This window comes from Oncorhynchus gorbuscha, linkage group LG21 (genome assembly GCF_021184085.1).
Source record: "Oncorhynchus gorbuscha isolate QuinsamMale2020 ecotype Even-year linkage group LG21, OgorEven_v1.0, whole genome shotgun sequence".
In the NCBI taxonomy this organism is placed as follows: Eukaryota; Metazoa; Chordata; class Actinopteri; order Salmoniformes; family Salmonidae; genus Oncorhynchus; species Oncorhynchus gorbuscha.
In genome coordinates, this window is record NC_060193.1 from 41,616,803 (window position 1) to 41,688,891 (window position 72,089).

At 43.4% G+C, this 72,089-nt stretch overlaps 2 protein-coding genes across 9 annotated transcripts; one reads left to right on the top strand and one right to left on the bottom strand.

Annotated features, from left to right (window-relative positions):
• Positions 1-1,773: 1,773 nt before the first annotated feature.
• gart (phosphoribosylglycinamide formyltransferase) lies at positions 1,774-28,435 on the top strand. 4 transcript variants are annotated; one of them, XM_046319156.1, is made up of 21 exons: positions 1,774-1,958; positions 3,943-4,092; positions 4,253-4,348; positions 5,016-5,190; positions 5,392-5,503; positions 6,029-6,097; positions 6,367-6,492; positions 6,628-6,715; positions 6,828-6,913; positions 7,218-7,386; positions 12,053-12,284; positions 14,390-14,487; positions 16,477-16,586; positions 16,806-17,004; positions 17,299-17,550; positions 17,922-18,074; positions 20,378-20,581; positions 20,847-21,011; positions 26,335-26,622; positions 26,897-27,012; positions 27,794-28,435. In XM_046319156.1, exons 2-21 carry the CDS (start codon positions 3,948-3,950, stop codon positions 27,989-27,991), a joined length of 3,081 nt encoding a protein of 1,026 aa, XP_046175112.1. In that variant the 5' UTR covers positions 1,774-1,958; positions 3,943-3,947; the 3' UTR covers positions 27,992-28,435. The 4 variants fall into 4 exon arrangements, with proteins under 4 accessions (XP_046175112.1, XP_046175113.1, XP_046175114.1 ...); XM_046319157.1 differs by having other exon boundaries at positions 1,775-1,958; positions 14,393-14,487; XM_046319158.1 differs by having other exon boundaries at positions 1,777-1,958; positions 26,350-26,622.
• Positions 28,436-30,559: 2,124 nt separating this feature from the next.
• n6amt1 (N-6 adenine-specific DNA methyltransferase 1) lies at positions 30,560-57,013 on the bottom strand. 5 transcript variants are annotated; one of them, XM_046319972.1, is made up of 7 exons: positions 56,847-57,013; positions 36,271-36,464; positions 35,837-35,923; positions 35,571-35,661; positions 33,555-33,638; positions 33,328-33,469; positions 30,560-32,957 (listed from the first exon to the last, which is right to left on the bottom strand). In XM_046319972.1, exons 2-7 carry the CDS (start codon positions 36,399-36,401, stop codon positions 32,848-32,850), a joined length of 645 nt encoding a protein of 214 aa, XP_046175928.1. In that variant the 5' UTR covers positions 36,402-36,464; positions 56,847-57,013; the 3' UTR covers positions 30,560-32,847. The 5 variants fall into 5 exon arrangements, with proteins under 5 accessions (XP_046175928.1, XP_046175923.1, XP_046175927.1 ...); XM_046319967.1 differs by lacking the exon at positions 56,847-57,013 and adding an exon at positions 37,800-37,896; XM_046319971.1 differs by lacking the exon at positions 56,847-57,013 and adding an exon at positions 37,668-37,764.
• Positions 57,014-72,089: the final 15,076 nt, after the last annotated feature.

Here is a 72,089-nt window from a genome sequence, read left to right on the forward strand (position 1 = left end):
TGGAAGCCCATGGCTACAACCAGGATTTGAAGGAAAAATTCTGACACCAAGACAGTCATTATTGGATAATACCAATTCAGTGATTTGCAAGGCAATCAATGGATGAAGCAAGTGAAAGGTCTCTCTGCTGAAGGAAGTGTTGCAGCGCCTGCAAGTCTCCAGTGTGTGGAATATTAGTGTACAAGCTCCACATCAAAAGTGGCCAGCAAGGTGCCCTCTGGTATCCTTAAGCCCTCTATCAATGAGATCATGTGACTAGTCTCTTGTATTTGATGTAAGATGGTAGATTCTCAACCATCGGTTTAATGTGGTGTTCCAGACTTAGAAATATTGGACGTCACAGCGTTAATTAAATGAAGCTACAATGGGTCTACCTGGGGGAGGAGATCATTTTTTGAGTATTTTAGCGACTATATAAAAAGTTTATCTAAGGAAATTTCACACAAATTCACATTATTGTTTTGTGATTTGTCCTGATTCCAAACAGCTTTCCACTGTGGATGTGATATTATGCTGGAATTCTAGGGTAGGGTCATAATTCAGTTTATGATACAAGTCACATTTAGATTGTTGTTGGTGACATTCATTCACATGGTCACATTTGTTTTGTATACAAATTCCTCCGGTCTCATTTTTTTTATGATAATCGAAGGATCTGATCGTAAAGTCCTTAAGAGCCTTTCTCTCGTCTCTACTCAGGTTATCATAGGATTTGTGTTTCTGTTTGTCTTTCAGTAGGTCACTTACATCATCTTCAACAATCCTGCAGGTTTCCATGGATGCACATGCCTGTGGGGGGAGGTATGAATTAACTTTCTGCTCTAAATGTGGTTCTCTCAGAGCTTACAGTTTATTTGCCATTAGTCAGCACCTCTACACAAAATAATTGTCTCGGGGTGTGCGCCTAGGGACATTCATACTTCTTGCTTTGCGGCACAGCTCAGAGCTGTTGAAAAGGAAGTTGTCAAGGAAATGAGTGTGTTTATACAGGACCTACCGTCAATCAATCATGTCAATGCAGAGCTATATGGAGTCATCTGCATTATTAACACATTTGAGAGGAACACTGCCATGCGGTAATTAGCTCAATGTGGCCTCTGCATTCCCCCAGAGGTTCGCCAATTGCATCGTACCATCCATATGGTGCCTCTGACCACATTTGTTTGATCAAGCATAAATTGGATTTGAACATGCTGAGGGGTCCAAAAAGCTCTGCATTGGCATGATTGGCTGACAGTAGGTGAGGGTGGGCGGTCCTAAATAAACAAAAATGTACTTCCTTGACAACTTCCTTCACAACAGTTCTGCTCAACAAAGATGTATGAATGCCCTGACTTCTGCAAAGGCCATATCGTCAAAAATGCTGCACGGCCAATGCAGGATTCAGATTGACCATGCAGCGCCTCTAAGAGGTGAATACCCCTGCTCGACATGCTTAAAATATAGATTTGACCCAAAAACTACAACTCCCATGATTCTTTGAATGAAAAAACGACTAGAGGCTAAGGAAGTTAACACGTGTTTTACAGAAACAAAACTTGATATGCACATTATACACTATCTTAAGACATTTTACTAGACACTGCCTACATAAATGCCTATAGAAGTTACATCTATATATTATTTGACCCGCGTTTAAAAGCTAAACAAACACAGTTGCGTATCATATTGGGTCCACGTGATTTGAGAGTTGATATGCTGCGTTCAAGTACTAGTTGCAACTAGGAAAAGTCCGTCTTGTTAACTGGTTGACTGCGGCGCCTGTATAGCCAGACCAGTTTAAAGTCGAAAATGTACGAGTTTGCTAGTTTCGACTCGTAATTTAACGCTGCAATACCCCGCGTGCTTACTGCCCGCGTGCACACAGGGTAGTCTCCCCTAGCTGTGGGCAAGGAAAGTACATCTGGACGTGGGCTCTGTCATCAAAAAATACTAACTCGCCACTACACAAGATACATGTGAGTTTGGCTTTAATAGACTTCATCTAAGTTGTTTTATGAGAACTTGCAGTGTTGCGCGTGTGGTCACCGAGTCGAAGTTTTACCATCGTGATGCTAATTACAATTTGGAATCAACTGGGGGAGTTGGCTTCAGTACCTCGGTAAAACTACAAGAACACGGCTCATTGCGAAAGAGGGTGATTTTTCGTATTTTTGCATGTGGCTGCAAATATTTCACTACGTCAATGAAATTAGCAATCGATTGTGTGGCGAAACTCAAAAGCTGTAGTTAACTAGCTGCAGTTGTAGCTATCTGACTACGTAGTTTAACTTAGCTTGTGGAGCCATTCCACCCACATGTTAAATTGTCAGTGGGCTCATTCTGCCATCACTGGTCAGCAAACTTTGTAACAAGTTCCTTGTCCACCCTGTGTTTTTAGTACTGATTGCATCAATTGTGCTGATTTTTTTTTATTTTTAAGCGATGCGCTGCGGGCAATAATTTACTAAAATGTATAAAAATGATCTATTCAAAAGTTCTCAAACCTCTGTAAATGCATAGCCCCATTGCCTCGTGAGTCACATGAGTGAGTGTTTCCAATCAAAGGGAGCTCGTCGACTAATTGGGAACCACGCGCGTCATGCTACACACATTATCTCTGTGAAAGCTCATATTTGATAGTTTGCTGATGTACATACTCCTCGGGAATTGTATCAGTAGGCGTATAGGCCATTCCAGGGGGTCATGGCTAGAAAAGATCCAGCTTTTGTGAAATTTAACGTAAACAAATGTTATTTATTTCATTTAAGCTAACCCTAACCCTCTTCCTAACCTTAACACCTACTTATCATAACCTGCTAAGTTAATTATCCACGCCTGCTGCTTAAGTTCTCCTAACCTGCCATGAAAAGTAAATTATGACGTTAATTTGGCAACTGGTCCCTAATTGAACGTTAAGATAGAAATGGGCAATGTAGATCAAACAGCCTCTGATATGTAGAATAAGAAAGCACCTTGGCTCTATTCACACATTTCTATCTGCAACGTTCATACCGTTTGGCAGCTGGGCACAGTTGCTCGACGGTCTGCATACTGGTACCCACCGGCTCCCCTGTTGACGGCGGAGAGGAATGGTTGCATATTTGTTTTTATATGAAATCTGAGTGAGACTGACCAACAAAATCAATGGGGGCCCACTGGCCGTTAATTCGAGAGTTTTTAGCGGCCTTCTAATTCAGCAACCCAAAAATGTTGCTGACGTGGTCTAATTGACTATCAGTGACTGATGTAAAGAAGAAAAAGCTGCTGATCCATAACCAAATGTGGGTATTGCACCTTGTCTATTCTAACTCGCAACAGTAAGTTGAGACCCCGACATAGTTCCCCATTGCCCATCCCTGATCTACCTCTTTCTGTTCTGAGGCATATTAAACACAAAACAGTATTAATGTGTTTTTTTAATGCAAATTACACCGTTTTAATGGGTCCCTACACAGAATGGGCTCTTGGACAATGACAACTAATTGGAGACAGATTTTTATGGGTGGCAGTGTCCCAACAAATGTGATGTATGAATCAGAGCTTTAAATGCTAGGCCCCAGCAAAAGGTCACCGATCCTTCACAGCAGCCTGGTGATGAGGCCTTGGGTAAGGTCCTCATTTGCAGTTTCCCTGCACCATAGGTCAATTTTCACATGCAATTAAATAGCTTCCTTTATGGATGATAAATTAGTCATTTGAGAAGCTGTTTAATTTACTGTCGCTGTTAGTGCCCAGTGACTAACCTGGGTTGAAATCAGAAGGGTGCAGATAGAAATATGTTGTATAGAGCTGATAAGTTTCTTTATTCTACATGTTAGAGAAGCATGTCTGTTCTTCAGAATATATTTATGTCTGAAAGTTCCCCGATGTTGTCTTACTGAGCACCATCCTGGTTCGGTGATGTGATTTGATCACGTGTGTACGTTGTGTGATTGCTTTTTCCATCTACCTGTCATTCAGTTGCCATGGCAGTGCGGTTGCTGGTGATTGGCAGTGGTGGGCGGGAACACACCTTGGCATGGAAGCTGGCACAGTCACCACACATCCAGCAGGTCCTGGTGGCACCAGGGAATGCTGGCACCGCCAACTGTGGAAAGATCTCAAACTCTGGTGAGAAGGACACGCATAACTGTTGTTTCATATCATGATCTGTCTTGAGGTCTTTTATGGTCATCTGACATTACCAGGAATCGTATGATCTAGAAAAGCTCTTAGCCACTCCGTTCCATCTGAAATTTGTGTGTGCGACTCTTCTCCCCCCTCTGCACAGAGGTGTCTGTGAGTAATCACTCCATCCTGGCTCAGTTCTGTAAGGAGCATAGCGTGGGGCTGGTGGTGGTAGGGCCCGAGGTGCCTCTCGCAGCAGGTGAGTGGCACACATCCTTATCTTCCCCATTTCATATTCAGCCTTCTGAAACAGTACAGGTACAAAGGAAATGCCAAGTTGACCGTCATCAAATCAAATGTATTTATATAGCCCTTCGTACATCAGCTGATATCTCAAAGTGCTGTACAGAAACCCAGCCTAAAACCCCGAACAGCAAGCAATGCAGGTGTAGAAGCACGGTGGATAGGAAAAACTCCCAAGGAAGAAACCTCGAGAGGAACCAGGCTATGTGGGGTGGCCAGTCCTCTTCTGGCTGTGCCGGGTGGAGATAATAACAGAACATGGCCAAGATGTTCAAATGTTCATAAATGACCAGCATGGTCGAATAATAATAAGGCAGAACAGTTGAAACTGGAGCAGCAGCACGGCCAGGTGGACTGGGGACAGCAAGGAGTCATCATGTCAGGTAGTCCTGGGGCATGGTCCTAGGGCTCAGGTCCTCCGAGAGAGAGAAAGGAGACAATTAGAGAAAGCACACTTAGATTCACACAGGACACCGAATAGGACAGGAGAAGTACTCCAGATATAACAAACTATGACCCTAGCCCCTGACACATAAAATACTGCAGCATAAATACTGGAGGCTGAGACAGGAGGGTTCAGGAGACACAGGAGACATCATTCTTCTCTGCCCCCCCCCCCCAAGGCATGGTAGATGACTTGCAAGCGGCAGGGGTCCCGTGTTTCGGCCCCTCGGCGAAGGCTGCCCAGCTGGAGGCCAGTAAGAGTTTCTCCAAGGCCTTTATGGACCGTCACGGCATCCCCACAGCCAACTGGTGCTCCTTCACCGACCCCCAGGAGGCCTGCAGCTACATCCGCACGTCAGTACTGGGGTGGGGGGGTGAAGTTGTTGGGGAGATGGGGTCATGTTCATGGAAAACAGTGTTTCTAATTGGACAAGTCCAGGTAGTCTGTCATCTCAACAATGTGTTATATGTGAGATGAATTTCTATCCATCTCCTGAACTGAAATATAATTGACCCTGCCTCTGTGGCTCTCTAACCTTTAACCCCTAACCCCAGGGCTAGTTTTCCTGCTCTGGTGGTGAAGGCCAGCGGCCTGGCTGCAGGGAAGGGTGTCATTGTGGCCAAGGACCAGGAGGAGGCCTGCCAGGCTGTGCTGGACATAATGAAGGTATAGTTTCAAAGTGACCCAAAGTTAGTTTTACATTTCCTGGTATGTATGTGTGCCTCAGTACAGCAGTTTTCATAAGAATGTCGCTCGGCCTTGAATGTTGTTCTTTTGGGGGAGATGTGTCACTTATGCACACTCACTAGACTATATATACACACTCAATCTCACACACTACATACGCGCACACGCATACCGACAACACAAACTTTTACACTCATAATTTGCTGCTGATACTCTGTTCTGTATTTTACTCTTACCTATCCTGATGCCTAGTCACTTTAACCTGCCTTCATGTACATATCTACCTGGAATACCTCGTACCTCTGCACATTGATCTGGTACTCCCTTTTTATATAGCTCTGTTCTTGTGTACTTTATTTTATTCCTCTTGTGTTACTATTTTATATTTTTAAACTCTGCATCGTTGGGAAGGTCTGGTAAGCAGGCAGTTGTACACCAGTTGTATTCGGCACGACTTGACAAATCCAGCTCCCATTTTAAAGAAGGTTTGTGTGTGTGTTGCAGGACAAAACATTTGGCTCTGCCGGGGAGACTGTGGTGGTGGAGGAACTACTGGAGGGAGAAGAAGTGTCTGTGAGTGTCCGGTCCTTTTTCTTGTGAAATACCCACGTTTACATGCACAGTGGTCAACATTTCGTCATGCAAAATAGCACAGATCCATGCAAAGAATACATTGGATTATGTGCTTTCCATGTCTATTTAAAATGTTATGGTTATTTTTGCTCACTGCCATTTGGTTGTGTAAAATGTCGGCCTGTATGTACCCTGACGACAATTCAATATGCAGTTCCATTATTGGCATTTACTAACTACTTGCTCTTTCTGTCTCCTTCCCTGTGTAGTGTCTGTGTTTCAGTGATGGCTGCAGTGTGTCCCCCATGCCCCCGGCCCAGGACCACAAACGCCTGCAGGACGGGGACCTGGGCCCCAACACGGGCGGCATGGGGGCCTACTGCCCCACCCCCCAGGTACAACCACGACCATTGTCTAACATTGCTCTGAGTGTGTACGACTCTCTCTCTCTCTCTCCCTGTGCACAACATGCTATTGTCTGTCCATCTGTTTGTCTTCTGTCTGTCAATCAAACATCCATTTGTTTCCAGGTGTCTCAGGAGCTTTTGCAGCAGATCAGAGAGACTGTCCTCCAGAAGACTGTGGATGGCATGAAGGAGGAGGGAACCCCCTATGTGGGTGAGTAATGAACTGCAGGCAGCACACTGGTTATTGAGTGGAAATGAAAGGGGTGCAAAATAGTGCCCCTCTCTTTTGTCTCACTCGTTTACATGTTGTCATCCTCTATCAGGTGTGCTGTATGCTGGGCTGATGTTGACCAAGCAGGGGCTGAAGGTCCTGGAGTTTAACTGTCGCTTCGGCGACCCAGAGTGTCAGGTTGGTAAACTGTGTGTGAGAGCATGTGTTATTGGTATATGTCACTGCTCTATGTTATCATCATGGAGCTGATAAGTCAAGTTTTGCACTTGTACTGCACTAATGGGTAAAGTTAAGAAAAATGCAGTATGAATTGGTCCTTAATCTGTGCCTATTGGGAAAATTTCGATCTAGCCTGAATCATGTTCAGTTGGGCAAACCGTACCTAACCATTTTGTAGTGGGAAAACGGAAATTCCAGTATTACCTCCCGTTTCACTCTAAATGGAAATATTTTCTTCCTATTAAACGTGACCTTGTTCCAGGTGCTGATGCCCTTGCTGAAGAGTGACCTGTATGAGGTTCTCCAGAGCACCCTGGAGGGGAAGTTGGCATCCAGTCCACCTGAGTGGCACCAGGACAGGTCTGCAGTTACTGTGGTCATGGCCAGCCCTGGCTACCCCGGCTCCTATAAGAAAGGTGTTGCAATCACTGGTAGGTACGCTTCTGTCGATTGCTACTTGACTGGGGTGTATTCATTAATCCCACTGTTGCAAAGTGTTTTGCACCGGAAATACGTTTCCATTGGACAAATTCTTCCACGCTTCATTCCGTTTACCTCTTCTTTCGAATGGTTCCCGTTTGATCCTAGTGAATATTCCCGTTTGGAACAGATTTGCTGTCCGGTCGGTCGTTCAGCATCGGTTTCGACTATCAACTAATTACATAACATTAACCAGCTTTCCTTCCAACCCTTTAATGTGAGTGAAGTACATGTAGGATGAAAAAATGTTACAGCAGGCCTGATGGAAACGGCACATTTGTCAGTGAACTTTCCAAATGTTGGCAAAACTATGCGCTACACAAGTTGGGATATTTTTCAACAGTGAAGAGGTGACTCCGGGATGCTGGCCTTCTAGGCAGTTGCAATGAAAAAGCCATATCTCAGACTGGCCAATAAAAAGAAAGAAAAAGAACACAGACACTGGACAGAGGAATTCTGCCTAGAAGGCCAGCATCCCAGAGTCACCTCTTCACTGTTGATTTTCAGACTGGTGTTTTGCGGGTACTATTTAATGAAGGTGCCGGTTGAGGACTTGTGAGGAATCGTTTCTCAAACGGTACACTGTAATGTAATTGTCCTCTTGCTCAGTTGTGCACTGGGGCCTCCCACTCCTCTTTCTATTCTGGTTAGGGACAGTTTGCACTGTTCTGTGAAAGGAGTAGTACACAGCGTTGTACGAGATCTTCAGTTTCTTGGCAATTTCTCGCATGGAATAGCCTTAATTTCAGAAGAAAGTTCTTTGTTTCTGGCCATTTTGAGCCAGTAATCGAACCCACAAATGCAGATGCTCCAGATAATAAAACTGTCCTCCTTTAGACTAGTTGAGTGTTTCTTTAATTAGTACAACTGTTTTCAGCTGTGCTAACATAATTCCAAAGGGTTTTCTAATTATCAATTAGCCTTTTAAAATGATAAACTTGGATTAGCTAACACAACGTGACATTGGAACACAGGATCGATGGTTGCTGATAATGGGGCCTATGTAGATATTCCATAACAAATCTGCCGTTTCCAGCTACAATAGTCATTTACATCATCAACAATGTCTACACTGTATTTCTGATAAATTTCATGTTATTTTAATGGACAAAACTTTTTCACAAACTTTTGAACGGTTGTGTACCTATGGACGAATGATGTCAGAGCTAAACTGACTAAGATACAGTAGAATAGTATAGGAAACAGTATATACATATGAGATGAGTAATGCCAGATATGTAAACAGTAAAGTGACTAGTGTTCCATTCCTTAAAGTGGACAGAGATTTCTAGTCTATTCCTATAGGCAGCAGGCTCTAACGTGCTAGTGCTGGCTAACAGTCTGATGGCCTTGAGATGGAAGCTGTTTTTCAGTCTCTCGGTCCCAGCTTTGATGCACCTGTACTGACCTTGCCTTCTGGATGATAGAGGGGTGAACAGGCAGTGGCTCGGGTGGTTTATGTCCTTGCTGATCTTTTTGGCCTTCCTGTGACATCGGGTGCTGTAGGTGTCCTGGTACTGTAACGTTATACGACTCCTTGCCGTTCTTCAAGATATAACACGTTAGTTGCTTACTGGACCCAGCCAATCTGTGTGAAATGTTAACTAGCTAACAAACTACTATCTGTGAACTAATGTTTTCCTTTTACAGTATGTTGTTAATGAGAGAATTACCGTAGGTGGAAATGAGGCGTTGCTTGTTAAACGAGTATAGCTGGAGCCGAGCCCGGCTTACACCTGTTACTGCTAGACGTTACCTTTGAAGATCTTCTTCTGTTGGCACTCCAATATGTCCCAAAAACATCACAAATGGTCATTTTGTTCGATAAATTTCATCTTTATATCCCCAAAATGTCAAAAAAAATTGCCGCGTTTGATTCAGAAATAGACCGGTTCCAACTCGCCCAACATGACTACAAATTATCTAATAAATTACCTGTAAACTTGGTCCAAACATTTCAAACAACTTTCCTAATCCAACTTTAGGTATCCTAAAACGTAAATAATCGATGCAATTTAAGACGGAATATACTGTGTTCAATAGCGGATAAAATCAAAGTGGAGCGAGCTCCAGGTCGCGCGCACTAAACAAGAGTCCACTTGGCTTGACACTTAGAAAGTACAGCCATACCTCTTCATTTCTCAAAGGAAAAACATCAACCAATTTCTAAAGACTGTTGACATCTAGTGGAAGCCATAGGAACTGCAACAAGTTGCCTCATAAATCTTGTTTCCCATAGAAATAGTTTCCCCTCAAATTATTTTCTTCCTGGATGGTTGGTCCTCGGGGATTCTCCTGCCAAATAAGTTCTGTTATACTCAGACATTATTTGAACAGTTTTAGAAACTTCAGTGTTTTCTATCCAAATCTACCATATATGGTATATGCATATCCTAGCTTCTGGCCCTGAGTAGCAGGCAGTTTACTTTGGGCACGCTTTTCATCCAGATGTGAAAATACTGCAGACGTGAAAATACTGCCCCCTATCCCAAAGAGGTTAAGCTGGATGCCACTATAGAGTTGAGAGGAACACCACACTTTCCCTCTTTCTCACTTTTTCAATACAGTGGTATAAAGGGTATGCCGGGTGTACTTTCTGCCTGAAAGAGATCAATTATGCCAACAAAGTGTATCATACTCTGCTGGCACATTGTAGAGCAGATGTCCACAGTCAGAAAGTGTACAATGTGCAGTGTAGCCCAAATATATTTTGTGTTGAACTTGACAGTAACACGTGTGTGTGTGTGTGTGTGTGTGTGTGTGTGTGTGTGTGTGTGTGTGTGTGTGTGTGTGTGTGTGTGTGTGTGTGTGTGTGTGTGTGTGTGTGTGGGGTTGTTATTTAATTCTTCACTCGGTGGGCAAAAACAACGTTCATCATGTAGCCTTGTGCACTTGATCGATGTCTACTATACTGGGCACTATAATAGAGATAAAACAGAATGCCTGTTTGTTTCGTTCAATTTAGTATGTATTGTTCCCAAGTGCAATATTTAGGTGTGTGTGTGTAGTCACAAGTGTTCTATTATAAAGGCTGTCATGGCTAACTTCAATATTAGTGTGTTTTACTCTCAAGACTTGAGTGTCATTGGCAGTGAAGTCGAGGGAACAAATAACATTGGATTGCTTTCTTTACAATTTTTAGCAGTGAGTTAGGTTCACATTAACCACTTTTTATTTTACACACAGACTGATCAGGCAGATCATATTCTTTGTTGTTTGATTAGTTAAACTGCATTTCCCCCTAGAAGGGATTTGTGTTGTATTTTTCAATGCAAAAAAACAAACTGTTACCTTTTTGGGCCCTCACCAGTTTGCATCTCTGATCATAGAGCTTGATGGTTTTTTCGACTGCACTTGAAGAAACTTTCAAATTTTCCGGTTTGACTAAATTTCATTTCTTAAAGTAATGATGAATTGTAGTTTCTAATTGCTTATTTGAGCTGTTCTTGCCAGTTAATATGCACTTGTTCGTTTTTTTTACCAAATAGCTATCTTCTGTATTCCACCCCTACCTTGTCACAACACAACTGATCGACTCAAATGCATTAAAAAGAAAGAAAACCCACAAATTAACTTTTTACGGCATACCTGTTCATTGAATTGCATTCCAGGTGACTACCTCTTGAAGCTGGTTGAGAGAATGCCAGGAGTGTCCAAAGCTATCATCATGGCAAAGGGTGGTTACTTTGAAGATTCTCAAATATAAAATATATTAATTGAACACTTTCTTTTGGTTACTACATGATTCCGTATGTTATTTCATAGTTTTGATGTCTTCACTATTATTCTACAATAATAAATAAAAAAGTAACTGAATGAGTAGGTGTCAACTTTTGACTGGTACTGTATATAATTTAAGGAACTCAGTCCGGCTTTAAATTTGCTCTTGAAAGTTGTATTAGAATGCATAAGGTGGAAATTGGGTAGTGCATCATCAGTTCCTCTTGTCAGTCATTGCATACCTTAGAGAGATTTATAACTTTTCAGAAATGTCCAGTGTTTTTTAGCCCAGATATCAATAATGCCGGAAGGCGGACCCCTGAGTGAAAAAGTTGGAATAAGTGATGAACTTCACAGGGTGGTGAAAGTGCACATTGATAAGCTTGATTCTCCTTTCCAATAAATATTATATTATTCTGTTAACATGATAATTGATTCTTGGCCGCTGTTCGACAAAATTAATGTGGTTGATTTTTCTTTTTGTCCATAATAATCTTGTGTAGGTTATACCAGCACTGTATCTGTGTATCTGTGTCAAGACCAGTGTGCGCCCATTCGTGATATACACATTTATTGTGACACAACCATCAATTGAGTTGAAAATGCAATGGAAACCCATTTAACTTCTATTTGGTACTTGGGAATTTGACCGCAGAAGTTACTTTTACGTGCACTGTCATTATGCACAGCTTTTTATGGTAATGTAACTCTGGTGGAAAAATGCATGGTTTTATTTATGCAGATTTTAGAATATTTGCATAAAACTGATTTAAAGTAGAGGGAGATTAGGGACTCTTATCTCCTGTGTTTCCCCCCCCTCTCTCTACCTCTCATCCACACTCCCTCTGTCTTCCTCCATATCTTTCTCATTCTCTCCATCACTCTACTCTCTCTCAGGTCTGTCTCAGGTGGAGGAGACGGGGGTGCAGGTGTTCCACGCCGGCACGTCGCTGAAGGAAGGGGGTGTTGTCTCCAGCGGGGGGCGTGTCCTCACTGTCACTGCTGTTAGGTCGTCTCTGGAGATGGCCCTGCACGCAGCCAATCGGGGTGTGGCTGCCGTGGGGTTCCCGGGAGCCGTGTACCGACGTGACATCGGTCACCGAGGCATCGCCCACCTCACCCAGCACAGGTGTGTGTGGGTGGACATGCACTGAACACACACACTCCTCATTCAATTCACTGTAATAGTTTGACCATCTTAATGTTAGAACCCAACATTTTGTTTGAGTACATATTGACAGGAGGGAGTATTGGCTAACCCTAGACGAAGTCTACCTCTGTCTGTCTGATGTTTACAGTTGAAGTCGGAAGTTTACATACACACTTAAGTTAGTCATTAAAACTCATTTTTCAACCACTCCACAAATTTCTTGTTAACACACTAGTTTTGGCTAGTCTGTTAGGACATCTACTTCGTGCATGACACAAGTCATTTTTCCAACAATTGTTTACAAAAACAGATTATTTTACTTATAATTCACTATCACAATTCCAGTGGGTCAGAAGTTTACATACACTAACTTGGCTGTGTCTTTAAAAAGCTTGGAAAAATCCAGAATAATGTCATGACTAGAAGCTTCTGATAGGCTAATTGACATTATTTGAGTCAATTGAGGTGTACCTGTGGATGTATTTCAAGACCTACATTCAAACTCAGTGCCTCTTTGCTTGACATCATGGGAAAATCAAAAGAAATCAGCCAAGACCTCGGGAAAAAATTGTCGATCCTCCACAAGTCTGGTTCATCCTTGGGAGCAATTTCCAAACGCCTGAAGATACCACGTTCCTCTGTACAAACAATAGTACGCAAGTATAAACACCATGGGACCACGCAGCCGTCATACCGCTCAGGAAGGAGACGCATTCTGTCTCCTAGAGATTAATGTACTTTGGAGTGAAAACAACAACGGCAAAGGACCATGTGAAAATGCTGGAGGAAATAGGTACAAACGTATCAATATCCACAGTTAAACGAGTCCTATATTGACAACCTGAAAGGCCGTTCAGAAAGGAAGAAGCCACTGCTCAAAAACCGCAATAAAAAAGCCAGACTGCGGTTTGTAGCTGCACATGGGGACAAAGATCGTACCTTTTGGAGAAATGTCCACTGGTCTGATTAAACAAAACTGTTTGGCCAAAATGACCATCGTTATGTTGGGAGGAAAAAGGGGGAGACTTGCAAACCGAAGAACACCATCTCAACCGTGAAGCACGGGGGTAGCAGCATCATGTTGTGGTGGTGCTTTTCTGCAAGAGGGACTGGTGCACTTAACAAAATAGATGGTATCATGAGGATGGAAAATTGTGGATATATTGAAACAACATCTCAAGACATCAGTCAGGAATTTAAAGCTTGTTCGCAAATGCGTCTTCCAAATGGACAATGACACCAAGCATACTTCCAAAGGTGTGTCAAAATGGTTTAAGGACAACAAAGTCAAGGTATTGGAGTGGCCATCACAAAGCCTTGACCTCAATTGTGAAAATTGTGGGCAGAACTGAAAAAGCGTATGCGAGCAAGGAGGCCTACAAACCTGACTCGGTTACACCAGCTCTGTCAGGAGTAATGGGCCAGAATTCACCCAACTTATTGTGGGAATCTTGTGGAAGGCTACCCGACACAATTGACCCAAGTTAAACAACGGACCTAAGACGGGATTAAATGTCAGGAATTGTGAAACTGCGTTTAAATGTATTTGACTAAGGTGTATGTGAACTTCCGAATTCAACTGTACATGTAGATTTGGCCTAGAAACTCTCACATTCCAATAGATAGTTTGGTCTCATTTCATTCTGTATACTGTTATCGTGTAGAATTCCAGTCTGACTTTTTGTTTTCGTATTTGAAGAACGTTCCTAGATATTTATGTTGGATTGGTGTACGCCTTGGCTGACGTTATCCTTGTAACCTGCATCAAATTGTAGGTTGGCCTAGCTAGCACATGACTTTTGTACCCCTTGTTAAGAATGGGTCGATGGACTTCGGAAAGAGAAACATTTGTAGTTAGTCAACCCAAAGTCATTCTTATACATGACAGTTTTTATTTTATTTTTTATTTTTACATTCGTATGAGTTAATGTGAGGTAGAAGCTGAATTGATGGACCACCTGATTTGACATAGACCGACAATAGCTTGTTGCGTCACTCTGCCATTGGTAGAGGGCAAATAGCTCTAGCCTGATAGGGTATGGTGAGACGACCTCTCAATGACCCTTGCTGTGTCGCTCCCCCAGCAGAGGCCTAACTTATAAGGACAGCGGAGTGGACATCGCCGCGGGAAATCGACTGGTAGACATGATCAAGCCATTTGCCAAGGCCACCTCTCGCTCAGGTAATGACGTCAACCCCCTCTCATTGCTGTTAATCAGAACAGCTACAGCTGAGCCACTAGCTAGACAGCCTGGAGAGCTGCAGTGCTTTCCCAAACTCATACCGATCTACTTGTAATGATCGGTGTAAGATTGGATATATGATTCGTTTCCCAAATCTCGCTGAGTACACTGCCTGTTCCAATTCCACCTTCTGACCAATTCAGGTCAACTAATCATCAAGCCTCTGATTAGTTAAATCAGGTGTGCTGGTACTGGAATTGAACAAATAAGTAGAATGGCTGGGCAACACTGGTAAAAGCATTATGGCAACCTCTACCTAGCCTCTTTTTAGAGGGACAAGATGCTTGGGGTCAGTTTGGGATTGGGCATTTCATTACATGCTCTGCACTAAAGCAGTCTCTCAGTCAACCTATCATGGTTTCACCTCATCCAAGTAATTACAAAGCTTCAAGAAGGTCAATTATTTTCCTTCCCTTGTGAAATGAACCTGAGGAAAGAAATTAGGTTATTTGTCTTGTCTACTTTATCTGCACCAATTTGTAAGTCGCTCTGGATAAGAGCGTCTGCTAAATGACTTAAATGTAAATGTAAATGTAAATCTGGGTGTTCGATAATTAAAGTGATTGATTGTAAGTGCCATCGCTACAGTTTTACTAAAACAGAATTTGGAACAGTTTTCTCGATTTGAACTACAAACACATTGCTACAGGAAGCTTTAATTAGTTTTCTACAATCTAAACGTAGCAAAAAAATACGTTTTTCAGGACCCTGTTTTTCAAAGATAATTCGTAAAATACTTAACTTCACAGAGCTTCATTGTAAAGTGTTTAAACCCTGTTTCCCATGCTTGTTCAATGAACCATAAACAATTAATGAACATGCACCTGTGGAACAGTCGTTAAGACACTAACTGCTTACAGACGGTAGGCAATTAAGGTCAAAGAGGACTAAGGAAGACATCCTCCTCCCTCATGTGGTACCCTTCCTGCAGGCTCATCCTGACATGACCTTCCAGCATGACAATGCCACCACGCACAGAATGAGCAGTATGGCTGATTTCCTACAAGACATGAATGTCAGTGTTCTGCCATGGCCAGCGAAGAGCCTGTATCTCAATCCCATTGAGCACGTCTAGGACCTGTTGGACCCCCCCAGAAATGTCCAGGAACGCAGGAACGTGCAGGTGCCTTGGTGAAAGAGTGGGGTAACATCTCACAGCAAGAACTAGCAAATCCGGTGCTGTCCATGAGAAGCACTGCAGTACTTAATGCAGCTGGTGGCCACACCAGATACTGTTACTTTTGATTTTGTAAATCTATGCAGTTGACAGAGGACATTTCTTTCTTTTTTTTCCCTCCTGAGTTTACCTATGGGTGAACGGATTGATGGATTGATTATTTTAGATACTTATTTAAGACATACAGCTGCCAAAATAAAGGAAACACAGTAAATGATGGATACAAAGTATATTGAAAGCAGGTGCTTCCACACAGATGTTGTTCCTGAGTTAATCAACAACCCATCATGCTTATAGTCATGTATAAAAATGCCTGGTTGACCATTTAAATTTTCCTACCATGGGATCTGTGACTTTGATAGAGGGGTCTCAAAGGAACATAGGGGGTTTAAAGTGTGCATGTCAGTCATCAGATCTCAACCCAATTGAACACCCACAAACACCGATGATGGAATTTATTGTGGAAGAATGGTGTTGAATCCCTCAGTTTCAGACACTTGTAGAATCTATGCCAAGGCGCAATGAAGCTGTTCTGGCATCTCGTGGTGGCCCAGCACCCTATTAAGACAATTTATGTTGGTGTTTCCTTTATTTTGCCAGTTACCTTTACATCAACCAGATGTTTTTTTGTTTTTTTTTACATGTTTTTAATTGGTGTATTATTATTATTTTTTCCCCGATGTGTTCTTCAGTTGTAAAAGACCAGGGAGTGTGTGTAAACAGTTGCTTTTATTCCCCTCCTGTGCACCAGGGTGTAACGCTGAGCTGGGGGGCTTCGCCGGGCTCTTTGATCTCAAAGCTGCAGGCTTCATCGACCCCATCCTGGTGTCTGGGACAGACGGAGTAGGGACCAAGCTCACGGTATGCATAACTTCTCAAAACAGAAACTGTATATGAAACATTGCAGCCAGCCACACTGCATGTTTTGGTGCTGGAATAAAGCTAGGGAGCATCATATTCCAGGTACAGGCTTTTCGTTCTTTTTTTATCCATTAAGCAGGCAAGGAGAGTTTATGCCAGGAATCACAAAGACATTAAGATCCTACAACCTCTTCATGACTTCACCTCTGCCTTCTCTAGATTGCCCAGGCATGCCAGCAGCACAGCACCCTGGGACAGGACCTGGTGGCCATGTGTGTCAACGACGTGCTGGCCCAGGGGGCGGAGCCTCTCTTCTTCCTGGACTACTTCTCCTGTGGCCGTCTGGATGTGGGCGTGGCCTCTGCTGTGATCAGGGGCGTGGCCGAGGCCTGCGGGTTGGCGGGCTGCGCTCTGCTGGGTGAGGGGGGAGCAGTCTGACGTCATCGTTAAGATGGAAGGATGGGGGGGTGTGTGTGTGCACGTGCACTATTTTGTGTGTTCAGGCGGTAAGAAAGTGGAGATGCTGGCTGTATACTGGGGGTGTAGTGAAAATAACAAAGTAGGATTTTAGTTGCTACACTGGAAACCATCTGTATTTTGGGCGTGAGCCAGCCATCAATTTCTGGGTTCTACATTGTGTGTGTGCGCGCACATTTGCAACTGCATGTATGTGTGTTTGATCAACTGTGCATTTTTCCATTCGTTCATCTAGGCGGGGAGACTGCGGAGATGCCTGGCGTGTACGGCCCCGGCGAGTACGACCTGGCAGGGTTCTGTGTTGGGGCGGTGGAGAGGGGCGCCCTGCTACCCAGGCTGGGGGACATCTGCGAGGGGGACCTACTCATTGGGGTGGCCTCCTCGGGGGTGCACAGCAATGGATTCAGCCTGGTTCGGAAGGTCCTGGAGAGGGCAGGAGTCACCTACAGCTCCCCTGCACCTTTCGGGAAACCTGGACAAACCGTGGGTAGGTTAATGAGATCATACAAGCTCTTACACATGTTTCTTTGAGGGAGAATTTCTCTGGGTGTGTCTGCCCAATCTTTCTTCTTCTGTACTTTCTCTTGAAAGGAGGTAAATGGACAGTTTTGTGGTCATTTATATTTTCCATTAAATAGGGTTCATCTGCGTAAGATGTCTTACCTTGTACTATCTTCCTGCCTGTTAGTGGTCTTATCCCAGCCTCGATTGGTCTTCTTTTGTACTGTTCAATTGTATTATTGTAGAGTTTATCTGGGTCCTAGAAAAGTGCTCTATGAATCCAATGTATCATAATTAAAGTAATTCCCCGTAGAGGTCCCCTTTCCCCGTCTAAAGTCTTCCCATGTTAATTGACAGGCGAGGTTCTCCTGACGCCTACTAAGATCTACAGCCGCCTGCTCCTGCCAATCTTGCGCAGCGGCGCCATCAAGGCCTATGCCCACATCACTGGGGGCGGCCTATTGGAGAACATCCCCCGAGTGCTGCCTCAGGAACTGTCCGTTGACCTGGGTGAGAGAAACACACTTTTCTTATTGCCCATGTTTACTTTTTAAAGTGTAGTGGTAAACAATGTATATGAGGATGAAACAGTTGTCCATATCGGATACCTGATGCTGTTTTGAATTGTACTAACTGTGGTAGGGCTGTCTCCGACAAAAAAACAATCTTAGTTGACTGAAAATTGTCTGTTCTTTCGACCAATCGATTTGGTTAAAACGTTTTAACATGTATTTTTCCGTATATAGACACACCATATTTGTTTTAATTAAATCAACTATATGCATTGAGATTGTCTGATGCTTACAGTTTAAAATAAGACAAATGCCTCGAGTGCCAGAGATCGAGATAACCAGAAGGCAAAAAACCATAACCTGAACCAACTATTCCCCTCCTGCTGACTTTTGCAGATTCTGCCATTACTCTCCTGAAGTGCCAGTAATAGGCTACAAGAGAAGTCGGCAACCTTTCTCATGTGGAATGCCAATTTATCTTACCATTTTTACCTATCTGTGCCCCAGTTATGGTTTTCATATGCACATTTTTGCGAAACAGTTTAATTTATATCATCGTCTTATCTCAGTCATTGTCATGTGGTTAATCAAAATTCTATGTAAATGATACAAAACTATGTATATCTATTGCCAACTATGTACAAATATGTAACTATGTATAAAGCCAACAAATAAACATTGCAGCCTGCAGGTAGAAAATATCTGGGTTAAAAAAAAATCCTATAAATCACATTGGTTACACATGACCTGACTGCAACAAACTTGAAACATTGTATCATCTATTAACTTGGGCCTGGCCTGAAACTTGCTCTCACAAACTTAAAACGCTGTATAATATTCTGGGGCCTCAGTTTCCAGCGCCAGTGAGCTCGGGACAGACACAGCTGCAGGCTATTTGTGCAAAGGATAAGAAGCAGCGCTTGACTTGGACAGGAGCTCACTGGAGCGGAGTACCGACACCTCAAATATTCTACTGCTTGAGCTCCAGTTCCTCTTGTAGAATATTAGCTCAAAAGCATTGTGGAGCTCTTGCACCTAAAATGTAAACAGTACCAGTGCCCAAAATGAGTATCATACCTATTTCAGTCCAAGTCGAGCACTAATAAGAAGTAATTAGGTAGGCCTATTTTATGACGTTTCCATTGGTTCAGTGCATGACATGGTTATCGAAAGAGAGCACAGGAAAGATTTTTCAAATCCATTGAGGAACTATTGTAATTCTCAAAGGATGTAAAAATACTTTGTTTGCTTGCTGTTTTGAGGTGAAGAAAACATTACTTTGAGAAGCTCCGCAGATCATTAGTGGTGGTGCGTTTTAAGCCAATCAGAAATACTAGCAGATCCCCAAATCGGCACATTTATTTGCCTACATTTACTCACAGGCCAGGTAGCCTGTAAGCCTTTGTGTGCGCGTCCTTACTCAACATTGACAGGAGTGCTCCACATAAAAGACGGTGACTAAAACTCATAAATAGAATGAAATAAACCTTAACTTGTTTCTCACAAGTGTAGCATAGGTTGTGCACTCTGCAAACAATGTGTCCACTCCGACAATGATAACAGGAAGACTGGAATATTAATATGGAACGCATTGAAATGAATTACTGATTGTAGATTAGGAATTAACGGTAAATTTACTTGTGATTTTATGTCATGGGGAATTGCTATAGGCAAACAAATTCACACAATGAAGTCATAAAACATGGACGGGGAAAGCGCATTCTGGAGGGAAAAGTGCGTTGTTCATCTGGGTGCATGGTCAATCTAACATCTGCATTGGCCATGCAGCATTTACTGTGGCCATGCAGCATTTACAGTGATATGGCCTCAGCAGAAGTTGCTTCTTGCGTTTCGCGTTGTGGTCAAGGAATTGAGCTTGTATTTATACAGGAAGTACCGCCCCCACCTACCTTCAACCAATCATGTCAATGTGGAGCTATACAGAGCCCTCAGCATTGTTACAAAAATTTGTGAGGTGCATGGCGATGCGGTACAGAGCTCAAATTGGCCAATGCATGCCTCTGGAGGCTCCGTAATTGCAATTGAGCCTCCGACCACACTTTCAGCTCAAGCATAAATTGTCTTTTAGTCTAGGCCCCCGCAATCGATTAGTTCACTGAGATGGTTGTAAATATGTTTGTTTGTTTGTTACTGCTCGATTTAAGTAATCTTGGTCGACCAACAGCCTAACGACCAAACAATCAACCAGTCGACTAATTGGGGTCAGCCCTAAACTGCGGTTGGTATTTACTTCATATTGAATGCGTGCGTGAGCTGCTCTGTGTGCTTTGTCCCACCCAGACGCCTCCCGTTGGATCATCCCTCCTGTGTTCTCATGGCTCCAGGAGGAGGGGGGCTTGTGCGAGGAGGAGATGGGGCGCACCTTCAACTGTGGCCTTGGGGCCGTGCTGGTGGTGGCCTTTCCGGATGCCCAGAGTGTTCTGAGGAAGCTCCAAGCCCACGAGGATGCGTGGATCGTGGGCTCTCTGGCCCACAAGCAGCCTGGTGAGAGACGAGAGCTAAAGGATGCGTAGTAAAACTCATAACGATGCTACAGGAATGATGGGTTCTGTACACTCCCAGGCCGATAAGGAAACAAACTGTATGTTGCATAGAATCAATCTTGTTAATGAGGAAATGCTCTTCAGATGTTCACATTAAATGTCATTTTTGTGTTGATGGGTTCAAACGCGTGCGTGCACACAGTTAACTCACACAGCGCTTGGTGGTATTCATCTTTGTAATTTGACTGAGTTTTGTTTGTGTGAAGGGGCCGAGCCGGTGGTGATCAGGAACCTGAAGCACAGCCTGCGTTTAGGCCCCTCTCCCTGTGTAGTAGACCTGGGGCCCATGCAGAACGGAGCATCTCAAGGGGACAGCAGTAGCACCGTCCCCCGCAAGAGGACCAGGGTGGGCGTCCTCATCTCAGGCACAGGTTAGTGTTGTGTATGGTGTGTGTCACTTTCTGAAATTGAAAACACTGCCATGTGTCAACAGATGTGTATAACATTAGGGTTTTTTATTACAAGCAAACATGTTCAAGTGATGCGCGTGCATGCTCTCATCAGATCTCAGTAGCAGAATTAGCTATATACTGATGGGTTGCTAGGTCAAGCAAACATTTCTAGCCCCAATGACCCCTCAACCCACCCACAAGGCCTGAAAACTAGCCCCGCCCAATAGTTTATCGCAACAAGAGAAATTGCCACATTTATCCAATGAACCATTTTTCCATAACGTTATCGAGCAAATTATGAAGGAATATCGGCTTAATTTGTAACAACATAGGCTAAGAAACAAAATGTGTTTTTCCAAGGCTAAGAAACAAAATGTGTTTTGCCCAAGGCTAAGAAACAAAATGTGTTTTGCCCAAGGCTGAGAAACAAAATGTGTTTTGCCCAAGGCTGAGAAACAAAATGTGTTTTTCTCAAGGCTGAGAAACAAAATGTGTTTTTCTCAAGGCTGAGAAACAAAATGTGTTTTTCTCAAGGCTGAGAAACAAAATGTGTTTTTCTCAAGGCTGAGAAACAAAATGTGTTTTTCCCAAGGCTGAGAAACAAAATGTGTTTTTCCCAAGGCTGAGAAACAAAATGTGTTTTTCCCAAGGCTGAGAAACAAAATGTGTTTTTTTCCCAAGGCTGAGAAACAAAATGTGTTTTTCCCAAGGCTGAGAAACAAAAATGTTTTTCCCAAGGCTGTTTTTCCCAAGGCTGAGAAACTGAGAAACAAAATGTGTTTTTCTCAAGGCTGAGAAACAAAATGTGTTTTTCCCAAGGCTGAGAAACAAAATGTGTTTTTCCCAAGGCTGAGAAACAAAATGTGTTTTTCCCAAGGCTGAGAAACAAAATGTGTTTTTCCCAAGGCTGAGAAACAAAATGTGTTTTTCCCAAGGCTGAGAAACAAAATGTGTTTTTCCCAAGGCTGAGAAACAAAATGTGTTTTTCCCAAGGCTGAGAAACAAAATGTGTTTTTCCCAAGGCTGAGAAACAAAATGTGTTTTTCCCAAGGCTGAGAAACAAAATGTGTTTTTCCCAAGGCTGAGAAACAAAATGTGTTTTTCCCAAGGCTGAGAAACAAAATGTGTTTTTCCCAAGGCTGAGAAACAAAATGTGTTTTTCCCAAGGCTGAGAAACAAAATGTGTTTTTCCCAAGGCTGAGAAACAAAATGTGTTTTTCCCAAGGCTGAGAAACAAAATGTGTTTTTCCCAAGGCTGAGAAACAAAATGTGTTTTTCCCAAGGCTGAGAAACAAAATGTGTTTTTCCCAAGGCTGAGAAACAAAATGTGTTTTTCCCAAGGCTGAGAAACAAAATGTGTTTTTCCCAAGGCTGAGAAACAAAATGTGTTTTTCCCAAGGCTGAGAAAGGCTGAGAAACAAAATGTGTTTTTCCCAAGGCTGAGAAACAAAATGTGTTTTTCCCAAGGCTGAGAAACAAAATGTGTTTTTCCCAAGGCTGAGAAACAAAATGTGTTTTTCCCAAGGCTGAGAAACAAAATGTGTTTTTCCCAAGGCTGAGAAACAAAATGTGTTTTTCCCAAGGCTGAGAAACAAAATGTGTTTTTCCCAAGGCTGAGAAACAAAATGTGTTTTTCCCAAGGCTGAGAAACAAAATGTGTTTTTCCCAAGGCTGAGAAACAAAATGTGTTTTTTCCCAAGGCTGAGAAACAAAATGTGTTTTTTCCCAAGGCTGAGAAACAAAATGTGTTTTTCCCAAGGCTGAGAAACAAAATGTGTTTTTCCCAAGGCTGAGAAACAAAAAAGGCTGAGAAACAAAATGTGTTTTTCCCAAGGCTGAGAAACAAAATGTGTTTTTTCCCAAGGCTGAGAAACAAAAAATGTGTTTTTTCCCAAGGCTGAGAAACAAAATGTGTTTTTTCCCAAGGCTGAGAAACAAAATGTGTTTTTTCCCAAGGCTGAGAAACAAAATGTGTTTTTCCCAAGGCTGAGAAACAAAAAAGGCTGAGAAACAAAATGTTTTTTCCCAAGGCTGAGAAACAAAATGTGTTTTTTCCCAAGGCTGAGAAACAAAAAATGTGTTTTTCCCAAGGCTGAGAAACTGAGAAACAAAATGTGTTTTTTCCCAAGGCTGAGAAACAAAAAAGGCTGAGAAACAAAATGTTTTTTCCCAAGGCTGAGAAAAAAAATGTGTTTTTTCCCAAGGCTGAGAAACAAAATGTGTTTTTTCCCAAGGCTGAGAAACAAAATGTGTTTTTTCCCAAGGCTGAGAAACAAAATGTGTTTTTTCCCAAGGCTGAGAAACAAAATGTGTTTTTTCCCAAGGCTGAGAAACAAAATGTTTTTTCCCAAGGCTGAGAAACAAAATGTGTTTTTTCCCAAGGCTGAGAAACAAAATGTGTTTTTTCCCAAAAGAAACAAAATGTGTTTTTTCCCAAGGCTGAGAAACAAAATGTGTTTTTTCCCAAGGCTGAGAAACAAAATGTGTTTTTTCCCAAGGCTGAGAAACAAAATGTGTTTTTTCCCAAGGCTGAGAAACAAAATGTGTTTTTTTCCCAAGGCTGAGAAACAAAATGTGTTTTTTCCCAAGGCTGAGAAACAAAATGTGTTTTTTCCCAAGGCTGAGAAACAAAATGTGTTTTTTCCCAAGGCTGAGAAACAAAATGTGTTTTTTCCCAAGGCTGAGAAACAAAATGTGTTTTTTCCCAAGGCTGAGAAACAAAATGTGTTTTTTCCCAAGGCTGAGAAACAAAATGTGTTTTTTCCCAAGGCTGAGAAACAAAATGTGTTTTTTCCCAAGGCTGAGAAACAAAATGTGTTTTTTCCCAAGGCTGAGAAACAAAATGTGTTTTTTCCCAAGGCTGAGAAACAAAATGTGTTTTTTCCCAAGGCTGAGAAACAAAATGTGTTTTTTCCCAAGGCTGAGAAACAAAATGTGTTTTTCCATCAAAATAATAATTGTGAGCTTAATGTCACAATAGAAAAGATAATTCACCCTTATTAAACTCGCCAGATCATTTTCCATCAATGGATGTCGAGTTAACTTGTTTTGACTGCTATGATTAAGCAATAAGGAGGAAGGAGGTGTGGTATATGGTCAATATATTACAACTAAGGGCTATTCTTTTGTCATACCTGTTGTACACAGCCCTGAATACCACGGGTATGACACAACATGTATTTTAACTGCTCTGATTACGTTGGTAACCAGTATATAATAGCAATAAGGCACCTCGGGGGTTTTTGATATATGGCCAATATACCCTTGACTCGGGCACGCCGCGCGTAAGAACAGCTCTTAGCCGTGCTATATTGGCTGTATATTATCATGCTGAAACATGCGGTGGTGGGGGAATAGCACGACAATGGGCCTCAGGACTTTGTCACGGTATCTCTGCATTCAAATTGCTATCAATAAAATGCAATTGTGTTCGTTGTCCATAGCTTATACGTGCCCATATCATAACCTAACCACCACCACGGGGTATTCTGTTCACAATGTTGACATCGGAAAACCGCTTGCCCACACAACGCCATACATGTGGTCTGCAGTTGTGAGGCTGGTTAGATATATTGACAAATTCTCTAAAACGACGGAGAAAATAGAACATTAAATTGTCTGGCAAAATATCTGTTGGACATTCCTTCAGTCAGCATGCTAACTGCACGCTCCCACATCTTGAGACATCTGTGGCATTGTGTGACACAACTGCACATTTTATAGTAGTGGACTTTTGTCCCTAGCACAAGGTGCACCTGTGTAATGATCGTGCTGTTTAATCCTCATCAGGTGGATGGATTATCTTGGCAGAAGAGAAATGCACACTAACTGGGATGTAAACACATTTGTGCACAACATTTGAGAGAAATACGCTTTTTGTGCGTATTAAATATTTCTAGGATCTTTTTATTTCAGCTCATGAAAAATGAGACCAACACTTTACATATTGCGTTTTAATATTTTTGTTCAGTATGAATAACCTACCTACAACTGGTAAGTTATCATGACATGCGCTGCTCTACACACACGCACCACCGGCCCTCCCCACCACTCAGGAATAGCCTGCTCACTGCCTGATAACAGCAGTGAAATAGACACAGTACCAGTCAAAAGTTTGGACACACCTACTCATTCAAGGGTTTGTCTTTATTTTTACTATTTTCTACATTGTAGAATAATAGTAAAGACGTCAACTATGAAATAACATATGGAATCATGTAGTAACCAAAAAACTAAGCGCAAACCAGATGGTGATGACGTATCTCTGCAGAATGCTGTGGTAGCCATGCTGGTTAAGTGTGCCTTGAATTCTAAACAAATCACTGACAGTGTCACCAGCAAAGCACGCCCACCACCGCCATGCTTCACGATGGGAACCACACATGCAGAGATCATCCGTTCACCTGCTCTGCATATCACAAAGACAGATTTGGGCCTCGGGATCTTGTAAAATATTTTTTTATAAACAACTCTAAAGGGGCCCTATAAAATCTTGAGATTTCCCCCAAATTTGACTATTTTCCCAAATTATGTTCTCACTTTTTTATTAGTCACTCTTAAAATTACAATTGTTCATGGAGAAACAACTAAATTCGATGTTTAAAAAAAAAAAAGTTAATTGCTCATTATTTTTTTCCTATTGTGCATCTAGCAAGTGAGGAATGTGCCAGTTTAGCGACGGTTCTGTACTGCTGCTGCTCATCTCATGCCAGTTTTCAAATGATAGATACAAATGATATACTTACTCAAAATATACTTCTATCAGGTAAGTCTACTTTGCAGTTAACATTTTAATTAAGGAAAGTATTTCTGTCGACCCACAAGACGGTGATCAGGCTACACATGGAGCGATAAACAAGCGTGTGCACCACACAGACCGACGAGCAATATTGCTGGTAAATAATTTGGAGATGCTGTGTTAGGTTTGGCTTTTTCAAAGCCAATAGTGGCTAACCAGGGGTGGGATAATGTCAGTGTTGTGTTCATTAGATAGTAGCTGTGGGCTTGCGGTGTCTGATACTTGTTTATGACCGTTTGCAGTGGAACACATGAAAATTGCATCTGTTTTAAGAATCGTTTGGCGAGCTACTCATAGGTGGGCAGCGAGCTACTGGTAGCTTGCGATCAACCTGTTGGAGACTCCTGCTGTAGTCCATTGTTAAAGGGATAGTTCACCCAAATTTGATGGTTCGTTAGTGTGAAAGTTGTCTAAGTAGAGCCAACATATGTGTAGAATTGCAGTTAAGTGGATACTAGTGCCCCATAGCTAAGTTTAATCTATATCAGTGTGCACTGCCTTAAGTGTATTGTGTGTCAGGCACCAACCTGCAGGCGCTGATGGAGCAGACCAAGAGAACGTCCAGCTCAGCAGAGATCGTGGTGGTGATCTCCAACCAGCCGGGGGTCTTGGGCCTCAAAAGGGCCTCTCTGGCTGGCATTCAGACACGGGTGGTTGACCATAAGCTGTACGGTAGCCGGGCAGAGTTTGACGGCACCATTGACCGCGTGCTGGAGGAATTTGATGTGGAGGTGGTGTGTCTCGCCGGCTTCATGAGGATCCTCACAGGGTCCTTCGTCAAGAAGTGGAACGGTAGGACCATCCAGCTTTGTGTATCAATAGTAGGTTTGTGTGCATTTTCTGTGATGACAATGTATCGCATAGAAAAAGTCCATTAACTTCACTTGCTCTCCCTTGACGTTACATGGGGAAAGGAATGCTTTTTGAAATGTTCATCGCAGTCGATTTTGATTTACTTTTTTGATGGAGCTGGTCTGGAGCGTATTTGGGTACGCTCTCATTCTATTAATAATTCTTTGAAATGTTTGTGTGCACATGTGAGAATAATATATTTTGTGTGTTGTAGGAAAACTGCTGAACATCCATCCGTCCCTGCTGCCCTCATTCAAGGGGGTGAATGCCCAGAAGCAGGCTCTGCAGGCGGGGGCACGGGTCTCTGGCTGCACCGTCCACTTTGTGGCTGTAAGTACTCTACTCAGAACAGATCCCGCCTCAGCTCACCAATACTAACCATAACCAGATGTTGGTATAAAATCAGCTCGGATCTGATCTTAAAGCCAAACTTATCCTGTGTTTCCTGGTCTACTGCAGAACATTTGAAAAATGGATCCACATCTAGTTTTGTTATCCATATCTTGATATCGAAAAGGCTTCCAGAAACCCCTAGGGCTAAGCACAAGCTCCAAACAGATTTCTCTGATACATTAGGTGGAATTATAGCCACATTGCCTACACCTATCTAGTCCTTTCAGATACACACGTGCCTAGGGTTAGGGGTTGTTCCGGGACAGGACCCTAGACTTAGACGACTTATTTACATTTAAGTCATTTAGCAGACTCTCTTATCCAGAGCGACTTACAAATTGGTGCATTCACCTTATGACATCCAGTGGAACAGCCACTTTACAATAGTGCATCTAAATCTTTTCTTTTTGTATCTTTCCCATTATGGTGTTTTGAGGTCATCTACTACTGAAAGGGTGCATACCTGGGTATAAAGCCAATGTTGGTGATTTACTGACACCTGCAGTTATGGAATGTTTTATCACAAGTATAATTCATTGGCTGATCCCTCATGATGGATGGAATTAGGTGTTCCTTCCTTTCTTAACCTATAGGAAATCCCACCCAGTTGACTACTTCAAAATGGTGATTCCCTGCTAAAACAGGCTTTTGGGCACAGAGTTGTCTATGGAGAGGACCTAAATATTTCCCTTCTTTCTCAATTTCCTTTTGTCCACAGGAAGAGGTTGATGCCGGGGCCATCATTGCTCAGGAGGCAGTGCCGGTGTTGATGAATGATACTGAGGAGAGTCTATCAGATCGCATCCGGGAGGCAGAGCACCGGGCCTTCCCTGCCGCCCTGGAGCTGGTGGCCGGGGGCGGCGTGAGGCTGGGGGATGACGGACGCATCATCTGGAACCCCAACGCACAGGGCTAAACCTCGACACAATACCACCACACCTGCCCCAACACACCCTGGCCCCCATCCCCAAAATACCTTAACCCCCTACCTCAGAATACATTGGGGCCCCACCTAAAAGCAGTGTCTCTACTGACCTGCATAGTAAATGGATTGCCTTAGTGTAAGCAATGTCTTCCATGACCAAACCTCCCTCATCTCGGGTAGCTACAAAGTGGTTTCTTCCAGATACATTCCTTGTGCCATTGCTACAATGTCAAAATAACTAAGTAATTCCCCTTGTGCACATTCCATGGGTACTATTATGTAAGAATATTACAGTAGTACTTGCCCTATAATTTTAGGTATATCCTCAACATTGCACGACCAGTCATAGCAAGTCGTAGTATGATTACTTTAACACTTAGCGTCAATGCCAAAAGTTATTTCTGCCCGTCCTTACATTAAACTTGTGCTGTTGAACAACTGTTTATTTTGTTTATCGGCAAACCAGAAAGACATGTAATGAAAGGCTTCTGACAGTCTTCCCTGCAAATCAAAATCTGTTGTGACAGGTGTACGTAGCGTTCCAACATAAAATATTTCAAATTTACTGAATCATTTAATGTTCGTATTTAGGTTGCACACAACATTCCCTTGTTACAACTGAAAACAAATGACCTTTCTCTAGCTCTGTTGTACTTTACCTGCACTCTCCTCCTTGGTGTAGGCTTTGGTTAGAAGGATTCTCCACCCACTTATACTGGTCATTTACTTTCAAATTTATAAAGGAGATAAGTGTACACTTCAGGAGAAAGGATGCAGACCTGGGCCACATTCAGCTAGTGCATCCCTTGACGTAATCACCGATTTAAAAATGACTGGAAAGATGAAAGCTGGTGAAAAACTTATTAAGTTTAAGGCATGCCCTTGATTCCTCTCTCATCTCCTCCAAGCACAATGGATCAAAGCTCCGTCCAATGCGTTTTTAGGAGGTGAGGGCTGATGACAAACCGGGATAATTGAGAAGGAACTCTGGAAATGTTGCTCAGTTGAGGTTTCATTATTCTTTTGAGAGGATTCGATTAATGCCCCGGGTGAACCTGGTTAGCGGTGATTGCCTCCCGGGTGAAGTCGGCTCAAAACAAAAGTGATTTACACACCCCTTCAAATAAGGTGATTATGCTATTTCAGCCACACCCGTTGCTGAAGGCTGTATAAAATCAAGTATACAGCCATGCAATCTCAACTAGACAAACATTGGCCTTAATGATAAGCTCTGTGACTTACAACACGGCACTGTCTTAAGATGCCACCTTTCCAACGAGTCAGTTTGTAACATTTCTGCCCGGCTAGAGTCAAATCACATTTATTTATATAGCCCTTCGTACATCAGCTGATATCTCAAAGTGCTGTACAGAAACCCAGCCTAAAACCCCAACAGTAAGCCATGCAGGTGTAGAAGTACGGTGGCTAGGAAAAACTCTCTAGAAAGGCGAGGAACCAGGCTATGTGGGCTGGCCAGTCCTCTTCTGGCTGTGCGGGGTGGAGATTAACAGAACATGGCCAAGATGTTCAAATGTTCATAAATGACCAGCATGTCCAATAATAACAAGGCAGAACAGTTGAAACTGGAGCAGCAGCACGGCTAGGTGGACTGGGGATAGCAAGGAGTCATGTCAGGTAGTCCTGAGGCATGGTCCTAGGGCTCAGGTCCTTTAAAAGAGAGAATTAGAGAGAGCACACTTAAATTCACACAGGACACTGAATAGGACAGGAGAAGTACTCCAGATATAACATGTCTCATTGAAGATCTAGATAACATTTCGGTACTCTCTGGACTAAAACCTAATTATGATGGGTACAATATTACGTATTGGATCTTTAAAAAAATACAACTTTTACATTACCCTGCAATTTACATATAAAATGGGCTGATTGTGAAGTAGACATACCCAGTATTCATATCACAAAAAAATATAAATAAGCTCTCCACAATGAATTTCAATAGAAAACTTGTAAAAATAGATGACATCCTACAACCATGAAGAGGTAAATACCTGTCTATTTATGGAAAATTTGCCCAGATTAACATCCTTAGTCAGATCCCAGTTTACTCACTGATGGCGCTGCCTACTCCTGATGGTTCATTTTTCAAATCACATGCGGCAAAAATGTCGCTTTATCTGGGATGCTAAACCAGAATCCATATAATGAATATGAATTGGGTGGGTTGAGAATATTTAAATATAAAAGCACTAAACCTCTAAACGCTTCACTCATTCAAGGTTTTATTTGTACCCTAAATGGTTAAAGTAGATTCCATGGTGCAGGGCATATGAGTTGATATCTAAAACAACGCAAGATTCAAGACTTCTTGCTTTTCAGCAAAGATTATTATATAGAATTCTTGTGGCATAAAATCATCGACGCTCTGCAGATTTTGTTTTGAGGATACAGAAACAATAGACTATTTTGGTATTGCCCTCAGGTCGCCTGTTTCTGGTCTTCGGTCCAGAAATGGCTGAAAATGCATAGCATTGATCTAAAATTGACCCTAGAAATAGTACTGTTAGATCTGGAGAGACAGGGTCAGTCAATTACTAATACTCTTAGTAACAATATTTATCTTCAACTTGCAATCTGTGGATTCTATTCAATTAGATAGATTGACATTGTACATTAAACATAACAGAATAGTTGAAAGATGTGGGTGGCCAGAAGATATCAATGGGATGGGTTGGAATGTGGAATTGGAGGCAAGTGGGAGTGGAGTTGCTGTATGGGAGATAAATGTTTTTTTTATTTTTAAGTCAAAACATATTACTGACACTGAGGGGCAGTGTTTTTACAGCTAATGCCGGTTTGCCTGAGGCTAAGGCCGTGCACTCATTCAAATAAACACACACATGTAATAGTGCCAGAAATGCACACAAACATATAGTTAGCCTTGCTGTTATGATTTTAGTTGTCCTTGATGTCCTTTGTTTATAATGTATATGTTTGTTTTGCTGTTTTCTCCTGTCTTCCTTTTTTCTCTAGTTCATGATGGTTGATGCATTGAGGGAGGGGGGTTCTTGGGGATTTTATTTTTCTTCTTGGGGAGGGGGGGGGGGGGGGTCTTGAATGGTTGAGGGACAGCTATTGGGGAACTGTGGAGGGATCTTGGAGGGTTCGGGTTCAAGTTTTTTGGCCTGGTGGTAGATCTGTCAATGTGCCCTTGAGCAGGGCATTGACCCTGGATGCTTCTGTGTGTCGCTCTGAATGGGAATCTGGATGACTGGTATGAAATGATTTGTCAAGATCGGTGTGGAAGAACTTGACTGGCTTGCACGGAGACCTGACCTCAACGCCATCGAACACTTTAGGAATGAATTGGAACACCGACTGTGGTTCAGGCCTAATTGCCCAACATCAATGCCCGACCTCACTAATGCTCGTGGCTAAATGAGACTGCAGCAATGTTCCAACATCTAGTGGAAATCCTTCCCAGAAGAGTGGAGGGGCCATCTCCATATTAATGCCTATGATTTTGGAATGAGATGTTCAACGAGCACGTGGAGTAGGATTCTGCGTTTTGCTTTATACACCTTCCCAATGAAAACTAGTTTGAAAAATCATTACAAGCAACCCGCAAGGTCCCCAGTTCAACTCCTGGTTGCGACCTTTTTGTTTTCCAACCTTCCAAACTAATTACATCTAATCGCGTTCTAATTGACAGAGCAGCTTTAATAATGTGCAGCATTGACATTGGTGCCCCCCCCGTTGGCACTGTGGACTATTCCCTATCCCAGTGCCTAGGCCACGTTTGAATGTTGTTGGTGCCCTTTATCAAAATAAAGGTAACCTTCAATGTTACTGTCGACTAAAGGCAATTACTCCAACGTTCGTAGTGATCGCAGTCACCATAAACCCTGCCAATTTCAACTCTGCTCAAACATTAAGTATGTTCATAACATTTGAACATCATGTTACACTATGAGTAATGCAGGGGATATTTAACTACATAAACAAATGTCATACCTTGATAAACTGAGTTGTTCACATGGTCCTGTGTAGCTCAGTTGGTAGAGCATGGCGCTTGTAACGCCAGGGTAGTGGGTTCGATCCCCGGGACCACCCATACGTAGAATGTATGCACACATGACTGTAAGTCGCTTTGGATAAAAGCGTCTGCTAAATGGCATATATTATTATTATTATTATCTATTTTCAACAACTTTTTACTTACAACTTTCATATCCACAAACTTAACTTACTTACTTAACTAACTAGGTTTCCCCTTTTATCTGGATTAATAGTGTAGAGAACACACAATTGTGTGTGACTCAATGGGTCAGAGTTCTACTGAGATCCAGGGGGAAAGAAGGACCGTGTGCTTTTCAGGTAAAATAACAACCCAATGTTTAATCTCATCCCAGGACAAATCAGCTAGCAATAGCAAGGTAGCTAAATGTCCATGAATGTTTCAACCTGTCCCCAAATAAATATAGTTGGTTCAGAGTTCGTTTAGATATTTTTAACCTGTGTCTCCTTATGGGGTCTGGTGGGGATGAATAAAATCAACATGCGCGTGCCCGGTCTAGTCTGCATGTCAATTCTACCTATACAACATGTCTTCAATACTGACACTGACTGGATCCTCTCCCAATACAAACCAGTTCAAGGAGACTTGAACACTCATTAGCATGGACAACCTGTTTGCCTTTGTATAGTGCATTGGGTTAAAGTCTTGAGACATGGTCACTTATTTGACCAATGCTCCCATGAACCCACGGTGGCTTTCACTCAATTTATGTTAAAGTTCAGATGATCACTCATGGTTGTTGAGATGAAGCTGAAACCGCTGTGGTCGGAGCAGCAGGTTCATGGTCTCCTCTGTGGGTCAGGGAGGATCACGTTGTTCTGTGGAAGCGCAGAACAGACAGGCTCTCTGGCCCAGTTCGTCGGGACAGACAAGGCGCTCCTTGCAGGCCAAACGTCCTCAGCAGAATTGTGATCTCCTCTGGTGGAAGAAAGGGGTTACAGTAGGGTAGTGTTCATTAGGTATCAAATGGAAGGAAACAAACTGAATCAGGGAGGAACTGTCTTTTTTGTTGTTGCAAAGACCAGGGTTGTGGTAATTAAATGTTAATGATCCCACCTACATTCTTCAGTCAGTGTCACTCACTCATTCTGCACAAATGGCAAAACATTCCAAGGAGTGGTATTCTAACCCTGGACCTAAACAAGCTATACAGGGTAGACTGCTCTTTTCACAAAGATAGTAAAAAATGCATCAGTGCCAAATAACATCAGGCCGTATGTAATTTATCAATGTAGACTGAGTAAATATAAACCAAGAAGTCAAAAGAGAATGGAAGTGGGAGGCTCACCTGGATTGTTCTCTGCCACAGTGACCAGGTAAAACAACCCCTGATTGGACAGTAGCTTTGGAAGCAGCGGGAAGAACCTGTCCATCACCTCTCGGCCCCACCTCCCACCAGCCCAGGCTGCCTCGATGCCATGGCTACCCACCTGACAAAAACATACATGCACACTATAAAACACAATTCCGTCACTGTGGTATGGAGAACAACCAAACACTAGTTTAGTTTTCTACCTCTTCTGATGGTGTGACGACATAAGGAGGGTTGAATAAAAGAACGTCCACTTTTCCACACAACCTTGGCAAGAGAGAGTCCACCTAAAACGGAGAAGGACAGATGTAAGGTTGGGGTGAACAAATGGAGAGGAAGTGTGTGGGTCTTTCTCATCAGACCTGTTTGTGCCTGGATCAAATGTTTAAGATTGAGAGTGCATCGGTCTGCGGGACCCCAAACTGTTCCAAATGTAGCATGCATCGGTCAGAATATAGATTCAAACGGTATGAATCGCAGGTTAACTTGTTTCTTTGCTCATATTACTTTATTTTTACCTCCTGAAAACACCTCTTGTCCTCTCCTTCAGTGTGGAACAAAGCATGTAACTGTGGGAACAGTTATTGATCCTCAAGTCATTTTTGCATGGCGAACAACAGGCAATAAGAGTAGCCTAGTCAAACTGAACATTGTGTGCTGCTTCACGCGCTGTCCAACGAGAGGTAGGCTGCGCATCACCTATAGCATTCTAATGTTTGGAAAATAGCTTGCGCAATATCAGGCTTTATTAGTTGAGTGACAACAATAATAAAGCAAATTACATTGGTTATCAAATGCGCTGTTCAAAAATTGTTTTACCAGAATAAAGTAGCCTAAGCAACCGCCCGAGACACGACTCATCTGGACATATAGCCTACCTTCTGCTTAGGCTACATGATATTTTATTTTTCATTGTTCAGGTCCACCATCAGCAATAGTTTATAGATAGTTTTGCTTTTAACAATCAGTGTACAGTCCAGACCACTTCCCCTTTGCCACATTTTGTTACATTACAACATTATTCTAAAATGGATTAAATAAAATGTTTTCGTCAATCTACACACAATACCCCATAATGACAAAGGGAAAAACAGGTTTAGACATTTTTGCTCATTTGTAACATACTTTAGTTTCATAAGTATTCAGACCCTTTGCTATGAGACTCAACATCGTCAGCAGCAGTAGGCCCAGGGCCTAAAATATACACGTTGGTCCATCAGCAACTGTGACAGTCACTCTTCGATTTTTTTTACCAACCAAAATCAAGTAAAAATTTGCTGACAAATTACACTGATGAGCCTGCTTTGTAATGTTTCTAAAAACAAATGTTTTACTAGAAGTAATGTGGTATATTGTTTAATTTCATTGCATTTTTTGTGACCCGAGTCTTTAAACCAAAACATCACAGATGAGACTAATTTTCACCTGCCCCATTAAGGGCTATGAGGTTACTGTGGTTACATGACTAGAGTCATGTCTGTGCCCGTGAGATTGAGTCTGACTTGTAGGAACATTGTCTTCCCTTCCCTAGCAGTTGAAACAAAAACAGAAAAAGCTAACCTTGCCCCCCCTTTGTCTGACAGTGGGGTGGTAGATGTCCAGTTTCCCTTATGGCTCAGCTCAGGCAACGACATCGGAGATGAAGAGGTCCAACTCAGAGGAAAATCTGTCTCCCTCCAACAGGTGGTGTTTTTTCGTTGTTTCACCCACCATGCACAGAGTTTTTGTATGGGGGTCAATGCATGTCATATTTGGTCAACCCAAAAATATATGGCTTATTTTGATCGAATCGAAGTTTCGCAATGCTTAAGTTGTTACGAGTGTATTGACAATAAGTAGGTCGCGTGAAATCCTGGAAACTTTGAGAAAGAATACTTTTTAGAACACTTTATATCGGAGTTGTCTCAAGATGGCTATGCATATTCATGACATGAATTCATAGCATCTCTCTCTCCATTGAATACAGATGGTTGACTTCAACAACCCTCATCGAATATTCAAAAACTGATTACAATAAGGAGATGCATCCACCAATCCAAAGAAAGGATAGGCGGGAGCTAGACAGCCCGCCATGCCGCTTTGAGGACAACGACTCCCATTGTTAGGGTGAATGGATTCAAACCAAAACGTATCATTCCTGTATCGTATCCCATGTATCTAGCAACGTGTCGAAAAATCTTGAAAGAGAAAGATGCACATCCCTCGTGTGTGTGTCTCACCAAGTCAGTGATGATAGGCTGCAGACTGACGGCGTTACAGCGAGACGTCTCCAGAGTGCATTGGGCTGCTGTGGGGTTCACGTCGGTACAACTGGGGAGGACACACACACAAGTCAAACACATCCGTTAAAACACACATACGAGTCACAAGCCCTCTAGACAGTTATTTTTACAAAACGTCCTAAACACAGATATAAGCATGTTACTAAAGCACATCCTAACAAACACAGACAGTCAGTCTCTCTCTCTCACACACCCCTACTCACAGGTATAGAGCTGTAGGTCCGATCACGGATGCCAGAAAGGCGGACACCACCCCAGAGCCACTGCCCACCTCTAGACACACAGAGGGGCTGGAGAAGAGGGTCAAAGGTCAGTAACTATATTGTTGACCAGTAGCAGGTATCAGGGTGGTGTTCATTAGGGCACGCAACAGAAACCCTTTAAAGAAGTTTGGCAACAGAAAGCGAAAATTCTTATTGGACCAGTCCAGGGAGCTCCTCTCATTTCAGTCTGTTTTCTTCTGTTTGGTGCCTAATGAACACAACCACGGGTCATTTTCACTAGATACCAAACGGATCAAAACGGGACGGGACTACCTGAACTACCAGTCCAATAAGAAACTCTCGTTTTTGTTGCAAAATGTTTTGCTATGTAAGCACTAATAAACACAACCCAGGTATTGTGACAAGCTGCTCACCTAATTTTCTTCAGTCTGTCAGCATCCTGCTCAAGGGCATCTATCAAGAGGAAGGAGTCCTCGGCTGGCTCATACACGTCAGTGAAAGGCCCGCGGCCCGCATGGGAGTACAACGGGGTGGGAAAGGACATCTGGCCCACTGACTTACACACACAGGATGTCAGGCAGGGGACAGCGATGTGCTCGACTAGAAGCTGTACAGAGATGGACACAGAACTATTAGGTAAGTGCTTGTCATCCTAAGGTTGATACAAAGTGCTGGAACTCTGAGACAGGATAGACTTCAGAAAATGGGTAGAGGTAAAGGGGTTATTGGACGGTCATAGGAATAAATAACAACTGCACTAAATAAACCCAAACAGCGCCATAATTCTGAGACCACTGGCCATTGGCATAAATGTTTTTTAGGGAACACACCAATGACTGGGTTCAACAGAAGTTTGTAACATTTCATGAAGCTGTTAAAAATTCACGACAGTATTTTCACATATGTTCGACATTTTTAACAAGCAGTGTTTTTAACTGCACCAAACGCCTGCAGCCATGTGAAAGTGTGGAACAACAAAAGGATTAGGCTAAGAAAAGTACATTTTCTGGGTGCCATTTACGATGCCTGATGACCATTATACACTCATAAACAACTTTCACTTTCATAAACTGCAAAGCACGATGCTGTGGTTCATAGACCTATTTAAGTAGCTGTGGGGCATAACCTACACTGAACAAAAATATAAACAACACGCCACAATTTAATTACATTTTTCCCATAGGGATGAAGAACCCAGAAGTAATTAGGACTACAAGCTGGTGAGCTCTATACCACAAATAGAACAATGAGACATATTTCACCGCTTGGCGTTTCCACTCACTACCATCGATTAAACATTTGATCTCAATACAGTTTTCTGTCCCCAAAACTAAAATATGCTATGAACAGAGTGGACTAAGTTTTGTAAACGCTATACCTTTGTAAACGTTTTAAAATCGCGTTATTTAAAATGAGCGCAAAGACGAATTGTGTTATTGCACACATACACTTCACATCGTAGGTGTTCTCTAACGGAAAAATGCGCCAATAGGAGCCTACTCCGGTTCAGCCCACTGACTAATTTCTTCCCATTGAAAACAAGTTGGGGTATGTCTTGGTTAAATTATTTAAAAAATGTCTATACCGATGTTATTGGTGCGTTCAAGACAACTCGGAAAAATACGACATACAATTTTGACTCAGTAATCTTCAGGTCGGAAAGTCGGCCGTTCAAAAGGTTTCCCCCACTCGTCTCTCGTTTTTTCCGATTTCCCAGTTGTCATGAACGCTCGGAAGTCGGAGATTTCATAGTTGTTTTGAACGCAGCATTAGTCGGTGTAGACTAATTTGATGATGAGACCTTAATTACCCGTTAGCTAGCTAGGTTGCGAGAATGCGTTTCAAAGATATTGCATTATCACTATGTAATGCATGTACATGCCAAATTTACCGACACTAAGTGACAATGTTAGATCAAATGTTTATTGCAAGTTGCATTTACCTGAAGCTTTTGGTATGATACGTTTGTTTGAAGCCGATGAAGAGGCGCACGTGTAACTAACTAGATGTTTTTCCTGGTTCCGGTTGCTGCAGTGCATTGTGGGAATTGTAGTTTTGATTAGCACACTGTTGCAACAATAATGATGGGAGATTCAGAATGGTCGTGGCATTGGAGTTCGATGCGCCAAGAGTCTGTGTTATTAGTACATAAAAACGTTGTGCTAATTTGTACATATAGTGCATCATTAATGAGAGACTGGGTTGATGGGAGATTTTAAAAAATACGTGAAGTGTAAGATTAGAATGAGTCAACTAACAGTACTGATGGATATCAGCAGAAGCCTCAAGTCTGCGTGTTTATATCAAGTATGCGTGTCATATGGCCATTATGTTTTATGTGGGTTGGTTAACAACCAAAAAGACTGGTAATATTAATGCATCCAGAGTGTTGGGTTTACACGCCATAACCAGACATGAAGGCACCAGGCGGGTTGTGGGACCATCCTTGTTAACACTGTGTCCTGCTGCTGCATACCACATGACACTCTATTCTACTCATACAGTAGACCCTGCTCAAAAGCAGTGCACTAAAGGGAATAGGGTGACATTTGGGACAGAGTGAATCAGTGAACCAGAAAATTCTGAAAAGAGACTACTTCCAAGCATTCCCCTTTCTATATGAATGAAATAGGCCTATCCCAGTAAGCAAAATTACATTGAAAATATGTCTTTTAGGCGTCTTTTCCAGACATTGACATCAGGTGCATTTTAGGTGCTGAATGAAAGGTAAAATATTTATGTGCTCTACTGTACTGTGAAACATAGATGTCTGTGACTGGTTCAGATTTGGTTCAGTCTGGACCAAATCTGAACCAATTATAGACGTCTATGTTTGGGCTAAATCAAGTCCGGCCGGATGTCTATCAGCAAGTGTGGCTTGCTGATGCTGAGCCTTTTCAACGGTAACACCCTGGACCAGAGCTAGTATATAGAGCTAGAACACTCAGCCATATTGCCTCAGAACATTAAATGTGCTGTTTAACTCGTTAACGATCTCCTTCCCTCTGAATTACAGACACAACGGGGACCAATAAAAACAGGGCTGTAAAAAACATGTAATTTTTGCAAGTGGTGAGTGATAAATCAAACTTGTTTTTAATCTCAAAGAGACCCATGGATTAATAGGGGCCCAAACACACCAAATGGAGGCTGCGTGTTGAAGGCATGGCATAGATGGGCCGAACACGAATAACAGACTGCAGGCCTATGCTCAGATGTATTGGGGAGGTAAGCAAATTGGAGTGGATCTAGGGTGACAGGTAAGGTGGAGGTGATAGGATTCTTGACTAGTTTCTCAAAGCACTTCATGATGACAGAAGTGAGTGCTACGGGTCAATCTTCATTTAGTTCTGTTACCTTTGCATTCTTGGGAACAGGGACAATGGTGGCCATCTTGAAGCATGTGGGGACAGCAGACTGGGATAAGGAGAGATTGAATATGTCCATAAACACACCAGCCAGCTGGTCTGCGCTTGCTCAGAGGATGCGTTTAGGGATACCGTTTGGGCCGGCAGCCTTAAGAGGGTTAACACGTTTAAATGCCTCGGAACATGCGCAGACTTGGAAGACTTAATGGGTCAGAATGCAGGAAGTAAGCATTTTAGTTAGGAAGTAAGCATTTTCCACAATATGAAGACTCTATATACACAATATTTTAATCTGCCATGCCTTTATGGGCAACTAAATATGTAGTGAATGTCTGAGGATGGTGTTTCTTGAACTTCCTCAAAAAGTGTTATTTTAGCATCCATTGCCACTGGAGGGCAGCATGGATCTTTATAACAAACGAACACAGACTGACCCAGAAATGGATTGTGTGTGTGTGAACAAGGAAAAACAAGATTGGGTTTACTTTTTTTCGCTCTTCTCTGTTTTGCAAGGATTGGAAGAGGACAAGTAGTGCTTACCCAATAAGCATTTGCCATCATTTTTGTTCCACATTTTGTTTTTGTTTTTGGTATGGTCCGGACTGGTCTTGATTTCAAAATCCACTGACATAGATTTTTGTTCCAGTCCAAACCAAATCTGAACCAATCCTATACATCCAATGAGGTCCGTTTCGAACTGTACAGTTGAAGTTGGAAGTTTACATACGCCTTAGCCACAATTTTAATCAGAGTAAAAATTCCCTGTATTAGGTCAGTTAGTATCACCACTTTATTTTAAGAATGTGAAATGCCAAAATAATAGTAGCGAGGATGATTTAATTCAGCTTTTCCAGTGGGTCAGAAGTTAACATACACTCAATTAGTATTTTGTAGCATTGCCTTTAAATTGTTTAACTTGGGTCAAACATTTCAGGTAGCCTTCCACAAGCTTCTCACAATAAGTTGGGTGAATTGTGGCCCATTCCTCCTGATAGAGCTGGTGTAACTGAGTCAGGTTTGTAAGCCTCCTTGCTCGCACACGTTTTTTCAGTTCTGCCCACAAATTCTCTATGGGATTGAGGTCAGGGCTTCGTGATGGCCACTCCAATACCTTGACTTTGTCGTCCTTAAGCCATTTTGCCACAACTTTGGAAGTATGCTTGGGGTTATTGTCCATTTGGAAGACCCATTTGCGACCAAGCTTTAACTTCCTGACTGATGTCTTGAGATTATGCTTCAATATAGCCACATAAATTTACATCCTCATGATGCCATCTATTTTGTGAAGTGCACCAGTCCCCCACAACATGATGCTGCCATCCCCGTGCTTCATGGTTGGGATGGTGTTCTTCGGCTTGTAAGCGTCACCCTTTTTCCTCCAAACATAACGATAGTTATTATGGCCAAACAGTTCTAATTTTGTGTCATCAGACCAGAGGACATTTCTCCCAAAAGTACAATCTTTGTCCCCATTGCAGTTGCAAACTGTAGTCTGGCATTTTTATGGCGGTTTTGTAGCAGTGGCTTCTTCCTTGCTGAGCGGCCTTTCAGGTTATGTCGATGTAGGAGAGTAAAAAGGTTATTCCATCAAACCTTGGCTGGGCTCCCTGCCTGTGCCATTAAACCCCTACAACTCATCCAGAACGCCGCAGCCCGTCTAGTGTTCAACCTTCCCAAGTTCTCTCACGTCACCCCGCTCCTCCGCTCTCTCCACTGGCTTCCAGTTGAAGCTCGCATCCGCTAAAAGACCATGGTGCTTGCCTACGGAGCTGTGAGGGGAACGGCACCTCAGTACCTCCAGGCTCTGATCAGGCCCTACACCCAAATAAGGGCACTGCGTTCATCCACCTCTGGCCTGCTCGCCTCCCTACCACTGAGGAAGTACAGTTCCCGCTCAGCTCAGTCAAAACTGTTCGCTGCTCTGGCTCCCCAATGGTGGAACAAACTCCCTCACGACGCCAGGACAGCGGAGTCAATCACCACCTTCCGGAGACACTTGAAACCCCACCTCTTTAAGGAATACCTAGGATAGGATAAAGTAATCCTTCTCACCCCCCCTTAAAATATTTAGATGCACTATTGTAAAGTGGTTGTTCCACTGGATGTCATAAGGTGAATGCACCAATTTGTAAGTCGCTCTGGATAAGAGCGTCTGCTAAATGACTTAAATGTAATGTAAAATGAAAACCTCAAATTATTAGAATAGTACACAACACAGAACAATCAAGAGGTCAGTGGACCAAACCCGCGAAGAGGAATATTCCAAGTTCAGACAGAAGTGGGTCGTCAGATCGCTATGATTGCCAGGAACTTTACTTTTAGTGTCTATTTTTAATTGCTGCGCTACTGGTGCTGCCTGTTGACGTTAGGTAGGCAGCTACAGTAGCTGAATGATGTTAACCTCTTCAGGTTTTGTTTAAATGTATTTTATTTCATCTGGGTGCTTGCGTCACCTACTAGCTACTACCCGTAGCTCCCATTCTCCTCAGTCCGAGAAAACACTGAGAGAAAGGCATGTGTTGCAGATTACTCATTTTGTAGAAGTCCATAATGTGAAATAAATAAAACATCCCGAGATTAATGCTGTAGATATGTGAGACGAGTTTTATTGTAGTTATTAATATAGTTTACAGAGTGCTAAAAAAATTGTTGCTGTTGCTAGCTAGCATGCCTTTCTGTGAACCAGACGGTAAGCTAAGCTGCTGACTGGTGCTGGCGTTGCATTATGGGAAATGTAGTTTTGGCCCTCTAAGGTCTGAATGGGATAGAGATGATAGAGGTGATTTCACGTTGTAACTTGTTTGTGTTGCAGTGATTTTGTACATGAGTTGTTGTATTTTGGTCCTGTCAACACTGAAAGCACCTAGCAATATGTTGGGGATGTGAGACAGGATATGAGTTTTACCTTTCTTCATGCTCCTGTCCTGTCTTTTCACAATACTATTCTAGGTATGGTTCTATTGTCTAGTAATTAAGATAATACATTCTTTGTATTAAGGACTGGTTATTATTTTATACTATACATTAATGGCTTTATGTATGAATGTGATTGTGTGAGTCCGAGAAAACCCTGAGCGAGAACGAACAACTTGTCAGATGGTGCATTGGAGACTGATGTGTTCCTGTCCTGTCTTTTCACAATACATTTGCAGATCGACATAAAAGACAAAAAGAGCTGTGGTGTCGCTCTTCATTTCTTGGTTCTCCTGTGGTAAAGACCGCTACATCGATATAGGACTCGTTTTACTGTGGATGTAGATGTGTTTGTACCTGTCATGCTGGTGAAAGAGGACCCAAAAGCGACTTGGCGAAAACAGAGTCTTTAATCCAGTAAAGTAAATACAAACAAAAAACACAACTTTTACTCGAAATGACGAGGACAAACTGGAGACTCGATCTTGAACAGCAGGTGAACAGCAGGTTGCCTCGGGAAGGCACTTGAACCAGACAGACTCAGACACCTGCTCACCACGCAGCATCTGAGGAAAACACGACACGACAGGGCGATACACAAACACAGCACGGTGAATTCTAGACAAGGAACCGACAGGACAGGAACGGAACACAAAGGAAGAAATAGGGACTCTAATCAGGGGAAAGGATCGGGAACAGGTGTGGGAAGACTAAATGATTGATTAGGGGAATAGGAACAGCTGGGAGCAGGAACGGAACGATAGAGAGAAGAGAGAGCGAGAGAGTGAGAGAGGGAGGGGGAGAGAGAGGGATAGAAAGAGGGAAAGAACCTAATAAGACCAGCAGAGGGAAACGAATAGAATGGGAAGCACAGGGACAAGACAAGATAATAAATGACAAAACATGACAGTACCCCCCCCACTCACCGAGCGCCTCCTGGCGCACTCGAGGAGGAATCCTGGCGGCAACGGAGGAAATCATCAATGAGTGAACGGTCCAGCACGTCCCGAGACGGAACCCAACTCCTCTCCTCAGGACCGTAACCCTCCCAATCCACTAAGTATTGGTGACCCCGTCCCCGAGAACGCATGTCCATGATCTTATGTACCTTGTAAATAGGTGCGCTCTCGACAAGGACGGGAGGGGGGGAGGGAAGACGAAGGGGGGTGCGAAGAAAGGGCTTGACACAGGAGACATGGAAGACAGGATGGACGCGACGAAGATGTCGCGGAAGAAGCAGTCGCACAGCGACAGGATTGACGACCTGGGAGACACGGAACGGACCAATGAACCGCGGAGTCAACTTACGAGAAGCTGTCGTAAGAGGAAGGTTGCGAGTGGAAAGCCACACTCTCTGGCCGCAACAATACCTTGGACTCTTAATCCTGCGTTTATTGGCGGCTCTCACAGTCTGTGCCCTGTAACGGCAAAGTGCAGACCTCACCCTCCTCCAGGTGCGCTCACAACGTTGGACAAACGCTTGAGCGGAGGGAACGCTGGACTCGGCAAGCTGGGATGAGAACAGAGGAGGCTGGTAACCCAGACTACTCTGAAACGGAGATAACCCGGTAGCAGACGAAGGAAGCGAATTGTGAGCGTATTCTGCCCAGGGGAGCTGTTCTGCCCAAGACGCAGGGTTTCTGAAAGAAAGGCTGCGTAGTATGCGACCAATCGTCTGATTGGCCCTCTCTGCTTGACCGTTAGACTGGGGATGAAACCCGGAAGAGAGACTGACGGACGCACCAATCAAACGACAGAACTCCCTCCAAAACTGTGACGTGAATTGCGGGCCTCTGTCTGAAACGGCGTCTAACGGGAGGCCATGAATTCTGAATACATTCTCGATAATGATTTGTGCCGTCTCCTTAGCGGAAGGAAGTTTAGCGAGGGGAATGAAATGTGCCGCCTTAGAGAACCTATCGACAACCGTAAGAATCACAGTCTTCCCCGCAGACAAAGGCAGACCGGTAATGAAGTCTAGGGCGATGTGAGACCATGGTCGAGAAGGAATGGGGAGCGGTCTGAGACGACCGGCAGGAGGAGAGTTACCCGACTTAGTCTGCGCGCAGTCCGAACAAGCAGCCACGAAACGGCGCGTGTCACGCTCCTGAGTCGGCCACCAAAAGCGCTGGCGAATAGACGCAAGAGTGCCTCGAACACCGGGATGACCAGCTAACTTGGCAGAGTGAGCCCACTGAAGAACAGCCAGACGAGTGGAAACAGGAACGAAAAGGAGGTTACTAGGACAAGCGCGCGGCGACGCAGTGTGCGTGAGTGCTTGCTTAACCTGTCTTTCAATTCCCCAGACTGTTAACCCGACAACACGCCCATAAGGAAGAATCCCCTCGGGATCAGTAGAAGCCACAGAAGAACTAAACAGACGGGATAAGGCATCAGGCTTGGTGTTCTTGCTACCCGGACGGTAAGAAATCACAAACTCGAAACGAGCGAAAAACAACGCCCAACGAGCTTGACGGGCATTAAGTCGTTTGGCAGAACGGATGTACTCAAGGTTCTTATGGTCTGTCCAAACGACAAAAGGAACGGTCGCCCCCTCCAACCACTGTCGCCATTCGCCTAGGGCTAAGCGGATGGCGAGCAGTTCACGGTTACCCACATCATAGTTGCGCTCAGATGGCGACAGGCGATGAGCAAAATAAGCGCAAGGATGAACCTTATCGTCAGACTGGAAGCGCTGGGATAGAATGGCTCCCACGCCTACCTCTGAAGCGTCAACCTCGACAATGAATTGTCTAGTGACGTCAGGAGTAACGAGGATAGGAGCGGACGTAAAACGTTCTTTTAGAAGATCAAAAGCTCCCTGGGCGGAACCGGACCACTTAAAACACGTCTTGACAGAAGTAAGAGCTGTGAGAGGGGCAGCAACTTGACCGAAATTACGAATGAAACGCCGATAGAAATTAGCGAAACCTAAAAAGCGCTGCAACTCGACACGTGACCTTGGAACGGGCCAATCACTGACAGCTTGGACCTTAGCGGAATCCATCTGAATGCCTTCAGCGGAAATAACGGAACCGAGAAAAGTAACGGAGGAGACATGAAAAGAGCACTTCTCAGCCTTTACGTAGAGACAATTCTCTAAAAGGCGCTGTAGAACACGTCGAACGTGCTGAACATGAATCTCGAGTGACGGAGAAAAAATCAGGATATCGTCAAGATAGACAAAAACAAAGATGTTCAGCATGTCTCTCAGAACATCATTAACTAATGCCTGAAAAACAGCTGGCGCATTGGCGAGACCGAACGGCAGAAGCCGGTACTCAAAATGCCCTAACGGAGTGTTAAACGCCGTTTTCCACTCGTCCCCCTCTCTGATGCGCACGAGATGGTAAGCGTTACGAAGGTCCAACTTAGTAAAGCACCTGGCTCCCTGCAGAATCTCGAAGGCTGATGACATAAGGGGAAGCGGATAACGATTCTTAACCGTTATGTCATTCAGCCCTCGATAATCCACGCAGGGGCGCAGAGTACCGTCCTTCTTCTTAACAAAAAGAACCCCGCCCCGGCCGGAGAGGAAGAAGGCACTATGGTACCGGCGTCAAGAGACACAGACAAATAATCCTCGAGAGCCTTACGTTCGGGAGCCGACAGAGAGTATAGTCTACCCCGAGGAGGAGTGGTCCCCGGAAGGAGATCAATACTACAATCATACGACCGGTGAGGAGGAAGGGAGTTGGCTCGGGACCGACTGAAGACCGTGCGCAGATCATGATATTCCTCCGGCACTCCTGTCAAATCGCCAGGTTCCTCCTGAGAAGTAGGGACAGAAGAAACGGGAGGGATGGCAGACATTAAACACTTCACATGACAAGAAACGTTCCAGGATAGGATAGAATTACTAGACCAATTAATAGAAGGATTATGACATACTAGCCAGGGATGACCCAAAACAACAGGTGTAAACGGTGAACGGAAAATCAAAAAAGAAATAGTCTCACTGTGGTTACCAGATACTGTGAGGGTTAAAGGTAGTGTCTCAAATCTGATACTGGGAAGATGACTACCATCTAAGGCGAACATGGGCGTAGGCTTCTCTAACTCTCTGAAAGGAATGTCATGTTTCCGAACCCATGCTTCGTCCATGAAACAACCCTCAGCCCCAGAGTCTATCAAGGCACTACATGTAGCACCGAACCGGTCCAGCGTAGATGGACCGACAAAGTAGTACAGGATTTTGATGGAGAGACTTGAGTAGTTGCGCTCACCTGTAGCCCTCCGCTTACAGATGAGCTCTGGCTTTTACTGGACATGAATTAACAAAATGTCCAGCAACTCCGCAATAGAGGCACAGGCGGTTGGTGATCCTCCGTTCCCTCTCCTTAGTCGAGATGCGAATCCCTCCCAGCTGCATGGGCTCAGTCTCTGAGCCAGAGGAGGGAGATGGTTGCGATGCGGAGCAGGGAAACACCGTTGATGCGAGCTCTCTTCCACGAGCCCGGTGACGAAGATCTACCCGTCGTTCTATGCGGATGGCGAGAGCAATCAAAGAGTCCACATCTGAAGGAACCTCCCGGGAGAGAATCTCATCCTTAACCACTGCGTGGAGTCCCTCCAGAAAACGAGCGAGCAGCGCCGGCTCGTTCCACTCACTAGAGGCAGCAAGAGTGCGAAACTCAATAGAATAATCCGTTATGGACCGTTCACCTTGGCATAAGGAAGCCAGGGCCCTAGAAGCCTCCCTACCAAAAACTGAACGGTCAAAAACCCGAATCATCTCCTCTTTAAAGTTCTGGAACTTGTTAGAGCAATCAGCCCTTGCCTCCCAGATAGCTGTGCCCCATTCTCGAGCCCGGCCAGTAAGGAGTGAAATGACGTAAGCAACCCGAGCTCTCTCTCTAGAGTATGTGTTGGGTTGGAGAGAGAACACAATCTCACACTGCGTGAGAAAGGAGCGGCACTCAGTGGGCTGCCCGGAGTAGCAAGGTGGGTTATTAACCCTAGGTTCTGGAGGCTCGGCAGGCCAGGAAGTAACAGGTGGCACGAGACGTAGACTCTGGAACTGTCCAGAGAGGTCGGAAACCTGAGCGGCCAGGTTCTCCACGGCATGGCGAGCAGCAGACAATTCCTGCTCGTGTCTGCCGAGCATGGCTCCTTGGATCTCGACGGCAGTGTAACGAGCGTCTGAAGTCGCTGGGTCCATTCCTTGGTCGGTTCCTTCTGTCATGCTGGTGAAAGAGGACCCAAAAGCGACTTGGCGAAAACAGAGTCTTTAATCCAGTAAAGTAAATACAAACAAAAAACACAACTTTTACTCGAAATGACGAGGACAAACTGGAGACTCGATCTTGAACAGCAGGTGAACAGCAGGTTGCCTCGGGAAGGCACTTGAACCAGACAGACTCAGACACCTGCTCACCACGCAGCATCTGAGGAAAACACGACACGACAGGGCGATACACAAACACAGCACGGTGAATTCTAGACAAGGAACCGACAGGACAGGAACGGAACACAAAGGAAGAAATAGGGACTCTAATCAGGGGAAAGGATCGGGAACAGGTGTGGGAAGACTAAATGATTGATTAGGGGAATAGGAACAGCTGGGAGCAGGAACGGAACGATAGAGAGAAGAGAGAGCGAGAGAGTGAGAGAGGGAGGGGGAGAGAGAGGGATAGAAAGAGGGAAAGAACCTAATAAGACCAGCAGAGGGAAACGAATAGAATGGGAAGCACAGGGACAAGACAAGATAATAAATGACAAAACATGACAGTACCTGTTTCCTCCAGCATCTCACAAGGTCATTTGCTGTTGTTCTGGGATTGATTTGCACTTTTTTGAACCAAAGTACGTTCATCTTTAGGAGACAGAACGCATCTCCTTCCTGAGCTGTATGATGGCTGCGTGGTCCCATGGTGTTTATACTTGCATACTATTGTTTGTACAGATGAACGTGGTACCTTCACGTGTTTGGAAATTGCTCCCAAGGATGAACCAGACTTGTGGTCTACAATTTTTTGTTCAGAAGTCTTGGCTGATTTCTTTAGATGTTCCCATGATGTCAAGCAAAGAGGCACTGTGTTTGAAGGTAGGTCTTGAAATACATCCACAGGTACACCTCCAATGGACTCAAATTATGTCAATTAGCCTTTCAGAAACTACTAAAGCCATGACATCATTTTCTGGAATTTCCCAAGCTGTTTAAAGGCACAGTCATTTACATTTACATTTAAGTCATTTAGCAGACGCTCTTATCCAGAGCGACTTACAAAGTGTATGTAAACTTCTGATCCACTGGAATTGTGATACAGTGAATTCCGAAATAAAATAGTGAAATAATCTGTCAGTAAACAATTGTTGTAAAAAATAATTTTGTCATGCATAAAGTAGATGTCCTAACCGACTTGTCAAAACTATAGTTTGTTAACAAGAAATGTGTGGAGTGGTTGAAAAATGAGTTTTAATGACTCCAACCTATGTGTATGTAAACTTCCGACTTCAACTGTATTTGGCCCAAAAATACAGATGTTCAGATTTGGTCCGAACTGACCTTGATTTAGCTTAAACATAGACGTCTATAATTGGTTCAGAACCAATCATAAACATCCATGGCTGTGTCTGCACTTGACACTTACATTCAACTTCTTCTATTACAGTACAAAGATTGCATTGAAAAGACAGGTCTAGATGCACGAAAGTCGCAATGTGGTTGGATTTTGTTCAGATCTGGCTGGCCACTTCAGGAGGTGGTCAGTGACACATTGTGTGCTGATTTCACATACAGTGGGCTGCATCATCAGAACTCTGCCCACAAATCTCCAGAAAACGTGTGTTTTGGGAGCGAAAGGCATCTTTTATCCCTTAAACATTGGAGGAAATACGTTCCTAGTGTTTGAGGAATGTGTTTGCTGGCTTCATAAATGCTAGCTGGCTAGCTTATTAGGAACAAAATGTTTGGCTAGAGTTATGCTAACCTGTTTGCAATCCCTTTCACTTTGCTAGCTAGCTTGCGGGCTAGTTAGAGGTTAACCGGCTATTTAGCTACGGTAGCTACTGCCATCAAGTTGTTGTTGTGATATTATCAGATTTAGCCTCTTCTACCATTTTAAGAATTCATACTGATATTTGAATATATCGCAGGGGAAAGGAATCTGGACACAATGTGGACACAGTAGACACATTCAAATGTAGGTGTAGATGCATGATGTGTTCGGAATTCCATAATCAGAATACATAAACTGCATGAACTGTAATGTCGAGACACGACATGTTTCACAAATTTGGACTTCACAGTACAGCACAGAAGATCACAGCAGAGTACAGTACATTATAGTACACAGTACAGAAAAGAAACGTAGAGTATAGTACAATACAATACAGCACACTAGAGCACAGTAAAGTAAAGAAACAAAGTATAGCGTACTTAACTAAACTGTACGGTACTCTACTCTACTGAATTAAACTATACTGTACTCTATTGTACTGTAATCTAATGTACTCTACTGAATTAAACTCTACTGTACTGTAATGTACAATACAGTACTGTACGCTACTGAAATGAACTATACTGTTCTCTGCTGTACTGTACTTTACTGTACTCCACTCTAATAAATTAAACTATACTGTAATGTACTGTACTCTACTGAATAAAACCCTACTGTCCTGTACGTACCATATTGTACTGTACCATACTCTTATGTGTTCTACTGTGCTTTACTGTACTTTACTTTACTTTACTGTGCCCTGCGGTACTGTGATGTTCAAAATTGTGAAACATGCAGTGCATTTGGAAAGTATTCAGACCCCTTCCATTTTCCATATTTTCTTACGTTACAGCCTTATTCTAAAATTGATGAAATATTTTTTTCCCTCATCAATCTTCACACAATTCCCCATAATGACAAAGTGAAAAAAAGGTTTTTAGACATTTTTAAAAATGTATTAAAAAGTAAAAGTATTCAGACCATTTGCTCTGAGCCTCGAAATTGAGCTCAGGCGCATCCTGTTTCTATTGATAATCCTTGAGATGTTTCTACAACTTGATTGGAGTCCACCTGTGTTAAATGTAATTGATTGGACATGATTTGGAAGGGCACACACCTGTCTATATAAGGTCCCGCAGATGTCAGGGCGAAAACCAAGCCATGAGGTCGAAGGAATTGTCCTCAGAGACAGGATTGTGTCGAGGCACAAATCTGGGGAAGGGTATCAAAAAATGTCTGTAGCATTGAAGGTCCACATTAACACAGAGGCCTCCATCATTCATAAATGGATGAAGTTTGAAACCACCAAGACTCTTACCGCCTGGTCAAACTGAGCAATCGGGGGAGAAGGGCCTTGGTCAGGGAAGTGACAAAGAACCCGATCACTCTGAGAGAGCTCCAGAGTCCCTCTGTGGAGATGGGAGAACCTTCCAGACAAAAAAAACATCTCTGCAACACTCCACCAATCAGACCTTTATGGTAGAGTGGCCAAACGGAAGCCACTCTTCAATAAAAGGCACATGACAGCCTGCTTGGAGTTTGCCAAAAGGCACCTAAAGGACTCTCATACCATGAAAAATAAGATTCTCTGGTCTGAGGAAACCAAGATTGAACTCTTTGGCCTGAATGCCAAGCGTCACATTTGGACGAAACCTGGCACCATCCCAAATACTTATGTAAATTTAATATTTCTGTTTTTCATTTTTTTTTTTGCAAGAAATACTTAAAACCTGTTTTTGCTTTACCATTATCAGGTATTGTGTGTAGATTAATGAGGGGGGGAAAAACAATTCAATCTATTTTAGAAAAAGGCTGTAACGTCAAGGGTTCTGAATACTTTCCGACTGCACTGTTGCCTTGACGTCTTTCATTCTCTCAGATTTGGATCTGTTCCGGACCGACCACATTTCTATTTGTTTGGGGGCATAGCTTATTAGAATAATACCCAGCATGTTTTGCAAGTGTTTAATTTTAATGTCATTAACCTTACTGGTTATTATCCGTTGCCGAATCCAGTGTTAGAAAGGTGGGCCTCTTCAATAACAACGTTGAAACTCGCTTCTTGATAGGAACCATAGCTATGTAGGATTCATCCCACTTTATCTCATGATAACACTCAAATCTGACCTCATGGCTTTCTGCCAACCCTCCTGTTCCATCACAAGGTGAACGTGTGTGTGGGGGCAGACATCTTAGAAAACTCCCTACAACTCGGAGCACCAATTAGTGTTTGCTCATCATTCCTGAAGATCTAATTCTCTCTGGGTATTAATACTGGCTTCTTTGAGTGTATTTTGATAATCACTGAATTCCCCAGTACAAACTCAGTACAGGTGCATACCAAGTATAAATCAAGAGGTGAGTGTCAAGGGAGCTTACACAGTATAGCACAAATCACAACCAATTGGTATTTACTTTTACTCCATACATTTCCTGTTAGACTATATCTAAGTATAGCCTGGTATGGATGAGTCATTAGGGGGGAATTTGGCATCAGTACAAAAATCGAATGTTTTTAAAACTGACTGATACCTTATCAGTGACCATAGAAGGCATGTCTGAAAATGGGAGACGAGGACTGACATATACCATACTGACCCTTTATGCATGTGTGCATTCAGTGTCTAGGACAGCACATCACAAACTCCCTCTCCTATAGTGGATGGGTCAGCTGTGAGGATCTCAGTTAGTTAGAAGATGTACAAGTAATAAAGGCTTATTGTTGCATCAAATATCAAACATCCTCACATGCATTGGCTATGTTGAAAATAATATGTTGTGTTATTTCTCTCTCATTTCTGTGTCACGATTTGGCCAAACTGCTGTAATCCTTGCTTCGTCATGCCAGCAATGCTAGGGAAATTTAATTGACTTTAAAGACAACAGAACTGGAGCCGCCTATGCAGTGCTCCCTCTAGCACTAAAGCTAATGGGTACAAAACCAACTCTGTATGCTCAGATCTTTGAGACTTTGATTCCCCTCCAGCTCTCCCTCAGAAGTCTGACTGACAACTTTATGAGCGAGGATTAGCCCAGCTTAGGCAACTGGCAGTATTGTTCTCCTTCATCCCACAGCCAAAGCGTCAAGAGGCTATCGCTAGCTTTGTTGTTGGCTAATACAGTGCAGCATGTTCGGACTGACTGCATACTGTTCAGTTACTCACTTTTCAGTTACCCAGTTACCCACTCTTCTCACCTGACTCAAGTTGTATTTCATGGGGCGACTATTGTTAACCAACCAGTATTAAAATATTTCAAAGGATTTATTTTCTTCAGTGAAACACCACAGTGTAACTGAGGATGTAGTGTAACATTTGGTACAGAGGAGTAAAATGGTAGTTTTATATTGAAGATTTATTGGATCAATCGATGGTCATTATAAGGGGTGTCAGGCACACCAAAAATCTGAGGAGTCACAAAGTAAATGAGGATAGCTTGGGGTGGTTGGAGAATTCTGTATTTTTCAAAAAACATAAAACAGCTTTTTCCTGCAATCTAGAGCAGTACAGTAGTCTTCATTCCATGTAAAAACATGCCTATTTTTCTGCATATCTATGGATACCTCTTCAGCTGTCTGTATCTTTCGGACTGATGATTCTTATTTTTTACATTTTCCCACCTGAGTTTCAAATATCTCTAACGGTTGCCCCAGTATGAGTTTTCTTTTAATGCGTGTTATGTCAGAACGCACTCAGTGTTCCAAAATGTGATTGTTATGCAACAAGACAGTTAACCCATGCTGCCCTCAAACCAAGGCACGCTGCCTGCTAGTTATCTAAAGGCTATGTTTCAAATGGTCAATTTCAAATGATTTTCTAACAACAGTTTGAATTGAGGTGTGTTCCCCCTCCTCAACTTGTTAGGGATCGGACCATTTAAAAAAAACGTTTTGCCTAAAATGACACCCAAATCTAACTGCCTGTAGCTCAGGACCATGTGCTCTAAACGAGGAACTAGGCATAAAACCTTTTCTATAAAATGTGTTTTGCTGTTTCCCATTTTCCCTATATATACTGAAGAAAAATATAAACACAACATGCAGCAATTTCATTGATTTTACAGTACAACTGAGTTCTGTTCACAACGTTGACATCAGCAAACCGCTCGCTCAATGGTGCATTATTGTGGTTGTGAGGCCGTTTGCACCTATTGCCAAATTCTCTAAAACGAAGTAGAGAAATTAACATTCAATTATCTGGAAACATCTCTGGTGGACATTCCTGAAGTCAGTATGCCAACTGCACGCTCCGTCAAAACTTGACTTGGCATTGTGTTGTGTGACAGAACTGCAAATTATAGTCTTCTATTGTCCCCAGTAAGGTGTGCCTGTGTAATGAACATTATTTTTTATCAGCTACTTGATATGCCACACCAGTCAGGGGGATGTATTATCTTGGATAAATGTTCACTAAAAGGGATGTTGTCACTGGTGTAGAGAGGAGTAGGCAGGAGGCAGTCGCAGGTTTAGAATTACTACATTTATTTAAGCATAATAGAACAAAGCGGGACAAAACCCAACCCCTGTTGTGCTCAAAATATATATTCGTTGCCAGACCACTGGCTCCAGGTCATCTATAAATCTATGCTAGGTAAAGCTCCACCTTATCTCAGCTCACTGGTCAATAAAGCAACACCCACCCATAGCACGCTCTCCAGCAGGTATATCTCACTGGTCATCCCCAAAGCCAACACCTCCTTTGGCCGCCTTTCCTTCCAGTTCTCTGCTGCCAATGACTGAAACGAATTGCAAAAATCGCTGAAGCTGGAGACTTATATTTCCCTCACTAACTTTAAACATCAGCTATCTGAGCAGGTAACCGATCGCTGCATCTGTAAATAGCCCACCCAATATACCTACCTCATCCCCATACTGTTTTTATGTACTTTTCTGCTCTTTTGCACACCCAAATTTCTACTTGCACATCACCTTCTGCTCAAATTGTAAATACTTCACTCCACAGCCTATTTATTGCCTTATCTCCTCAAGCCATTTGCACACATCGTATATAGACTTTATTTTTGTTTCTTTGGTGTTATTGACTGTATGCTTGTTTATTCCATGTGTAACTCTGTGTTGTTGTTTTGTGTCGCACTGCTTTTTTCTCTTGGCCAGGCCGCAGTTGTAAATGAGAACTTGTTCTCAACTAGCTTACCTGGTTATATAAAGGAAAAATATATATACAGTGGGTCAAAAAAGGATTTAGTCAGCCACCAATTGTGCAAGTTCTCCCACTTTAAAAGATGAGACAGGCCTGTACTTTTCATCATAGGTACACTTCAACTATGACAGACAAAATGAGAAAAAAAATTCAGAAAATCACATTGTAGGATTTCTAATGAATTTATTTGCAAATTATGGTGGGAAATAAGTATTTGGTCACCTACAAACAAGCAAGATTTCTGTGTCTCACAGACCTGTAACTTCTTCTTTAAGAGGCTCCTCTGTCCTCCACTCATTACCTGTATTAATGGCACCTGTTTGAACTTGTTATCAGTATAAAAGACACCTGTCCACAACCTCACAACAGTTACACTCCAAACTCCACTATGGCCAAGACCAAAGAGCTGTCAAAGGACACCACAAAAAAATTGTAGACCTGCACCAGGCTGGGAAGAATGAATCTGCAATAGGTAAGCAGCTTGGTTTGAAAAAAATCAAATAAAATCAAATGTATTTATATAGGCCTTCGTACATCAGCTGATATCTCAAAGTGCTGTACAGAAACACAGCCTAAAACCTCAAACAGCAAGCAATGCAGGTGTAGAAGCACGGTGGCTAGGAAAAACTCCCTAGAAAGGCCAAATCTTAGGAAGAAACCTAGAGAGGAACCAGGCTATGTGGGGTGGCCAATCCTCTTCTGGCTGTGCCGGGTGGAGTTTATAACAAACATGGCCAAGATGCCAAAAAAATCAACTGTGGGAGCAATTGTTAGGAAATGGAAGACATACAAGACCACTGATAATCTCCCTTGATCTGGGGCTCCACGCAAGATCTCACCCCGTGGGGTCAAAATAATCACAAGAACGGTGAGCAAAAATCCCAGAACCACACGGGGGGATCTAGTGAATGACCTGCAGAGAGCTGGGACCAAAGTAACAAAGCCTACCATCAGTAACACACTAAGCCGCCAGGGACTCAAATCCTGCAGTGCCAGACGTGTCCCCCTGCTTAAGCCAGTACATATCCAGGCCCATCTGAAGTTTGCTAGAGAGCATTTGGATGATCCAGAAGAAGATTGGGAGAATGTCATATGGTCAGTTGAAACCAAAATATAACATTTTGGTACTAACTCAACTCGTCGTGTTTGGAGGACAAAGAATGCTGAGTTGCATCCAAAGAACACCATACCTACTCTGAAGCATGGGGGTGGAAACATCATGCTTTGGGGCTGTTTTTCTGCAAAGGGACCAGGATGACTGATCCGTGTAAAGGAAAGAATGAATGGGGCAATGTATCGTGAGATTTTGAGTGAAAACCTACTTCCATCAGCAAGGGCATTGAAGATGAAACGTGGCTGGGTCTTTCAGCATGACAATGATCCCAAACACACCGCCCGGGCAATGAAGGAGTGGCTTCGTAAGAAGCATTTCAAGGTCCTGGAGTGGCCTAGCCAGTCTCCAGATCTTAACCCCATAGAAAATCTTTGGAAGGAGTTGAAAGTCTGTGTTGCCCAGCAACAGCCCCAAAACATCACTGCTCTAGAGGAGATCTGCATGGAGGAATGGGCCAAAATACCAGCAACAGAAGGTGAAAACCTTGTGAAGACTTACAGAAAACATTTGACCTCTGTCATTGCCAACAAAGGGTATAAAACAAAGTATTGAGATAAACTTTTGTTATTGACCAAATACTTATTTTCCACCATAATTTGCAAATAAATTCATTAAAAATCCTACGTGATTTTCTGGATTTCTTTCCCTAATTGTGTCTGTCATAGTTGAAGTGTACATATGATGAAAATTACAGGCCTCTCTCATCTTTTTAAGTGGGAGAACTTGCACAATTGGTGGCTGACTAAATACTTTTTTGCCCCACTGTATATATATTCATAAACAAAAAGGCACAGGACAAACCCAAAGCGCAAAACATAAAGTACTCAAGAAATAGTAGGAGAGATTACTCTAAGGAAAACAAGTAACATTTACAAAGACCGACAAAGACAAATGGCAGAGGGAGTATATATACAGTGATAGATTGGGGATTGGAACCAGGTGTGTGTAATGATGACGAGACAAGTCTGGGGTTGATGATGAGTAAAGGGCATTTTCCAGCAGTAGGTTTGGCAGCAGCTAGAAGGCCTGACCCTGAGCTGGACAAGAGGGGGAGCCAAAGCGAAGGCTGGTGTGACAGTGACAGTTATTCCCCCCCCCCTGACCTTGGGGACAACCCCAGAGACACGATATACTGGGGTTATGCAACTGTAGCCAGGGGAAACCTAGAACTACGTGGTGTGCAGGAGAGTCTAAGATGAGGAAAGGGATGTGTTCATGGTGGTTGTGAGTAACTGTGAGGGAAATGAGAATCGTGGTCTGGCGCACCAGTCCTGTTCCTAGGGGACGGTTGGCTAGGGCAAGGACTGGGATAGGGAGTTGTAAAGGGGCTAGAGGAATGCATAATGATAAGGCCACTGACCGGTCTAGGAAATTGGCTGCAGCATCTGAGTCCACTGGGGCAGGACTCAGTGGGGGGCCAGGATAGTCAGGGAAGGTGACGGGGAGGAGGACAGACTGGGTGGACAGAGAGGAGCAAGGAACTTCCACGCCTACCTGGGAAGGTGCAGGAGCGCTCCTCGGCCTGTTGCTTCCTGGTTCTCCTTCTGGGACAGGTGTCCCTGGGATTGTCCGACTCCCCGCAGTAGGAGCAGAGACCCTGTTGACGGCGGCGTTGACATTCCTTTGGGTGAGATGCGTCGTGCCCACCTCCAAGGGCTCAGTCTCCCTGGAGTTTCCTGGAGAGTGAACAGCTGCAGCTAGTTAAAGTCAGTCTTGCATTATCCTGCAGATAGGAGAGAGGAGGAGAAAAAGAGGAGGAGAAAGAGAGAGAGAGATGTGGGTGGGGTGGCTATCATGAACAGAAAATGTGGCCTACATTCACCAGATGACCAATAAAAACAGTAACTGAGTTGTTTAGCTCCTAATCGCCCCCAAGTGGTTCTCAGGCTATCACTATCAAAGGTGGGAGAGTGAGTAAGCTGACACTGTGTGTCTTTGGGGAGTTATGGGAGTTATTGGCCAAGCAGTGGGAGTGTGTAGAACAAACAGCAGATTTCTCCTGCATTATCACCTCACACCTCCACTCCTCCTTTAGGGTCTGATCACAACTCTCTGCAGTGTCACACACACACACACACACACACACACACACACACACACACACACACACACACACACACACACACACACACACACACACACACACACACACACACACACACACACACACACACACACACACACACACACACACACACACACACACACACACACACACACACACACACACACACACACACACACACACAGAAAGCTGTTGTTGGTAATAGAACAGTGACTGTGTGAGTGAATATGTTTTCAAAGATGCATGAGATGCAGAGAAAACTGGCACTCAACACATCCACAATGAGGTGATTACTAATAATACAGTACATCACAAATGTCCAGTAATAGCAACATCCTTTTCCTTTCATCTGTCACTGATGAACTCTGCCTATTTATACAGATGGACTAGAGATGCTTTTTCCACGGCAGCCTCAGTCGTTTGATGGGGAGACCATAATTGGGTAGGATTAATCTGACCTGTTCAAAATTCAACATAGTACCTGTTTGTGTGTCAGATAATACCTATCCTAACTGCCATTGGTAATAGAAAAGGTTTACTAGGAACAACTTTGACATGTATTGTCTTTTTTAAATTATTGAATTGAATGGTATCAGTCAATATGGGAAGATAGAAACCAGTATTCTGCACCAGGATCAGGGAACTCCTGTTGTGTATTGGACACCTCACAGGAAGGTTTGACCACTCTGACATTTTTGCAAGACACAACTTTTACTTGTATTGTCGTTTTTATTATTGAATTGAATGGTATCAGTAAATATGGGGAGGGAGACACCTTGGGGTATAGGAACTGATTACGGGACACCACACAGGAAGGTATGACCACTCTGACATGTTTGCCAAGGCAGCCCCATTACCAACAGACAAAATGCAGATGGGCACAGTATTTGTATCGGCTGGGAATGAAAGATGAAAGGTGTACATTGTTATACTGCTTCTATGGTATTATGTGAAGGGTTGTTTATTCTATAATGTTTACAAGACAAACAATGTGCTTAATATTAGGAAAGTTGAGAAATAAATATAATTGGCCTAACCTATAGAAAGCTGATGGGATCCTCTGATGCCATCACTCTATAGAAACACTATAGAAATGTTGCGCAACATGAGCTCATGGGCTCTCATTAAGTGTTTGATTAGATTTTTGAAAACATTTGCATTGATGTCCTTGTAATTAGAAGGACAATAGAGTGCTGAGTGCCCGGCAGTTGGCAAGTTTGGTAGGCTATCAGAGCTTGGAGAAGCCTAATTACAGTGACTAAACAGTCACGTGGAATTTGACTGACTTCGCGAATGATGACCGCCGGTGTGGCGGTAATACGGTCTAAGCAACAGCCCTAATTAGGACCTGTGCCGTATTCCTGTGTCAGGTAAGGTCGTACTCTATGGATGTTGTAGAGCATGAACCTAAAGGAGTGGCTTACTACTTTGATGTTTACAGAGAACAACAGGGCGTTGTCCAGGGTCAAGACAAACTTCTTTTCACTCTGGGAGGGTGACACCGTGGAGTTGTCAACCGCAATGGAGAGGTCTTTGAGCGGGCAGGCCTCCCATGGGAGGAAGAACAGGTCTGTCTTGTCGAGGGTAAGCTTGAGGTAGTGGACAGACATCCAACTTGAGATAACTGCCAGGCACACAGAGATAAGTGTCGCCACCTGGGTGTCAGAAGGGGGGAAGGAGAAAAGTAGTTGAGTGTCATCCACATAGCAAATATAGGAGCAACCATGTGAAAATATGACAGAGCCAGGTGACTTGGTATGTAGAGAAAAGAGGAGAGGGCCTAGAACCGAGCCCTGGGGGACACCAATATTGAGAGTACGCAGTGCAGACACAGGTCCTCTCCATGTCACCTGGTAGGAGCGTCCTGCCAGGTAGGATGCAATCCAAAAGTGTGCTGCCCCTGAGACACCCAGCCCTGAGAGGGTGAAGAGGAAGATCTGATGGTTCAAGGTGTTAAAGGCAGCAGATAGATCTAGTAAGATGAGAACAGAGGAGAAAGAGTCAGCTTGTGCAGTGCGGACAGCCTCCATGACACAGAGAAGAGCAGTCTCGGTTCAGTGACCTGTTTTGAAGCCTGACAGTTTAGGGTCAAGAAGATCGTTCTCAGAGAGTTAACGAGAAAGTTTATCAGAGACAGTACGCTCAAGTGTTTTGGAAAGAAAATAAACAAGGGATACAGGTCTATAGTCTTTGACGTTTGATGAGTCAAGTGTTGGTTTCTTGAGGAGGGAAGCAACTCAGGCCATTTTGAAGTCAGACGGGATGCTGCCATTGGTCAGGGATGAGTTGATGAGGGAATTGAGGAATGGGAGAAGGTCTCCAGAGATGGTCTAGAGAAGCGAGAAGGGGGTCGAGCGGGCAGGTTGTCGGGCGACCAGACCTCACTAATCGCAGGATGTCATCTGGAGAGATGGGAGAAAGAGGTCAAGGCATTGGGTAGTTCTGTGTGAACGAGACCAGAGGACTCATTGGGCTCAGTGAATGAGTAGCAGATGTTGTCAACCATTTTTTCAAAGTGGTTGACAAAGTCATCCGCAGAGAGGGAGGAAGGAGGGGGTGGAGAATTAAGGAGGGAGGAGAAGGTGGAAAATTATTTCCTATGGTTAGAGGCAGAGGCTTGTAAAGTGGTAGATAGTGGCTTTAGCAGTGGATATAGAGGAAGAGATTGTAGAGAGGGGGGAGTGACGAGATGATAGGTGCTCCAGAATTCAATTTCCTCCATTTTCACTCGGCTGCCTGCAGCCCTGCGCTGTTATCTCGCAATGTTATCTCGTCACTCAGCCACGGAGCAGGAGGGGAGGGCTGACCAGGCCGGGAGGGAAGGGGACAGTGCGAGGCATAGAATGCGGAAAAGGAGGAGAGTAGGAGAGGCAGAATCAAGAGAAAGATTTAGCAGAAGTAAGAGTTGGTAGGATAGAAGAGGAGAAGTAGTGGGAGAGAGAGAGCGAAGATTGCAAGGGAACATGACCATCTGGGTAGGGGCTGAGTGGTTAGGGTTGGAGGAAAGGGAAACAGAAAAGGAAACAATGTAGTGATCAGAGACCTGGAGTTGGGTTGCAGTGAAATTAATAGGTGAGCAGCCACTAGTAAAGATGAGGTCAATCGTATTGCCTGCCTTGTGAGTTGGAGGGGATTGGGAAAGGGTGAGGTCAAAAGAGGCAAGGAGGGGAGAGAGAGAAATCGAAGGCAGACTTCGGGAGGTTGAAGTTGCCAAGTACAAAGAGCCATCGTCAGGAAATTTACTTATTAAGGTGTCATCCTCATTGAGGCACTCTCCAAGGGCACCTGGTGGGCGATAGATGACAATAATGTTAAGCTTGAGTAGACAAGTGACAGTGACAGCATATAATTCAAATGAGGAGATGGAGGGGTAAGAGAGGGAGAAACTAGAACATCTCCACTTAGGAGAAATGAGTAGACCTGTGCCCCCACCGTGGCGACCAGATGCTCTTGGACTATGAGAGGAAATGTAGTCAGATGAAAAAGAGCAGCTGGAGTTAGCTGGGGTGATTCATGTCTCCGTCAGGGCCAAGAAATCAAGGGACTGAAGGGCAGCATAGGCTGAGATTAACTAATCTGTCTGCTATTTTCATAGCAGATCTATCCCCAAACAAAAAAATTAAAAGGTTACTAGGTCAGTACTAAGTCTTTAGCTAGCTAAACACGGAACAATTAAGGTGGAACAACATTGCTGTGGACAGATTCTGAGGAGAAACAGAGAAAATTGAGGTGGCGCACGCCCACAGGACTGGAAAACCCATCGCCGGCCCAGGTGACAGGCCCAGGCCAATAGTGGTCAAGTTCCTGACGTTAAAGGACACGGTAGCTGGAAAGTGCCAAGAATTTGAGATGAATTTACTGTACAGCTTCCTCAATGAGGACTATCCTGAAGCTGTGCGCCAGAAGAGGAAAGAAGTCATCCAAGCCATGAAAGCTGCCAGAGCACGTGGCGACATTGTTTACATCAGCTATGACAGGCTCATTGTCCACCGTCCGTCCCAAAAGCCTGGTGGGATGAGAGAGCTAAGCCTATGGGGTTCCTAGCTTCAACCGCAGCACATAGACACACACTTAAACACACCAACAGATTAATGGACTTTTTTTCCCCTCTTGCTTTTTGTTCTTTCCCATTTGATGTCTATCTCTGATAAGCTAACCAGGAAAGGGATGAAAATAGCCCATATTAATATGTAGTCTTAGAAATAAGCTTAATGGATTCAATAACTAGCTAACATCAGATATCATTCATACAGTAGCCATTTCTGAGACTCACTTAGGGCGATTCCTTTGATGATACAGCAGTAGCAATACAAGGATATAACATCTATAGAAGAGACAGGTGCTTATGGGGGAGGTGTTGCCGTATATAAGAGCCATAACCCTAGATCTCATGTCAAGTGTTATTGGAGTGTTGTGGTTGCAGGTACACCTGCCTCACCTAAAGCCTATTATTTTGCTAGCAGTCAGTATATAAATAACGTGTGTGAAATTCCTGATAGTGTATGTGATGTAAATAAAGAAGTCTACTTTCTTGGTGACCAGTATATTGACTTGCTTTCATCAAGCGGTCCGCTCAAGAGGAAGGTTCTCACTGTAACCAGTGCCTGTAATCTGGTTCAGGTTATTAATCAACCTACCAGGGTGTTTACAAACACTACAGGAACAAGATCATCCACATGTATCGATCATGTTTTTAGTAATACTGTAGAACTTTGTTCTATAGTTGTATCCGTACCCATTTGATGCAGTGATCACAGTATCGTGGTTATATACAGGAAAGCCAAAGTTCTGAAAGCTGGGCCTAAAATGACATATAAGAGATCATTAAAAAAAATTTTTGCTCTGACTCTTATCTGGATGTTGTTAAAGTCTTGCTGGTCTGATGTGATTAATAAGGAGCATCCAGACGCTGCACTTGACGAATTTATGAGTATGCTCCTTCCAATTATTGATTAACATGCACCTGTTAAGAAACGTATTATTAGAACTCTTAACGCTCCACGGATTGATGAGGAATTTAAAAACTGTATGGATGAAAGAGATGGGAAAAAAGGAGGACAATTAACTCTGGCTGCACATCTGACTGGCTGACTTACTGCAAACATAAATTATGTGACTAAACGCAACAAAAAGAAGAAGTAACTAATTTGAAGCCTAGATCAATATTTTAACTTGGGAGTACTTTGAATGAAATTATGGGCAGAAATACGAATTCAACTCCATCTTTCTTCAAATCAGATGGCTTATTCATCACAAAACAATTTGATGTTGCCAATTATTTTAATGATTACTTCATTGGCAAAGTGAGTAAAATTAACAAACGAGCAGTGCGCCATTGTATTTATGCATAACAAAAACTAATAAAAGAGAGAAAGAAAAGCATTGCAAATTTGAATTTTGTTGTGGGAGAGGTTATTGTGGGAGAGGTGGATTTTTTTGGTTTTCAATCAATAATGACAAACCTCCTGGCATTGACACCTTAGTGAAGATGTTAGCTGACTCTATAGCCACTCCTAGCTGTCATATATCTTTGATCTGAGCCTAGAGGAAGGTGTTTTTCCTCAGGCCTGGAGGGAGCCTCTCAGCCTGCTACCAGCTTTAAGCAATATGTTGGATTTTTTGGTGGACCAAATACAATGCTATTTTTCTGTAAACAAATTAACAACAGGCTTTCAGCATGCTTATAGAGAAGGGAACTCAACATGTACTGCACTGACACAAATGACTGATGATTGGTTGAAAGAAATGTATAATAAGAAGATTGTTGAGCTGTACTGTTAGATTTAAGTGCAGACTTTGATATTATTGACCATAACATGTTGTTGAGAAAACGTATGTGTTATGGCTTTTCAACCTCTGTCATATTATGGATTCAGAGCGATCTGTCTAATAGAACTCAGAGGGTTTTCTTTAATGGAAGCTTCTCTAATGTCAAACATGTAAAGTGTGGTGTACCACAGGGAAGCTCTCTATGCCCTCTACTGGCATTAAACAAAGCTCGTGTGTACATGTATGCTGATGATTCAACCATATACTCATCAGCAACCACTGCTAATGAGGTGACTGAAGCCCTTAACAAATAGTCGCAGTCAGTTTTGGAATGGGTGGCCAGTAATAAACTGGTCCTGAACATCTCAAAAGCTAAGAGCATTGTATTTGGTACAAATATTTCTCTAAGTTCTAGACCTCAGCTGAATCTGATAATGAATGGTGTGGCTGTTGAACAAGTTGAAGAAACTAAATGACTTAATGTTACCTTAGATTTTAAACTGTCATGGTTAAAACACATATATATATATATATATATATATATATATATATATATATATATATATATATATATGATAGATGCACAAACATGCACACTACATGTTCATGTTTTTTAAATTGTGAAGTATTTTGTCTGTCAAGTCTTTTTGCTTTATGTGTTGGAACCCAGTAAGACTGGCTGTCGCCATTGAGATGGACGGTGGTTCCCTTGCAATCATGGCTCTGTATATTACTGTTTGTTTTCCTTGAATTTGTTCTGGACCTGGGGACAGTGAAAAGACTCCTGTTGGAATGTCTGGTGGGGTAAGTGTGTGTGTCAGTGTTGTGTATAAGTTGACTACGTGAACAAGTTGGAAGTTCTAACACGTTACTGTCGGCTAATGGGGATCCTAATAACATCAACAAATAAACCGAGCGTCATTCTGCTGCTCAACCGTATATAGCTTCCTTCCACAAGAGCTCACCCGGGAGTCGGTTTCGGATCCTCTGTCTTGGAAACACACGTGACCTTCATCTTGATACACCTTAGCCAGCTGTGCCACCGAAAACCTAGCAATTCGAGAGTGTGGGGATATTTCAACCTGAGTGAATTTAACACAACACAACTCAGTTGCACATGCATGATCAATTTGAGGCCTGTAATTCAATATAACTAGTAGGTTACTATTTCGGGACACAAATTCTAAGAAGGATCTGATTAGAGTAAATATCGCTATCATTGAAAAGGTCTTCCGTTGGCAGTTGGCACATTTTACACCACAACTTAATATAAAGTGTTACAGTGTGATCAAAGTCAAACTGCTAAAGTCAAGGATACCAGAGAATGGAAAAGGAAATTGCAAGGTCGTTATAGGATTTTCAGATATTGCTGAAGACACAGGAATTAGAAGGGAAGGAGTTGAAGTAGTTATTCTAATCATGAGTCATTTTTGGAGATTCATATACATGTTTCAAACATATGTTATTTTAATAGTGGAAGTTACTGTGGCTGCTACAATTAAAAGCTGAGTCATTACTTGTGAGTGTAATTTAGAATGGAGGAGAGGAAATGGTACCTAAAACACACACACAATTAGATATTCCTTCTCTGATGAGAGCAATGAGAATATTCTATTGGCAGAGCTGTGGTACACTACCACACACAGGATACACACATATGTGCACCCACGTGAGTGCAAGCACACAAAGATGTGCACACAGATACACACACACACACACACACACACACACACACACACACACACACACACACACACACACACACACACACACACACACACACACACACACACACACACACACACACACACACACACACACACACACACACACACACACACACACACACACAATCCACCACCACTCCCCACACACACATGGTGCTTCTACACCTGCATTGCTTGCTGTTTGGGGTTTTAGGCTGGGTTTCTGTACATAACTTTGATATATCAGCTGATGTACGAAGGGCTATATAAATACATTTGATTTGATTTGAATAATATGTGGCATCAGGTAGAACCTGCAGCCGGTTCGAATACCAGAGCCGACAAGGTGAAAAATCATTCGCTGTGCCCACAACATCAATTAGAGATGACAACATGTAAAGAGTGAAGATTTATAGGTGTCTCCAGGTGATTTGTTGACCACACATACATGGCGAGTAACCTTGTATAAGACCTGCAGAGTTACATTGGCTCCTGAACAATGCCCAATGCCATATTGTTTGACTTCACAGGCTAATCATGCACTCTTCTGGCATACATTATACCCGGGTTTGAAACCAGATGCTCACACTTGCAGTTCAGTGTCTCAATCTAAATGTAAGCGCGATTGACTGTCCACATGCCAGACTCTAGACTCAGGTGGTTCGCCAGCATTAATCAGGTTTTGATTGCATAATCAAGACGACTCATGTAGATCTCTCTCATAACTTGAGTATACCACATATTAGGAACACGTTCCGAATATTGAGTTGCACCCCCCTCCATCCTTTTGCCCTCATAACAGCCTCAATCCGTTGGGCTATGGCCTGTACAAGGTTTCGTAAGTGTTCCACAGGGATGCTGGCCCATGTTGATTCCAATGCTTCCTACAGTTGTGTAAAGTTGGCTGAACGTTCTTTGGGTGGTGGACCATTCTTGATACACACGGGAAACTGTTAAGAATGAAAAACCCCGCATGCGTTGCAGTTCTTAACACAAACCGTTGTGCCTAGCACCTACTACCATACCCCGTTCAAAGTCACTCCAATCTCGTGTATTGCCCATTCACCCTCTGAATGGCAAATGTATACAATCATTTTATTCAATTGTTCCAAAGCTTATTTAACCTGTCTCTACCACTTAATCTACACTGATTGAAGTGGATTTAACAGGTGACATCAATAAGGGATCATAGCTTTTCACCTGGATTCACCTGGTCATGGAAAGAGCAGGAGTTCTTAATGTTTTGTATTCTTAGTGTATATTACATCTGTAAACATGCACACCTGTACACCCACACAAACACACACACACAAACACAACGCAGATTGACAGTATTTCATTAGATGAAGACGAATGTGGTAGTTAGGTAGGTTTACGTTGTATTTTGCTGACCAAAGCCCTTTGCCTGAGCTGCCATGTTGTTGTGGTCTGTGGTCCTGTTGATTCGGGTTCCAGCCTCACCCCAGCCCAGCGAGGAACAAGGCCCTAGGGGAGAACATGTGTTGGCCAAATGTGCCCCAGTGAACTACAGGCAGGGTGCTAAGGCAGCACGCTGACGCTGCAGCTCCGCTACATCTCATGAAAAAGAAAAAAGTGAGGAAAGGAGTAGTGAGTTATAAGTTAGCCAAGTTCCACTGGATAAAGTAGCATAGCTGCTATACGAACAGTGTTGCTAGGCTAGTGGTTTGGTGACAAAGATTCAGAGCCTTACTTATGGTGGTTCTGTTGACTCAGTTGTTTAAATAAGCAGTTAGAAGTTAGCCAAAGACACAGAATAGTTGCTCTACAGCCAAAGTGATGCTAGGCTAGGGATTTTGTGACCTTATAAGGAATTTAGTTGTCTGCTTGGGTATGGTTGACTGGGACCCCACACATGTTTTCCTGGGAAGGAGTGCGGAATCAAGGATCAGTTAGCCGAGCGCCACTTTGAGGTAATATAGCATAGTTGCTGTACTGTTAATATTTTGCTAGGCTAGCAACTAGCTAGCTTGCTACATCTCATAAAAAGCAGAGAATTAGTAAGGAACCATGGAGCAGTTAGCCAATAGCCATTGAAATATGATAGCATAGTTGCTATACAGCCAAAGTGTTGCTAAGCTAGCAGTTTGCTGATGACCTTAAAGGAGGTTGGTTGTCTGATTGGGTGTATGGTTGACTGGGCCCCCACCAATATTTTCTAGGTAAGGAGTGAGTAACTAAGGAGCAGTTAGCCAAGAGTAACTGTGAGAAGGTAGTCTAGCATTTGCTGGTGACCTGGGTCTAAGGGTTTTGACTAGATGGTATACAAAAGTGACTTTTCGTAGCAGATTAGGATAACTTAGGCAGAAGGTCAGGAGATTTAACATAGCAGGTTAAGATAATTGGGTTAAGGTTAGGAAAAGGATTAGGGTTAGCTAAAAAGCAAAGATTCTCCCCGAACATGCAACTTTTGACTTCATTTTGACATAAGCTGTATCCCATCTAGCCATGACCAGATCTGAGGCGCAGTTAGCAATTAGCCAAGAGACAGTGTAATAGCTTAGCATAGCTGCACAGTCAAAGTGTTGCTAGGCTAATGGTTTGGTGACCAAAATTCAGAGCCTTCACTCATAGTGATTCTGATGACTCCGTTACTAGCAGTTAGTCAAGAGCCACTGGCAAAGCATTGTGCAGCATTGCTGTTCGGCCAAGGTGTTGCTAGGGTAGTGGTTTGCTGGTGAGCCTACAGGAGGTTGGTTGCCTGCTTTGGTGCATGGTTGACTAGGACCCCGCCAGAGTTTTTCCTGGTTAGGCTGTGTGGTCAGCAAAACAAATCTGGGCCTTATGACTTAGTTCTGATGACGCAGTTGGTTAAACCATGATGCTTGCAACACCAAGGTTGTGGGTTCGATTCCTGCATGGGGGGACATGTACACTGAATATTCTGTCTGTGCATCTATTTGCATCAAAATCTCAGAGTAGTGGATGCTTGACCGGCATATATACAGTGCATTTGGAAAGTATTGACACTCCTTATTCTCACATTTTATTGTGTTACAACCTGAATAAAACATTTATTAAATGTTGTTGTTTTTTCACCCATCTACACAAATGTTTGCAAAAGTATTGAAAATGAAATACAGAAATATCTAATTTACATATGTATTCACACCCCTTTGCTATGACACTCCAAATTGAGCTCAGGAGCATTCAATTTCCTTTGATCATCCTTGAGCCGTCACTACTACTTGATTGAGTCCACCTGTGGCCAATTAAATTGTTTGGACATGATTTATAAATAAACACACCTGTCTACATAAGGTCTCACAGTTGACAATGCATGTCAGAACAGAAACTATGCCACGAAGTCCAATAAACTCTCTGTAGATCTCCGAGATAGAATTGTTATGAGGCATATATCTGGGGAACGGTGTAAAACAATTTCTGGAGTGCTAAACATTTCCACGAGCACAGTGGTCTACATCATTGAGAGAAGAAAATAAATATGGAACTACCCAGACTCTGCCAAGAGCAGACCGTTCGACCAAACTGAGCAACCGAGCAAGAAGGTCCTTGGCCAGGGAGGTGACCAAGAACCCAATGACCACTATGACAGAACTACCGAGTTCCTTGGCTGAGATGGGAGAACCTGCCAGAAGGACAACAGTCTTTGCAGCACTTCAACAATCTGGGCTTTATGGGAGAGTGGCCAGACGGAAGCCACTCCCGAGAAAAAGGCACATGACAGCACTCCTGGAGTTTTCAAAAAGGCAAGTGAATGACTCTCAGAGCATAATGCAAAAAAAGTCTGTGGTCTAATGAGACCAAGAAATTACTTTTTGGCCTGAATACAAAAAGCGATGTCTAGAGAACCAGGCACATCTCATCACTCGTCTACCACCTCCTCTACTGTGAAGCATGGTGGTGGCAGCATCATGCTATGGGGATGCTTTTCAGCGGCAGGGACTGCGAGACTGGTAAGGACAGAGGGAACAATGAATGAAGCCAAATACAGGCAAATCCTTGATGAGAACCTGTTCAGAGTGCAAACGACCTTAGACTGGGGTGAAGATTTAAGCATACAGCCAAAGCAATGCTGGAATGGCTTCAGAACAAGAATGCGAAAGTCCTTGAGTGGACCAGCCAAAGCCTAGACTTTAATCCCTATTGAAAATCCTGGGAAAGACTTGAAGATTGCTGTTCACCGCCGCTCCCCATCTACTGTATTAACAGAGCTTGAGAAAATATGCAAGGAAGATTGGGGAAAAAATCCCCAAATCCAGATGTGCAACGCTTATACAGACCCAAATGACTCAAAGCTGTAATCGACGCCAAAGGTGCTTCTACAAATGATTGACTAAGGGGTGTGAATAATTAGGCAAATGAGATATTTCTGTGTTTCATTTTCAATAAATGTTCAATCATTTCTAAAAACATGTTTTACCTTTGTCATTCGGAGGTATTGTGTGTAGATATTTGAAAATGTATTTTGAATGATTAACACAACAAAATGTGGAACAGTTACAGTGTTACAGTGAAATTTAGGAATAGGGATCTGCTAGTCAAATATCAACTGTGATCCATGCACTGCCTACTGTATTTATTTGACCTTTATTTAACAAGGCAAGTCAGTTAAGAAGAAGTTTGTATTTACAATGACGGCCTACCCCACCCAAACCCTCCCCTAACCTGGACGACCCTGGGCCAATTGTGTGCCGCCCTATGGGACTCCCGTTCACAGCCGGTTGTGATGCAGCCTGAGATCGAACCCCGGACTGTAGTGACGCCTCTAGCACTGAGATGCAGTGCCTAAGACCACTGCGCCACTCAAGATCTGTATATACTGTACTTCTGGACTTGTGAATATCGGGTCTTACCATTCATTCCACTCTGAGCGGACACTGTTAGACATGAAGATGGACCTGTTAGATTTTGCTGACGTGTCGGGGTCCAGGCGCAGAGGGATCGGCTATTTCTGCCTATACTCTCTCAGGAGGAAAACGATGGTGACGTCAGTATGGCGAGAGCAGTGTCCCGCTGCGCAACAGAGTCAGCCCTACCAAAGTAAACATGCGAGCCATCGATGTTCAAACTGAAAGAGACAAGGAGAGAGGGGAGTATTTCTCTGCTTTCCTCTGCCTCTACTACTCCTGTGTGACCACCCAGTGCCAAGAATAGGAGCAGGCTTATAAAAACGTCTCATTCACGCACGCACGCATGCACACACACACGCCAATGTCTCCACCGGGGAGCAAAACATTTGCATGTAGGAGCAGTGTGTGTGTGTATCTGGCTTTGTGACTATGCTAATCTCTCTCATGGTCCCCGGTCTCAGAGAGATGTCATACACTACTGATTTATGATGGTGTCACCTGACAAACCTCAGGCCTCTAGGAAGTGTTTGTGTGTGTACATGCGCATGCATGTGTGCGCACATTTGTGTAGAATGTGCATTTGCAACAGGGATTGGCATGTGTATGCACTGTATGTGTGCATGCATTTGCGAGTGTATGTGTGCCCGCAGGTGGCATGCTGGTGTTTGTGTCCCAATGATTAATCATTCCCCTAAGTACAGTATATGGAGGATCCAAAATCCAGCAAGCAAATTTCTGCATTTAGGCCTTAATCCTACTCTGGAGGTTCAAAGAAGCCCTACTCTGGCCAAGGGAAAACAATTAAAGGAATTGTCAGGCTGTGGGGGGAACGAGTGCCAAGAATGGTTTGAAAAGCACCCAAAGTTATTTTTGCATTCCTTCTGGAGAGCTGAGAGTAGTATGGTAAGGTGGTTTTGGGAAAGACGTGTGTCTCCGGGCTGGAGATTATAATTTTTTTTGACTCCTTTTCTCCCCAATTTCATGATATCCAATTGATTGTTAAAGTCTTGTCCCATCGCTGCAACTCCCATACGGACTTGGGAGAGGCGAAGGCCGAGAGCCATGCATCCTCCGAAACACGACCCTGCCAAGCCACTCTACTTCTTGACACACTGCTCGCTTAACCCGGAAGCTAGCCGCACCAGTGTGTCAGAGGAAACATACCCTACAGGTGGCAACCAAAGTCAGTGTGCATTGTGCCCGGCCCGCCACAAGGAGTCGCTAGAGAGCGATGGGACAAGGACATCCTGGCCGGCCGGCCAAACAATCCCCTAACCAAACCCTCCCCTAATTGTGAGCTGCCTCACAGCCCGGGATCGCTGCGCCACTCGGGAGGCCGGCCTGGAGATTTGATGAATTCCCCTCACCACTTCTTTCACTCTCCTGTGTTTGCTCCTTTCTAGATGATTACACACGCTGACAGGCAATGGCGTGGGTGGGTAGAGTGGGTGGGGAGTGTGGCCTGGCTGTCAGCGGTGGGGTGTGTGTCTGTGTCGTTTCTCTCACGGTATGTGTGTCTGTCTTTCATTCTGTCTGCCTCTGCGCTGCAGTAGAACCGAATATGTAGTCTCTGTATCAAGAATGTATCAAACTCCAACAGTCTCTTACTCTGAACTTAAGTATCAGACCTTCCCCTATAACATCAGCATTCACTTTCCACACTGCCCAAATGCACTCACGGGTGTAGCTAGGGGAGAGGAGGGTTTCGGATAACGTGTTTAGCCTGGTCGAACCACACTTTTGAGCCACTGCCAAGTGTTTCACTCACTTGGGATGGAGCCGCCATCACTGGTATACTGTATCAACAACTGGAAACCGCATTCAAGGTAACCTACTCAAGTTCACATACACTGATGGACCATCTATATCTGGGTTGCATCCGGTTATATGGACCAACATCACATGCGCACTAGCAGTCAGTGTGCACAGGGAGCAGTGCAGCAGCGACAACGTCATCCAAAAACATGGCAGACATGGTTAAAAATATACAATCTCAATACTGTGTCTTCGGCTGTGAGTGATGGAACATTTTTTGGCCTCAGAGACAACTATTTGAATAATTCAATTGGATGTTTTGTGCGCAACGGTGATGTCTTAAGTGTCTTATTAGAAGTTTTCTGGGTCTGACTTCTCTATGTGGCCGTCTATGGAGATGTTCTTTACGGGCTGGGTGTCAGTTAAACTGAAGTACCGAAGCAGACCTGTAGGAGCAGTCAAAGCCGTGCTCAAAACCGCCTAGAGCGGAACCCTGGCCTCTTGGCTGTCATACACTGCCTGGGCTGTATGTGGGAGAAGGAGAGGATTGGTGAAGGGAAGAATATGGAAAGGGGATGGAGGGGGAGAGGGAAAGTGTTGGTGGGTCACT

Bases quoted from the DNA above. Each gene is read 5' to 3' on its own strand.
- gart (XM_046319156.1), top strand. From the start codon at position 3,948: ATGGCAGTGCGGTTGCTGGTGATTGGCAGTGGTGGGCGGGAACACACC. The intron at 17,005-17,298 runs GTGAGGGGGGAG...TCGTTCATCTAG, and splicing joins GGCGGGCTGCGCTCTGCTGG to GCGGGGAGACTGCGGAGATG. The intron at 27,013-27,793 runs GTAAGTACTCTA...TTTTGTCCACAG, and splicing joins GCACCGTCCACTTTGTGGCT to GAAGAGGTTGATGCCGGGGC.
- n6amt1 (XM_046319972.1), bottom strand. From the start codon at position 36,401: ATGTCCTTTCCCACCCCGTTGTACTCCCATGCGGGCCGCGGGCCTTTC. The intron at 33,639-35,570 runs GTGAGACACACA...TCTCCGTTTTAG, and splicing joins AGCCTATCATCACTGACTTG to GTGGACTCTCTCTTGCCAAG. The intron at 32,958-33,327 runs GTGAGCCTCCCA...TTCTTCCACCAG, and splicing joins TGTGGCAGAGAACAATCCAG to AGGAGATCACAATTCTGCTG.